The sequence below is a fragment of the Salmo salar genome, chromosome 09 (assembly GCF_965601325.2).
Source record: "Salmo salar chromosome 09, fSalSal1, whole genome shotgun sequence".
In the NCBI taxonomy this organism is placed as follows: domain Eukaryota; kingdom Metazoa; phylum Chordata; class Actinopteri; order Salmoniformes; family Salmonidae; genus Salmo; species Salmo salar.
The window spans coordinates 34,079,921-34,140,868 of NC_138299.1; the positions used below are offsets into that span (position 1 = coordinate 34,079,921).

A 60,948-nucleotide genomic window follows, 5' to 3' on the forward strand; every position below is an offset into this window, starting at 1 on the left:
CAAATTGGATGCAGTCTATCACAGTGCCATCCGTTTTGTCACCAGAGCCCCATATACTACCCACTGCTGCGACCTGTATGCTCTCGTTGGCTGGTCCTCGCTACATATTCGTCGCCAAACCCACTGGCTCCAGGTCATCTATAAGTCTTTGCTAGGAAAGCTCCGCCTTATCTCAGCTCACTGGTCACCATAGAAACACCCACCCGTAGCACGCGCTCCACCAGGTATATTTCACTGGTCATCTCCAAAGCCAACATCTCCTTTGGCCGCCTTTCCTTCCAGTTCTCTGCTGCCAATCACTGGAACGAATTGCAAAAATCACTGAAGTTGGAGACTTATATCTCCCTCACAAACTTAAGCATCAGCTGTCAGAGCAGCTTACCAATCGCTGCAGCTGTACACAGCCCATCTGTAAATAGCCCATTCAACCAACTACCTACCTCATCCCCATATTTGTTTTTGTTTTTCTGCTCTTTTGCACACCAGTATTTCTACTTGCACATCCTCATCTGCACATATATCACTCCAGTATAAATTGCTAAATTGTAATTACTTCGCCACTATTGGCCTATTTATTGCCTTACCTCCTTACTTCATTTGCACACACTGTATACAGATTTTTCTATTGTGGTATTGACTGTACGTTTGTTTATCCCGTGTGTAACTGTGTTGTTGTTTTTGTCGTACTGCTTTGCTTTATCTTGGCCAGGTCGCAGTTGTAAATGAGAACTTGTTCTCAACTGGCCTACCTGGTTAAATAAAGATGAAATAAAAAATTCAATAAATATCGGATCACTGTAAATATATTTGTTGAATCAATCAATGGACAGACAGATTCCTTGATTAGCACCATGTTGCATAACTATATGGACAACACTGACTATGTCAATCTACTCTCTAAGATGTTTGTCTTTGTGTCCAACTCCAACTGTTGACCATCTGTCAATCTTCCTGCCATGATTTCAGACAGCAGTGAGGAGAGGTCATATCATAGCAGAAGCTCGATAAGGCTATCCAGACTATTTTAAATATTTTACACTATTTGAAATGAGGGTTATGAAAGATCACAGGGCAGAGAGAAACTATGAATCTGAAGCTTCTCTAATGCCCTCAAGCTGTCCATCGCAGAACTCATCCAACCAGACCAACCTTCTGATTCTGATTTAGAATTTCACAGTGTTCTGTTTGTACACTAGAATAATGGGTGAGCTTTCTAGTGTACAAAGGATTAGACTGATATATCCACCCTTTTAATCAGCAGAGAAAAATCACTACACAAACAGGAGAGCTTAAAATTAAGTTCGTTTTCATTCGTTTCATTGCAATTTAATTGCTTTGTCCCTGGTTAGATTTTTATATTTTGGTCAAAGTTATGAAACTCTTCTTGCATTATTCACAATCATCAAGGAAAATTGTACATACACATAAAACATAAACCCTAAATATAAGGCGAAAACATGCATCAAATCATTCTAATTTGATTTATGAAAGGAATAGAAATACTCAAACACTGTTGTATGCTTCCGAATTTAATATGAATTTGATTTTAACACTTTGGTGGAACTTTACAATATGTGTCCCTAATTTATTTACATGGTAGTTACCCTAGATTTATTTTAGAATCATTTTTAGACCACTCAGTTATCTCATTTGTGTTTAAGATTAGTAAGATTAGAGAATCTTTAGAAATGTACAGGTATAAGAGGTAAGTACTATGTGAAAATCTGTACACTGTAAGTAGGACCATCACTAGACGCCATTCAATCAATATTGGTAATACAGGGAGAATTCAGTAGATTCAGAGAGAATGTTTGAATTAATACAAGCCTACTGTTGAGTTTATTTGTATTGTATTGTTTCAGTGCACCTAGTTACAGGGATTGGTTGAAAAGGGTTTCATGAATTCCCTCCCCTTCCTACTGCATGTCATCTCCCCAAAGCAGTTGAACCACCTTTTATGGGAAAATAAGCTACACAAGGTGCAAGTGTGACATCTAGTGGGTAAATACATAAGTGCATAACAGACACAGTAAATGATCAATTATTAACTGGGTGGTTCGAGCCCTGAATGCTGATTGGCTGAAAGCTGTGGTATATCAGACCGTAATACCACGGGTATGAAAAAACATCTATTTTTAATCTTCTAATTAGTTTATTATGACAATAAGGCACCTCGGGGGTTTGTGGTATATGTGGTATATAGCCACAAACTAATTTTGCCTCAGGGGCAGCATTCAGTCTTCAACAAGGTCCGGGGCCGCGCTGAAAACGCGTTGTATTTCCTCGTCAAAATATGCACAAGATAGTCCTCTATTCCATATGGAATATAGCTAGGGATCAAATCAAATCAAATTGTATTGGTCAGATACACATATTTAGCAGATGTTATTGGGGGTGTAGCGAAATGCTTGTGTTCCTAGCTCCAACAGTGCAGTAGTATCTAACAGTTCACAACAATACACACAAATCTAAAAATAAAACAATGGAATTAAGAAATATATAAATATTAGGATGAGCAATATCAGAGTGGCATTGGCTAAAATACAGTAGAATACAGTATATACATATGAAATGAGTAAAGCAGTATGTAAACATTATTTAAGTGACCAGAGTTCCATTTAAAGTGACCAGTAATTCCATGTCTATGTACCTAAGACAGCAGCCTCTAAGGTGCAGGGTTGAAACATGCATGAGAGCACCAACTGTTCCGTAAGACTGTGTGATCACGCTCTCCGTAGCCGATGTGAGTAAGACCTTTAAACAGGTCAACATTCACAAGGCCGCAGGGCCAGATGGATTACCAGGACGTGTACTGCGAGCATGCGCTGACCAACTGGCAAGTGTCTTCACTGACATTTTCAACCTCTCCCTGTCCGAGTCTGTAATACCAACATGTTTGAAGCAGACCACCATAGTGCCTGTGCCCAAGAACACTAAGGTAACCTGCCTAAATGACTACCGACCCGTAGCACTCACATCTGTAGCCATGAAATGCTTTGAAGCCATGAAATGCTTTGAAGGGCTGGTCATGGCTCACATCAACACCATCATCCCAGAAACCCTAGACCCACTCCAATTAGCATACCGCCCCAACAGATCCACAGATGACGCAATCTCTATTGCACTCCACACTGCCCTTTCCCACCTGGACGAAAGGAACACCTAGGTGAGAATACTATTCATTGACTACAGCTCAGCGTTCAACACCATAGTGCCCTCAAAGCTCATCAATAAGCTAAGGACCCTGGGACTAAACACCTCCCTCTGCAACTGGATCCTGGACTTCCTGACGGGCAGCCCCCAGGTGGTAAGGGTAGGTAACAACACATCCGCCACTCTGATCTTCAACACAGTGGCCCCTAGGGGTGTGTGCTCACTCCCTCCTGTACTCTCCGTTCTCTCATGACTGCATGGCCAGGCACGACTCCAACACCATCATTAAGTTTGCCGATCACACAACAGTGGTAGGCCTGATTACCGACAACGACGAGAAAGCCTATAAGGAGGAGATCAGAGACCTGGCCGTGAGGTGCCAGGACAACAACCTTTCTCTCAACGTGATCAAGGCAAAGGAGATGATTGTGGACTACAGGAAAAAGAGGTCCGAGCACGCCCCCATTCTCTTCGATGGGGCTGCAGTGGAGCAGGTTGAGAGCTTCAAGTTCCTTGGAGTCTACATCACCAACAAACTAACATGGTCCAAGCACACCAAGACAGTCATGAAGAGAGCACGACAAAACCTATTCTCCCTCAGGAGACTGAAAAGATTTGGCATGGGTACTCAGATCCTCGAAAGGTTCTACAGCTGCACCATCGAGAGCATCCTGACTGGTTGCATCACTGCCTGGTATGGCAACTGCTCGGCCTCCGACTGCAAGGTACTACAGAGGGTAGTGCGAACAGCCCAGTACATCACTGGGGCAAAGCTTCCTGCCATCCAGGACCTCTATACCATGCGGTGTCAGAGGAAGGCATTTGACTAGATGTTCAGGAGTCTTATGGCTTGGGGGCGATAGCTCACACCCCCTTTACACCACTGCTACTCTCTGTTGTCATCTATGCATAGTCACTTTAATAACGCTACCTACATGTACATACTACCTCAACTAACCGGTGCCCCCGCACATTGACTCTGTATCGGTACCCCCCTGTGTATAGTCTCTCTATTGTTATTTTACTGCTACTCTTTAATTACTTGTTACTTTTATCTCTTATTCTTATCCTTTTTTTGTTTAAACTGCATTGTTGGTTAGGGGCTCGTAAGTAAGCATTTCACTGTAAGATCTACACCTGTTGTATTCAGCGCATGTGACTAATACAGTTTGATTTGATTTGAGTAACCGGGTGGTAGCCAACTAGTGATGGCTATTTAACAGTCTGATGGCCTTGAGATAGAAGCTGTTTTTCAGTTTATCGGTCCCAGCTTTGATGAACCTGTACTGACCTCGCCTTCTGGATGATAGCGGGGTGAACAGGCCGTGGCTTGGGTGGTTGATGTCCTTGATGATCCTTTTGGCCTTCCTGTGACATCGGGTGCTGTAGGTGTCCTGGAGGGTAGGCAGTGTGCCCCCGGTGTTACGTTGGGCAGACCGCACCACCCTCTGGAGAGCCCTGCGGTTGCGGGCGGTGCAATTGCCATACCAGGCGGTAATACAGCCAACAGGATGCTCTCAATTGTACATCTGTAAAAGTTTTTGAGGTTATAGGTGACAAGCCAAATTTCTTCAGCCTCTGAGGTTGAAGAGGCGCTGTTGCGCCTTCTTCACCACACTGTCTGTGTGGGTGGACCATTTCAGATTGTCATTGATGTGTACGCCGAGGACACTGCGGTCCGTCCATGTGAAAAGGGGCGTGCTCTCTCTGTTGTCCACGATCAGCTCCTTCGTTATGGTGACATTGAGGGAGAGGTTATTTTCCTGGCATCACTCCGCCAGGGCCATCACCTCCTCCCTGTAGGCTGTCTCATCATTGTTGGTAATCAGGCCTGCTACTGTTGTGTCGTCTGCAGACTTCATGATTGAGTTGGAGGCATTCGTGGCCACAAGGTCATGGGTGAACAGGGAGTACAGGAGGGGGCTGAGCACGCACCCTTGTGGGGCCCCTGTGTTGAGGATCAGCGTAGTGGAGGTGTTGTTTCCTACCTTCACCAGCTGGGGCTGGCCCGTCAGGAAGTCCAGGCGCCAGTTGAACAGTGCGGGGCTCAGACCCAGGGCCCCGAGCTTAATGATGAGCTTGGAGGATACTATTGTGTTGAAGGCTGAGCTATAGTCAATGAACAGCATTCTTACATGGGTATTCCTCTTGTCCAGGTGGAATGGGGCAGTGTGCAGTGCAATGGCGGTATGCAAATTGAAGTGGGTCTAGGGTGTCAGGTAAGGTGGAGGTGATATGATCCTTAACTAGCCTCTAGGTTGAACTAGGTTGAACAGGGGTGAGGACATGAAGCTAGGGTTAGGGTCAGAGTTTGGTTTAGGGTTAGGCTTAGGGTTGGGTTTATGGCTAGACTTAGGGTTGAACTGGGGTATGGACATGAAGCTAGGGTAGTTAGGGTTAGCTTCATGTCCCTAACCCTAACCGCAAGCCCGACCCTAACTCTAACCCTAGCTTCATGACCACACCCAGTTCAACCCTAACTCTAACCCTAGCTTCATGACCACACCCCAGTTCAACCCAAACTCTAACCCTAGCTTCATGACCACACCCAGTTCAACCCTAACTCAAACCGTAGCTTCATGACCACACCCCAGTTCAACCCAAACTCTAACCCTAGCGTCATGACCACACCTCAGTTCAACCCTAACCCTAGCTTCATGACCACACCCCAGTTCAACCCTAACTCTAACCCTAGCGTCATGACCATACCCCAGTTCAACCCTAACCCTAGCGTCATGACCATACCCCAGTTCAACCCTAACCCTAGCCTCATGACAACACCCCAGTTCAACCCTAACTCTAACCCTAGCTTCATGACCACACCCCAGTTCAACCCTAACCCTAGCTTCATGACCACACCCCAGTTCAACCCTAACTCTAACCCTAGCTTCATGACCACACCCAGTTCAACCCTAACTCTAACCCTAGCTTCATGACCATACCCCAGTTCAACCCTAACTCTAACCCTAGCTTCATGACAACACCCCAGTTCAACCCTAACTCTAACCCTAGCGTCATGACCATACCCCAGTTCAACCCAAACTCTATTCCTAGCTTCATGACCACACCCCAGTTCAACCCTAACTCTAACCCTAGCTTCATGACCACACCCCAGTTCAACCCTAACTCTAGCTTCATGACCACACCCAGTTCAACCCTAACTCTAACCCTAGCTTCATGACCACACCCCAGTTCAACCCTAACTCTAACCCTAGCTTCATGACCACACCCAGTTCAACCCTAACTCTAACCCTAGCTTCATGACCACACCCAGTTCAACCCTAACTCTAACCCTAGCTTCATGACCATACCCCAGTTCAACCCTAACTCTAACCCTAGCTTCATGACCACACCCAGTTCAACCCTAACTCTAACCCTAGCTTCATGACCACACCCAGTTCAACCCTAACTCTAACCCTAGCTTCATGACCATACCCCAGTTCAACCCTAACTCTAACCCTAGCGTCATGACCATACCCCAGTTCAACCCTAACTCTAACCCTAGCTTCATGACCACACCCAGTTCAACCCTAACTCTAACCCTAGCTTCATGACCATACCCCAGTTCAACCCTAACTCTAGCTTCATGACCACACCCCAGTTCAACCCTAACTCTAACCCTAGCTTCATGACCACACCCCAGTTCAACCCTAACTCTAACCCTAGCTTCATGACCATACCCCAGTTCAACCCTAACTCTAGCTTCATGACCACACCCCAGTTCAACCCTAACTCTAACCCTAGCTTCATGACCATACCCCAGTTCAACCCTAACTCTAGCTTCATGACCACACCCTAGTTCAACCCTAACTCTAACCCTAGCTTCATGACCATACCCCAGTTCAACCCTAACTCTAGCTTCATGACCACACCCCAGTTCAACCCTAACTCTAAACCTAGCTTCATGACCATACCCCAGTTCAACCCTAACTCTAGCTTCATGACCACACCCCAGTTCAACCCTAACTCTAACCCTAGCTTCATGACCACACCCAGTTCAACCCTAACTCTAACCCTAGCTTCATGACCATACCCCAGTTCAACCCAAACTCTAACCCTAGCTTCATGACCACACCCCAGTTCAACCCTAACTCTAACCCTAGCGTCATGACCACACCCAGTTCAAACCTAACTCTAACCCTAGCTTCATGACCACACCCAGTTCAACCCTAACTCTAACCCTAGCTTCATGACCATACCCCAGTTCAACCCTAACCCTAGCTTCATGACCACACCCCAGTCCAACCCTAACTCTAATCCTAGCTTCATGACCATACCCCAGTTCAACCCTAACTCTAACCCTAGCGTCATGACCACACCCAGTTCAACCCTAACTCTAACCCTAGCTTCATGACCACACCCCAGTTCAACCCTAACTCTAACCCTAGCTTCATGACCACACCCAGTTCAACCCTAACTCTAACCCTAGCTTCATGACCACACCCCAGTTCAACCCTAACTCTAACCCTAGCTTCATGACCACACCCAGTTCAACCCTAACTCTAACCCTAGCTTCATGACCATACCCCAGTTCAACCCTAACCCTAGCTTCATGACCACACCCCAGTTCAACCCTAACTCTAACCCTAGCTTCATGACCACACCCAGTTCAACTCTAACTCTAACCCTAGCTTCATGACCACACCCCAGTTCAACCCTAACTCTAACCCTAGCTTCATGACCACACCCAGTTCAACCCTAACTCTAGCTTCATGACCACACCCCAGTTCAACCCTAACTCTAACCCTAGCGTCATGACCACACCCAGTTCAACCCTAACTCTAACCCTAGCGTCATGACCACACCCCAGTTCAACCCTAACTCTAACCCTAGCTTCATGACCACACCCAGTTCAACCCTAACTCTTACCCTAGCTTCATGACCATACCCCAGTTCAACCCTAACCCTAGCTTCATGACCACACCCCAGTTCAACCCTAACTCTAACCCTAGCTTCATGACCACACCCAGTTCAACCCTAACTCTAACCCTAGCTTCATGACCACACCCCAGTTCAACCCTAACTCTAACCCTAGCTTTATGACCACACCCAGTTCAACCCTAACTCTAACTCTAGCTTCATGACCACACCCAGTTCAACCCTAACTCTAACCCTAGCTTCATGACCACACCCCAGTTCAACCCTAACTCTAACCCTAGCTTCATGACCACACCCCAGTTCAACCCTAACTCTAACCCTAGCTTCATGACCACACCCAGTTCAACCCTAACTCTAACCCTAGCTTCATGACCACACCCCAGTTCAACCCTAACTCTAGCTTCATGACCACACCCCAGTTCAACCCTAACTCTAACCCTAGCTTCATGACCACACCCAGTTCAACCCTAACTCTAACCCTAGCTTCATGACCATACCCCAGTTCAACCCTAACTCTAGCTTCATGACCACACCCAGTTCAACCCTAACTCTAGCTTCATGACCACACCCAGTTCAACCCTAACTCTAACCCTAGCTTCATGACCACACCCCAGTTCAACCCTAACTCTAACCCTAGCTTCATGACCACACCCAGTTCAACCCTAACTCTAACCCTAGCTTCATGACCACACCCCAGTTCAACCCTAACCCTAACTCTAGCTTCATGACCACACCCAGTTCAACCCTAACCCTAACTCTAGCTTCATGACCACACCCAGTTCAACCCTAACCCTAACTCTTGCTTCATGACCACACCCAGTTCAACCCTAACCCTACCTCTAGCTTCATGACCACACCCAGTTCAACCCTAACCCTAGCTTCATGACCACACCCAGTTCAACCCTAACTCTAGCTTCATGACCACACCCCAGTTCAACCCTAACTCTAACCCTAGCTTCATGACCACACCCAGTTCAACCCTAACTCTAACTCTAGCTTCATGACCACACTCAGTTCAACCCTAACTCTAACCCTAGCTTCATGACCACACCCCAGTTCAACCCTAACTCTAACCCTAGCTTCATGACCACACCCCAGTTCAACCCTAACCCTAGCCTCATGACCACACCCAGTTCAACTCTAACTCTAACCCTAGCTTCATGACCATACCCCAGTTCAACCCTAACTCTATTCCTAGCTTCATGACCACACCCAGTTCAACCCTAACTCTAACCCTAGCTTCATGACCATACCCCAGTTCAACCCTAACTCTAGCTTCATGACCACACCCCAGTTCAACCCTAACTCTAACCCTAGCTTCATGACCACACCCCAGTTCAACCCTAACTCTAACCCTAGCTTCATGACCATACCCCAGTTCAACCCTAACTCTAGCTTCATGACCACACCCCAGTTCAACCCTAACTCTAATCCTAGCTTCATGACCATACCCCAGTTCAACCCTAACTCTAGCTTCATGACCACACCCTAGTTCAACCCTAACTCTAACCCTAGCTTCATGACCATACCCCAGTTCAACCCTAACTCTAGCTTCATGACCACACCCCAGTTCAACCCTAACTCTAACCCTAGCTTCATGACCATACCCCAGTTCAACCCTAACTCTAGCTTCATGACCACACCCCAGTTCAACCCTAACTCTAACCCTAGCTTCATGACCACACCCAGTTCAATCCTAACTCTAACCCTAGCTTCATGACCACACCCCAGTTCAACCCTAACTCTAACCCTAGCGTCATGACCACACCCAGTTCAACCCTAACTCTAACCCTAGCTTCATGACCACACCCAGTTCAACCCTAACTCTAACCCTAGCTTCATGACCACACCCCAGTTCAACCCTAACTCTAACCCTAGCTTCATGACCACCCCCAGTTCAACCCTAACTCTAACCCTAGCTTCATGACCATACCCCAGTTCAACCCTAACCCTAGATTCATGACCACACCCCAGTTCAACCCTAACTCTAACCCTAGCTTCATGACCATACCCCAGTTCAACCCTAACTCTAACCCTAGCGTCATGACCACACCCAGTTCAACCCTAACTCTAACCCTAGCTTCATGACCACACCCCAGTTCAACCCTAACTCTAACCCTAGCTTCATGACCACACCCAGTTCAACCCTAACTCTAACCCTAGCTTCATGACCATACCCCAGTTCAACACTAACCCTAGCTTCATGACCACACCCCAGTTTAACCCTAACTCTAACCCTAGCTTCATGACCACACCCAGTTCAACCCTAACTCTAACCCTAGCTTCATGACCACACCCCAGTTCAACCCTAACTCTAACCCTAGCTTTATGACCACACCCAGTTCAACCCTAACTCTAACTCTAGCTTCATGACCACACCCAGTTCAACCCTAACTCTAACCCTAGCTTCATGACCACACCCCAGTTCAACCCTAACTCTAACCCTAGCTTCATGACCACACCCCAGTTCAACCCTAACTCTAACCCTAGCTTCATGACCACACCCAGTTCAACCCTAACTCTAACCCTAGCTTCATGACCACACCCCAGTTCAACCCTAACTCTAGCTTCATGACCACACCCCAGTTCAACCCTAACTCTAACCCTAGCTTCATGACCACACCCAGTTCAACCCTAACTCTAACCCTAGCTTCATGACCATACCCCAGTTCAACCCTAACTCTAGCTTCATGACCACACCCAGTTCAACCCTAACTCTAGCTTCATGACCACACCCAGTTCAACCCTAACTCTAACCCTAGCTTCATGACCACACCCCAGTTCAACCCTAACTCTAACCCTAGCTTCATGACCACACCCAGTTCAACCCTAACTCTAACCCTAGCTTCATGACCATACCCCAGTTCAACCCTAAACCTAGCTTCATGACCACACCCCAGTTCAATCCTAACTCTAACCCTAGCTTCATGACCACACCCAGTTCAACCCTAACTCTAACCCTAGCTTCATGACCACACCCCAGTTCAACCCTAACTCTAACCCTAGCTTCATGACCACACCCAGTTCAACCCTAACTCTAGCTTCATGACCACACCCCAGTTCAACCCTAACTCTAACCCTAGCGTCATGACCACACCCAGTTCAACTCTAACTCTAACCCTAGCGTCATGACCACACCCCAGTTCAACCCTAACTCTAACCCTAGCTTCATGACCACACCCAGTTCAACCCTAACTCTAACCCTAGCTTCATGACCATACCCCAGTTCAACCCTAACCCTAGCTTCATGACCACACCCCAGTTCAACCCTAACTCTAACCCTAGCTTCATGACCACACCCAGTTCAACCCTAACTCTAACCCTAGCTTCATGACCACACCCCAGTTCAACCCTAACCCTAGATTCATGACCACACCCCAGTTCAACCCTAACTCTAACCCTAGCTTCATGACCATACCCCAGTTCAACCCTAACTCTAACCCTAGCGTCATGACCACACCCAGTTCAACCCTAACTCTAACCCTAGCTTCATGACCACACCCCAGTTCAACCCTAACTCTAACCCTAGCTTCATGACCACACCCAGTTCAACCCTAACTCTAACCCTAGCTTCATGACCATACCCCAGTTCAACCCTAACCCTAGCTTCATGACCACACCCCAGTTCAACCCTAACTCTAACCCTAGCTTCATGACCACACCCAGTTCAACCCTAACTCTAACCCTAGCTTCATGACCACACCCCAGTTCAACCCTAACTCTAACCCTAGCTTCATGACCACACCCAGTTCAACCCTAACTCTAACTCTAGCTTCATGACCACACCCAGTTCAACCCTAACTCTAACCCTAGCTTCATGACCACACCCCAGTTCAACCCTAACTCTAACCCTAGCTTCATGACCACACCCCAGTTCAACCCTAACTCTAACCCTAGCTTCATGACCACACCCAGTTCAACCCTAACTCTAACCCTAGCTTCATGACCACACCCCAGTTCAACCCTAACCTCTAGCTTCATGACCACACCCCAGTTCAACCCTAACTCTAACCCTAGCTTCATGACCACACCCAGTTCAACCCTAACTCTAACCCTAGCTTCATGACCACACCCCAGTTCAACCCTAACCCTAGCTTCATGACCACACCCAGTTCAACCCTAACTCTAGCTTCATGACCACACCCAGTTCAACCCTAACTCTAACCCTAGCTTCATGACCACACCCCAGTTCAACCCTAACTCTAACCCTAGCTTCATGACCACACCCAGTTCAACCCTAACTCTAACCCTAGCTTCATGACCACACCCAGTTCAACCCTAACTCTAACCCTAGCTTCATGACCACACCCAGTTCAACCCTAACTCTAACCCTAGCTTCATGACCACACCCCAGTTCAACCCTAACTCTAACCCTAGCTTCATGACCACACCCAGTTCAACCCTAACTCTAGCTTCATGACCACACCCCAGTTCAACCCTAACTCTAACCCTAGCGTCATGACCACACCCAGTTCAACCCTAACTCTAACCCTAGCGTCATGACCACACCCCAGTTCAACCCTAACTCTAACCCTAGCTTCATGACCACACCCAGTTCAACCCTAACTCTAACCCTAGCTTCATGACCATACCCCAGTTCAACCCTAACCCTAGCTTCATGACCACACCCCAGTTCAACCCTAACTCTAACCCTAGCTTCATGACCACACCCAGTTCAACCCTAACTCTAACCCTAGCTTCATGACCACACCCCAGTTCAACCCTAACTCTAACCCTAGCTTTATGACCACACCCAGTTCAACCCTAACTCTAACTCTAGCTTCATGACCACACCCAGTTCAACCCTAACTCTAACCCTAGCTTCATGACCACACCCCAGTTCAACCCTAACTCTAACCCTAGCTTCATGACCACACCCCAGTTCAACCCTAACTCTAACCCTAGCTTCATGACCACACCCAGTTCAACCCTAACTCTAACCCTAGCTTCATGACCACACCCCAGTTCAACCCTAACTCTAGCTTCATGACCACACCCCAGTTCAACCCTAACTCTAACCCTAGCTTCATGACCACACCCAGTTCAACCCTAACTCTAACCCTAGCTTCATGACCATACCCCAGTTCAACCCTAACTCTAGCTTCATGACCACACCCAGTTCAACCCTAACTCTAGCTTCATGACCACACCCAGTTCAACCCTAACTCTAACCCTAGCTTCATGACCACACCCCAGTTCAACCCTAACTCTAACCCTAGCTTCATGACCACACCCAGTTCAACCCTAACTCTAACCCTAGCTTCATGACCACACCCCAGTTCAACCCTAACCCTAACTCTAGCTTCATGACCACACCCAGTTCAACCCTAACCCTAACTCTAGCTTCATGACCACACCCAGTTCAACCCTAACCCTAACTCTTGCTTCATGACCACACCCAGTTCAACCCTAACCCTACCTCTAGCTTCATGACCACACCCAGTTCAACCCTAACCCTAGCTTCATGACCACACCCAGTTCAACCCTAACTCTAGCTTCATGACCACACCCCAGTTCAACCCTAACTCTAACCCTAGCTTCATGACCACACCCAGTTCAACCCTAACTCTAACTCTAGCTTCATGACCACACTCAGTTCAACCCTAACTCTAACCCTAGCTTCATGACCACACCCAGTTCAACCCTAACTCTAACCCTAGCTTCATGACCATACCCCAGTTCAACCCTAACCCTAGCTTCATGACCACACCCCAGTTCAACCCTAACTCTAACCCTAGCTTCATGACCACACCCACAGTTCAACCCTAACTCTAACCCTAGCTTCATGACCACACCCAGTTCAGCCCTAACTCTAACCCTAGCTTCATGACCATACCCCAGTTCAACCCTAACCCTAGCTTCATGACCACACCCCAGTTCAACCCTAACTCTAACCCTAGCTTCATGACCACACCCCAGTTCAACCCTAACTCTAACCCTAGCTTCATGACCACACCCCAGTTCAACCCGAACTCTAACCCTAGCTTTCATGACCACACCCCAGTTCAACCCTAACTCTAACCCTAGCTTTATGACCACACCCAGTTCAACCCTAACTCTAACTCTAGCTTCATGACCACACCCAGTTCAACCCTAACTCTAACCCTAGCTTCATGACCACACCCCAGTTCAACCCTAACTCTAACCCTAGCTTCATGACCACACCCCAGTTCAACCCTAACTCTAACCCTAGCTTCATGACCACACCCAGTTCAACCCTAACTCTAACCCTAGCTTCATGACCACACCCCAGTTCAACCCTAACTCTAGCTTCATGACCACACCCCAGTTCAACCCTAACTCTAACCCTAGCTTCATGACCACACCCAGTTCAACCCTAACTCTAACCCTAGCTTCATGACCATACCCCAGTTCAACCCTAACTCTAGCTTCATGACCACACCCAGTTCAACCCTAACTCTAGCTTCATGACCACAGCCAGTTCAACCCTAACTCTAACCCTAGCTTCATGACCACACCCCAGTTCAACCCTAACTCTAACCCTAGCTTCATGACCACACCCCAGTTCAACCCTAACCCTAACTCTAGCTTCATGACCACACCCAGTTCAACCCTAACCCTAACTCTAGCTTCATGACCACACCCAGTTCAACCCTAACCCTAACTCTAGCTTCATGACCACACCCAGTTCAACCCTAACCCTACCTCTAGCTTCATGACCACACCCAGTTCAACCCTAACCCTAGCTTCATGACCACACCCAGTTCAACCCTAACTCTAGCTTCATGACCACACCCCAGTTCAACCCTAACTCTAACCCTAGCTTCATGACCACACCCAGTTCAACCCTAACTCTAACTCTAGCTTCATGACCACACTCAGTTCAACCCTAACTCTAACCCTAGCTTCATGACCACACCCCAGTTCAACCCTAACTCTAACCCTAGCTTCATGACCACACCCCAGTTCAACCCTAACCCTAACTCTAGCTTCATGTCCACACCCAGTTCAACCCTAACCCTAACCCTAGCTTCATGACCACACCCCAGTTCAACCCTAACCCTAGCCTCATGACCACACCCAGTTCAACTCTAACTCTAACCCTAGCTTCATGACCATACCCCAGTTCAACCCTAACTCTATCCCTAGCTTCATGACCACACCCAGTTCAACCCTAACTCTAACCCTAGCTTCATGACCATACCCCAGTTCAACCCTAACTCTAGCTTCATGACCACACCCCAGTTCAACCCTAACTCTAACACTAGCTTCATGACCACACCCCAGTTCAACCCTAACTCTAAACCTAGCTTCATGACCATACCCCAGTTCAACCCTAACTCTAGCTTCATGACCACACCCCAGTTCAACCCTAACTCTAATCCTAGCTTCATGACCATACCCCAGTTCAACCCTAACTCTAGCTTCATGACCACACCCTAGTTCAACCCTAACTCTAACCCTAGCTTCATGACCATACCCCAGTTCAAGCCTAACTCTAGCTTCATGACCACACCCCAGTTCAACCCTAACTCTAACCCTAGCTTCATGACCATACCCCAGTTCAACCCTAACTCTAGCTTCATGACCACACCCCAGTTCAACCCTAACTCTAACCCTAGCTTCATGACCACACCCAGTTCAACCCTAACTCTAACCCTAGCTTCATGACCACACCCCAGTTCAACCCTAACTCTAACCCTAGCGTCATGACCACACCCAGTTCAACCCTAACTCTAACCCTAGCTTCATGACCACACCCAGTTCAACCCTAACTCTAACCCTAGCTTCATGACCACACCCCAGTTCAACCCTAACTCTAACCCTAGCTTCATGACCACCCCCAGTTCAACCCTAACTCTAACACTAGCTTCATGACCATACCCCAGTTCAACCCTAACCCTAGCTTCATGACCACACCCCAGTTCAACCCTAACTCTAACCCTAGCTTCATGACCATACCCCAGTTCAACCCTAACTCTAACCCTAGCGTTATGACCACACCCAGTTCAACCCTAACTCTAACCCTAGCTTCATGACCACACCCAGTTCAACCCTAACTCTAACCCTAGCTTCATGACCATACCCCAGTTCAACCCTAACCCTAGCTTCATGACCACACCCCAGTTCAACCCTAACTCTAACCCTAGCTTCATGACCACACCCAGTTCAACCCTAACTCTAACCCTATCTTCATGACCACACCCCAGTTCAACCCTAACTCTAACCCTAGCTTTATGACCACACCCAGTTCAACCCTAACTCTAACTCTAGCTTCATGACCACACCCAGTTCAACCCTAACTCTAACCCTAGCTTGATGACCACACCCCAGTTCAACCTTAACTCTAACCCTAGCTTCATGACCACACCCCAGTTCAACCCTAACTCTAACCCTAGCTTCATGACCACACCCAGTTCAACCCTAACTCTAACCCTATTTCATGACCACACCCCAGTTCAACCCTAACTCTAGCTTCATGACCACACCCCAGTTCAACCCTAACTCTAACCCTAGCTTCATGACCACACCCAGTTCAACCCTAACTCTAACCCTAGCTTCATGACCATACCCCAGTTCAACCCTAACTCTAGCTTCATGACCACACCCAGTTCAACCCTAACTCTAGCTTCATGACCACACCCAGTTCAACCCTAACTCTAACCCTAGCTTCATGACCACACCCCAGTTCAACCCTAACTCTAACCCTAGCTTCATGACCACACCCAGTTCAACCCTAACTCTAACCCTAGCTTCATGACCACACCCCAGTTCAACCCTAACCCTAACTCTAGCTTCATGACCACACCCAGTTCAACCCTAACCCTAACTCTAGCTTCATGACCACACCCAGTTCAACCCTAACCCTAACTCTAGCTTCATGACCACACCCAGTTCAACCCTAACCCTAACTCTAGCTTCATGACCACACCCAGTTCAACCCTAACCCTAGCTTCATGACCACACCCAGTTCAACCCTAACTCTAGCTTCATGACCACACCCCAGTTCAACCCTAACTCTAACCCTAGCTTCATGACCACACCCAGTTCAACCCTAACTCTAACTCTAGCTTCATGACCACACTCAGTTCAACCCTAACTCTAACCCTAGCTTCATGACCACACCCCAGTTCAACCCTAACTCTAACCATAGCTTCATGACCACACCCCAGTTCAACCCTAACCCTAACTCTAGCTTCATGACCACACCCAGTTCAACCCTAACCCTAACCCTAGCTTCATGACCACACCCCAGTTCAACCCTAACCCTAGCCTCATGACCACACCCAGTTCAACACTAACTCTAACCCTAGCTTCATGACCATACCCCAGTTCAACCCTAACTCTATCCCTAGCTTCATGACCACACCCAGTTCAACCCTAACTCTAACCCTAGCCTCATGACCATACCCCAGTTCAACCCTAACTCTAGCTTCATGACCACACCCCAGTTCAACCCTAACTCTAACCCTAGCTTCATGACCACACCCCAGTTCAACCCTAACTCTAACCCTAGCTTCATGACCATACCCCAGTTCAACCCTAACTCTAGCTTCATGACCACACCCCAGTTCAACCCTAACTCTAACCCTAGCTTCATGACCATACCCCAGTTCAACCCTAACTCTAGCTTCATGACCACACCCTAGTTCAACCCTAACTCTAACCCTAGCTTCATGACCATACCCCAGTTCAACCCTAACTCTAGCTTCATGACCACACCCCAGTTCAACCCTAACTCTAACCCTAGCTTCATGACCATACCCCAGTTCAACCCTAACTCTAGCTTCATGACCACACCCCAGTTCAACCCTAACTCTAACCCTAGCTTCATGACCACACCCAGTTCAACCCTAACTCTAACCCTAGCTTCATGACCATACCCCAGTTCAACCCTAACCCTAGCTTCATGACCACACCCCAGTTCAACCCTAACTCTAACCCTAGCTTCATGACCACACCCAGTTCAACCCTAACTCTAACCCTAGCTTCATGACCACACCCCAGTTCAACCCTAACTCTAACCCTAGCTTCATGACCACACCCAGTTCAACCCTAACTCTAGCTTCATGACCACACGCAGTTCAACCCTAACTCTAACCCTAGCGTCATGACCACACCCAGTTCAACCCTAACTCTAACCCTAGCGTCATGACCACACCCCAGTTCAACCCTAACTCTAACCCTAGCTTCATGACCACACCCAGTTCAACCCTAACTCTAACCCTAGCTTCATGACCATACCCCAGTTCAACCCTAACCCTAGCTTCATGACCACACCCCAGTTCAACCCTAACTCTAACCCTAGCTTCATGACCACACCCAGTTCAAACCTAACTCTAACCCTAGCTTCATGACCACACCCCAGTTCAACCCTAACTCTAACCCTAGCTTCATGACCACACCCAGTTCAACCCTAACTCTAACTCTAGCTTCATGACCACACCCAGTTCAACCCTAACTCTAACCCTAGCTTCATGACCATACCCCAGTTCAACCCTAACCTTAGCTTCATGACCACACCCCAGTTCAACCCTAACTCTAACCCTAGCTTCATGACCACACCCAGATCAACCCTAACTCTAACCCTAGCTTCATGACCACACCCCAGTTCAACCCTAACTCTAACCCTAGCTTCATGACCACACCCAGTTCAACCCTAACTCTAACTCTAGCTTCATGACCACACCCAGTTCAACCCTAACTCTAACCCTAGCTTCATGACCACACCCCAGTTCAACCCTAACTCTAACCCTAGCTTCATGACCACACCCCAGTTCAACCCTAACTCTAACCCTAGCTTCATGACCACACCCAGTTCAACCCTAACTCTAACCCTAGCTTCATGACCACACCCCAGTTCAACCCTAACTCTAGCTTCATGACCACACCCCAGTTCAACCCTAACTCTAACCCTAGCTTCATGACCACACCCAGTTCAACCCTAACTCTAACCCTAGCTTCATGACCATACCCCAGTTCAACCCTAACTCTAGATCCATGACCACACCCAGTTCAACCCTAACTCTAGCTTCATGACCACACCCAGTTCAACCCTAACTCTAACCCTAGCTTCATGACCACACCCCAGTTCAACCCTAACTCTAACCCTAGCTTCATGACCACACCCAGTTCAACCCTAACTCTAACCCTAGCTTCATGACCACACCCCAGTTCAACCCTAACCCTAACTCTAGCTTCATGACTACACCCAGTTCAACCCTAAACCTAACTCTAGCTTCATGACCACACCCAGTTCAACCCTAACCCTAACTCTAGCTTTATGACCACACCCAGTTCAACCCTAACCCTAACTCTAGCTTCATGACCACACCCAGTTCAACCCTAACCCTAACCCTAGCTTCATGACCACACCCAGTTCAACCCTAACTCTAGCTTCATGACCACACCCCAGTTCAACCCTAACTCTAACCCTAGCTTCATGACCACACCCAGTTCAACCCTAACTCTAACTCTAGCTTCATGACCACACCCAGTTCAACCCTAACTCTAACCCTAGCTTCATGACCACACCCAGTTCAACCCTAACTCTAACCCTAGCTTCATGACCACACCCCAGTTCAACCCTAACCCTAACTCTAGCTTCATGACCACACCCAGTTCAACCCTAACCCTAACTCTAGCTTCATGACCACACCCAGTTCAACCCTAACCCTAACTCTAGCTTCATGACCACACCCAGTTCAACCCTAACCCTAACTCTAGCTTCATGACCACACCCAGTTCAACCCTAACCCTAGCTTCATGACCACACCCAGTTCAACCCTAACTCTAGCTTCATGACCACACCCCAGTTCAACCCTAACTCTAACCCTAGCTTCATGACCACACCCAGTTCAACCCTAACTCTAACTCTAGCTTCATGACCACACTCAGTTCAACCCTAACTCTAACCCTAGCTTCATTACCACACCCCAGTTCAACCCTAACTCTAACCATAGCTTCATGACCACACCCCAGTTCAACCCTAACCCTAACTCTAGCTTCATGACCACACCCAGTTCAACCCTAACCCTAACCCTAGCTTCATGACCACACCCCAGTTCAACCCTAACCCTAGCCTCATGACCACACCCAGTTCAACCCTAACTCTAACCCTAGCTTCATGACCATACCCCAGTTCAACCCTAACTCTATCCCTAGCTTCATGACCACACCCAGTTCAACCCTAACTCTAACCCTAGCCTCATGACCATACCCCAGTTCAACCCTAACTCTAGCTTCATGACCACACCCCAGTTCAACCCTAACTCTAACCCTAGCTTCATGACCACACCCAGTTCAACCCTAACTCTAACCCTAGCTTCATGACCATACCCCAGTTCAACCCTAACTCTAGATCCATTACCACACCCACTTCAACCCTAACTCTAGCTTCATGACCACACCCAGTTCAACCCTAACTCTAACCCTAGCTTCATGACCACACCCCAGTTCAAACCTAACTCTAACCCTAGCTTCATGACCACACCCAGTTCAACCCTAACTCTAACCCTAGCTTCATGACCACACCCCAGTTCAACCCTAACCCTAACTCTAGCTTCATGACCACACCCAGTTCAACCCTAACCCTAACTCTAGCTTTATGACCACACCCAGTTCAACCCTAACCCTAACTCTAGCTTCATGACCACACCCAGTTCAACCCTAACCCTAACCCTAGCTTCATGACCACACCCAGTTCAACCCTAACTCTAGCTTCATGACCACACCCCAGTTCAACCCTAACTCTAACCCTAGCTTCATGACCACACCCAGTTCAACCCTAACTCTAACTCTAGCTTCATGACCACACCCAGTTCAACCCTAACTCTAACCCTAGCTTCATGACCACACCCAGTTCAACCCTAACTCTAACCCTAGCTTCATGACCACACCCAGTTCAACCCTAACTCTAACTCTAGCTTCATGACCACACCCAGTTCAACCCTAACTCTAACCCTAGCTTCATGACCACACCCCAGTTCAACCCTAACTCTAACCCTAGCTTCATGACCATACCCCAGTTCAACCCTAACTCTAACCCTAGCTTCATGACCACACCCCAGTTCAACCCTAACTCTAACCCTAGCTTCATGACCACACCCCAGTTCAACCCTAACTCTAACCCTAGCTTCATGACCACACCCCAGTTCAACCCTAACTCTAACCCTAGCTTCATGACCACACCCCAGTTCAACCCTAACCCTAACTCTAGCTTCATGACCACACCCAGTTCAACCCTAACCCTAACCCTAGCTTCATGACCACACCCCAGTTCAACCCTAACCCTAGCCTCATGACCACACCCAGTTCAACCCTAACTCTAACACTAGCTTCATGACCATACCCCAGTTCAACCCTAACCCTAACTCTAGCCTCATGACCACACCCAGTTCAACCCTAACCCTAACCCTAGCTTCATGACCACACCCCAGTTCAACCCTAACTCTAACCCTAGCTTCATGACCACACCCAGTTCAACCCTAACTCTAACCCTAGCTTCATGACCACACCCCAGTTCAACCCTAACTCTAACCCTAGCTTCATGACCACACCCAGTTCAACCCTAACTCTAACCCTAGCTTCATGACCACACCCCAGTTCAACCCTAACTCTAACCCTAGCTTCATGACCACACCCCAGTTCAACCCTAACTCTAACTCTAGCTTCATGACCACACCCAGTTCAACCCTAACTCTAGCTTCATGACCACACCCCAGTTCAACCCTAACTCTAACCAAATGTTTAACCCTCACCCTTTTTATGATAAAAATGTAGTACAAACTGTGACAATATTCAGATGGAAAATAATTGTATTTTGTCTTGTATATAAGTAACAAACATTAACAAAACCACATTATTCACCATACTATAGACTGTATCCACCAGCTTGGCAGACCAGCATGCAAGCTGATTTTAAGCACAAAAATCCGTTACAGATAACAACCACACATAGAGTTCTGTAAATGAACAGTTTTTCCTTCACCACCTCTGTAAAGAGTTGAATGTTGCATCAACAATTGATTTCTTCTCACAAGGCGTATACAGAAGCTTCACAAAAAACCTGAACATGTGTAGTTATTGTCGAAGATGCATGTTTAGGGAAGAGAACAACATGGCTGCTCAGGGGGATCAGTAATGACAGCGGTCCTGGGAGTCACTCATAACTGACTATTCAACTAGTTTATAACGATAGTTGATGTGTAATAAGGATTTGGATAATCTGGTGTAAAGTAGTGCACCACATAGAAAAATAGGGGCGCCATTTTGGATTGACCCTTGAGTGCTCCAGATTGCATTACCAACTTAAAACAAGTCAGACGATGTGACAGTATGACAGGATGCCTGACAGGTGCCCATTCTGATTTTTATTGAGGACCCCAATTCATTCAGATCAAGCGTTAACCAGCGATAGCTCACACCTGTTTTGGCGGTGACGGAGGGGGAACAGCGTTAGCGCTGTCAAATCAACAAGCGGCACCTGGCACATACCTAAAGCGGACATTGCCATTGGCCGCATGGAGTCACATTAAAAGAAATCCCATGTAGCCTTGTTTACAAGTTGGAACACTGGAATGCGAGATGTAATCTACACCTCGATTAGGCTGATAGAAATTCTCCTTCGTTTGTTTAATGATTTTCAGCTTGAGCGTCATTATTTCTATATAGTCTATACTTTCTCATTCTGAACTTCTAACGGAAGTGTGGCGGCTGTGGCTTCCTGACAATGATCAAGAGCAGCTGCGATTTGACATCTCCAATGCAGTTCCACCTCCGACAGCGCCAAAACATCAGCTATGCAGGTGTCAGCTATCGTCAGTTAACGCTTGATCTGATTGAATCTAGGCCTTAGTGCTTTTCAACATAACATTGTCACCTCAATTCATCTTTACTGTTCAAGATTTACATGCAAACATTTTAATTCTAGATGGGCCAAAATGTATAATACACACATGTGTGCACGTGAGCATGCACACACACACACACCCCTCTCTCTCTATCTGACTGAAACAGAACTATACAACAAACCGGCATGCATGAACTGGTAAACAATTATTTTAGAACAGCAGTAGTTAAAGGAGAGAATTCAGTTGATTTTAACCCAACAACATTTTTTAACTATATTGTATAAAGACATTTCTGGAAGTGGTACAGTATTATTTGGGTTGATTCATTTAAATACAATGATGAGAATCGCTGTTATTGAAAGAGCAGAAAATGATTTTAATTCTAAATATATGCACAAAGCCATTAATGTCTCTTCTTATCATCTACCACAACCACACATCTTTGTAGCTTTCAACATCTTTGTAGCGTTTAGAAGAGGTACCACAGCACAGTCCAAACAGTGATTAGACCAAAGCATGACAACTCTGTCAGCCCATGTCAGCACAAAGAATTAGGGATCCAGTGTTGTATTGTGTCACACAGGATGGAGTCTCTTATAAGGTCAAAGTTCAGGGAGTACTGCTTCCATCCGGGTCTTGGGTGGAGGCTGAAATAGATTAATGCCATTAAAGCTAGAATCCTTAATTTAAATATAACAAAGCGGTCACACCCCTTTGCTTTGGTAAACGGCTGAGGGATGGGCCTGGAGAAATGGAACCACTCTAAAATTCATAGACAGAGTAATGGATGCAAGGACTTAAAACTACTGTATAAATTATAGTTTTAGGGCTCTATTCAATACGGCTTGCAGAATTTCAGTTTTACAGCGTGATTGAAATTTAAAGGCAATGTTCCCGTTTTAGCTGAGACTGCATTCACGGTAAACGCTGCATATGTCGGCTCAATCGAAAATCACCTTTACATTTCTATCATGGAATCTGTAACGCTTCAGCTTTCCAGACTGAACAGAGACCTCGAGCCCTTAACCATGTTTTGAGGCTATACAGTGTGTGTTTACATTTAAGTTGTTTACAAACATTGTAGTAAAGCAAGCTTATATTTTGGGTTCTGATGGGGTACGACAGATGAACTAAATTAATGAGGCATTTATATGTTAAACTCTTCAAGAATCAATGGGTGTATATGATTAATCTATAAATCTGAAAATGGGTGTAGCGACTCAGTAAAGGATTAGGTTACATTAGGATACATGGTGTAACCTGATGCCAGTTAACCTGACTGTAGTAAAAACAATGTTACTTACTATGCAGGAATAAGAGCAACTTCATGTAAAGTGTTACTGAATGTTTTTGTTTACACATAGATGTAAGTTAAATAATCCAATGGAGAAATGTACCTGTTAAGTCTCTAAACCGTCTCTTTGCTTCTGCCCTTTCTTCTGAATCGAAATACCACACGGTTATAGCATATCTGGAACAAAGCAAAATTCTGAATTATTATTATTATTCCATAATTACATTACATCTTCTTTAGCATTTGATGAAAATCTAACAGTGTCAAGAAAATGAACTGAGAAATGTCTTCTGTATAATAATAACAGTATGATACATTCAACAGCAGATTCAGACATTTTTGCATATGAATGAAGAGAACAATTATCAGTATAATAACAGTATGATGCATCAAACTGACCTGGTTGCATATGAAGGCTGCACCTCATGTGGATTCCTTCTATCTGACCAAAAGAACAGCAGTCTGTCAAACAGGGGCTCAACATCTGCAACGTAGGATTTGCCTTCGGGAAAAATGCGAAGAATTCCTCCATGCTCCTGCCAAAATAACAAAGACACATTGTTTATTTCAGCTTTACAGAATAGCAAGTTGAGCCGTAAGAGGCTTGCTCTGCAATTTACAAAGATCATAAGCCAGAGGGGGTTTTCCAACAAACAGTGGACGGCAATATCTCACATTTTCATTGTCTCTAAAAAATAAACCATAAATATGACAAGAATCCTGATGTTATAAAGGGAACCGAACAATTAAACAGACAGTACAGTGACTGTCTTGAAAACCAAACTGTAATCTGAAAGGACTGTGGGTGATTGCGTGTATCCCATAGTAAAAAACATATAAAATGTCAAAAGAATATGTACAAAATAAAAAATATAATTGGACAGCAAACGCTTAGTTTTTTGAGACAAGTTTAAAAGCTAGACGTTTCGGCCTTCAATTACCTTCTGCAGAAGACCATTGAAGGCCGAAACATCTATTTTTTCAACTTGTCGAAATAACATTATTTTTTATGGTGAGCGAGCGATGCGCCTTTTCCTGTCCAATGATCTTCACAAATTTGCACCTCTACTCGCGTTGGTTGCGCACCATCTACTTTTTTCCTAAATTAAATATATGCAATAATATGTCATAAATATGTTATAAATCTGCAGCTCACCTGGGGGTTCCAGTTTTTGTTGAGGTAGTAGATACAGGTGATGCAGCGACCGTCAGCGTTGGGATTGTCCACATGTTTCACATATCCTGTCCCTTTTCCTGGATAACACGCCACCATCGCCTGAAACAGACAAAACAAACCACAAAACATTAGTTCTCAGTCTGTTACTGTCACGTTCTGACCATAGAAAGCTTTTATTTTCTATGGTAGAGTAGGTCAGGGCGTGACAGGCGGTTTTGTCTAGTTTATTTATTTCTATGTTGGTTCTAGTTTATTTTTTCTATGTTGGGGGCTTTGTCTAGTTTCTGTATTTCTATGTGGGGTTCTAGATTCTGTATTTCTATGGGTTTTTTTTGGGGGGGGGGTTGATCTCCAATTAGAGGCAGCTGGTCCTCATTGTCTCTAATTGGGGATCATATTTAAGTTGTTGGTTTTCCCACTAGGTTTTGTGGGAGATTATTTTGAGTTAGTGTATGTTGCACCGCTTCATCACGGTTTGTTGTTTTGTTTATTAGTTTATTTGTATGTCTTGCATAGTTTCACAGTTATAAAAAAATGTTGAATGATACACACGCTGCGCTTTGGTCCCATTCTTCAGACAAACGTGACAGAATCTCCCACCATCAAAGGACCAAGCAGCGTGGTCAGGACAAATGGACATGGGAGGAAATCTTGGATGGGAAAGGACCCTGGAGGCAGGCCGGGGAGTATCGCTGTCCGAAGGAGGAGAGTAAAGCAGCGAGAGCAGAGCGGCGACGATACGAGGAACTAGCACGGCAACGACGGAAGCACGAGAGGCAGCCCCAATACATTTTGGAGGGGGGGCACACGGGTTGGTCGGCAAAGCCGAGGGGTGAGTCTGAGAGCGAAGAGGAATATTGGGAGAGACTGAGCGAGGAGTACTGTGAGATAGTTGAGGGGGGTGATAAGAGAGAGCTGTTGGGTTGGCGTAGTATGTACGGCATTTTCCCTGAGGAGCGTGTTAGCCGTCAGATGCCACCTGAGTCAGCTTCCCGTACTCATCCCGAGAAGTGTGTTGAAGTTCCGGTACAAATAAGGCCGGCTATACGCACCAGGTCTTCAGTGCGCCTTCACAGCCCAGTACGTCCTGTGCCAACTCTCCATACTCACCGTGGGGAGCATGTGACCGGTCAGGTACCATGTTTTGCGGTGATACGCATGGTGTCTCCAGTGCGCATTCAAAGCCCATTGCGTCCTGTGCCAGCGCCCCGCACTTGCCGGGCTAAAGTGAGCATCCAGCCAGGACGGATTGTGCCAGCCCTACGCTCCAGACCTTCAGTGCGCCTCCACAGCCCAGTACGCCCTGTTCCTGCTCCCCGCACTCACCCTGAGGTGCGTGTTATCAGTCTGGCGCCACCTGTGCCAGCCCCACACATCAGGCCTCCAGTGCGCTTGCCCATTCTGGTGTGTCCTGTTCCTGCTCTCCCCACTCGCCCTGAGGTGCGTGTTACCAGTCTGGCGCCACCTGTGCCAGCCCCATGCATCAGGCCTCCAGTGCGCATTCGCAGTTCCTGAGACGGCCCACAGTCCGGAGCCTCCTGAGACGGCCCACAGTCCGGAGCCTCTTGAGACGTCCCCCAGTCCGGAGCCTCCTGAGACGTCCCCCAGTCCGGAGCCTCCTGAGACGTCCCCCAGTCCGGAGCCTCCTGAGACATCCCCCAGTCCGGAGCCTCCGGCGACATCCCGTTTCTGTATTTCTATGTGGGGTTCTAGTTTCTGTATTTCTATGTTATTTTTGGGGGGATGATCTCCAATTAGAGGCAGCTGGTCATCGTTGTCTCTAATTGGGGATCATATTTAAGTTGTTGGTTTTCCCACTAGGTTTTGTGGGAGATTATTTTGAGTTAGTGTATGTTGCACCGCTTCGTCAAGGTTTGTTGTTTTGTTTATTAGTTTATTTGTATGTCTTGCATAGTTTCACAGTTATAATAAAATGTTGAACGATACACACGCTGCGCTTTGGTCCCATTCTTCAGACAAACGGGACAGTTACACATTATAATTAGTATACTTGCTGATCATGTGACAATATGTGACATGATAACTGTAGTGTACACCATTTCAGAAGCATTTTTTGTGAGAAAATATTTGTGGAAATGCCTTGACTATATTCTAAGAATACAGAAATAGTTTCTGCAAATCAGAGATAAAAATATAACATGAAGACATTTATGGGTTAATATCTTGGTTGCAGAACATTTCCTGTAAGCGTTGTTTGGGGAGGGAGCGTTGTGGTTTCAGCAGAACTGGCCTACGTGCATTCAGTCAGCATCCAAGGAAGCACAATTAACCAAACTGTGGTAATCTATCTTGTGATAAGAAAGCCAAGAAAAGCCCTCAAAGCAATGAAGATGAAGACGCGTGTGGTTACGACCAGGGATGGGCACATTGGGTCAGATAGAGGGTTTACTAGAGGCCAAGTGACATTCTGTCATGTAACATCTCATTTGGGCATCAGATATGGAACACATGTTAAGGCTAGTACATGTAGACACGAAGGAACGTAAATCGGACAAGTATTTATTTGTTTAATAGATGTACAGTGCCTTTGAATTAGTCCATATTTTGTTTTGTTACAGCCTAAATTTAAAATTCTCACCCATCTACACACAATACCCCATAATGACAAAGTGGAAAAATGTTTTTAGAAATTGTAGAAAATGTATTAAAAATTAAATACAGAAATATCTCATTTACATAAGTATTCACACCCCTGAGTCAATACTTTGTAGAAGCACCTTTGGCAGCGAACACAGCTGTGAGTCTTTCTGGTTAAGTCTTGTAATGGAAAATGTTATCATGGGAAGAGACAGCTTTGAAAATGTTAATCTTGTCTTTCGTGTCATCACTTCAGACTGGTACTTTATGTATCTAAGTTTGACTGTGACCTCTCCAGCTTGCTGTTAATAAACAATGATTCATTTAAGATTGATTTCAAGTGTCCCATGTGTATAATTTCCACAACAGTCTCTAAGAGCTTTCCACACCTGAATTGTGCAACATTTGTCCATTATTCTTTTCAAAATACTTCAAGCTCTGTCAAATTAGATCATTGCTAAACAAACCATTTTCAGGTCTTGCCACAGATTTTCAAGTAGATTTAAGTCAAAACTGTAACTAGGCCACTCAAGGGACATTCACCGTCTTCTTGGTAAGCAATTCAAGTGTAGATTTGGCCTTGTGTTTTAGGTTATTGTCCTGCTGAAAGCAGACTAAACCAGGTTTTCCTTTAGAATTTTGCCTGTGCTTAGCTACATTCAGTTTATTTATTTTTTAATTTTTTTGGAAAAACTCTTAACGACTACAAGCATACCCATAACATGATGCATCCACCACTATGCTTGAAAATATGGAGAGTGGTACTTAGTAATATGTTGTATTGGATTTTCCCCAAACATAACACTTTGTATTCAGGACAAAAAGTAATTTTTTTGCAGTATTACTTTAGTGTCAATTAGCTTAGTATTGTGGAGTAACTACAATGTTGTTGATCCATCCTCAGTTTTCTCCTATCACAGCCATGAAACTCTGTAACTGTTTTAAAGTCACCATTGGCCTCATGGTGAAATCCCTGAGCGGTTTCCTTCCTCTCTGGCAACTGAGTTAGGAAGAACGTCTGTATCTTTGTAGTGAATAGATGTATTGATACACCATCCAAAGTGTAATTAATAACTTCACCATGCTCAAAGGGATATTCAATGTCTGCTTTTAAATGTTTTACCCATCTACCAATAGGTGCCCTTCTTTGCGAGGCATTGGAAAACCTCCCTGGTCTTTGTGGTTGAATCTGTGTTTGAAATTCACTGCTCAATTGAGGGACCTTACAGATAATTGCATTAGTGGGGTTCAGAGATGAGGTAGTCATTAAAAAATCATGTTAAAACACTATTATTGCAGACAGAGTGAGTCCATGCAACTTATCACTACAGTAATTTGAGATCTGGGCTCTGGTAAAAAGTAGTGCACTATATAGGGCAGGGTTCTCCAATACTGTTCCTGGAGAGCCACCCTCCTGTAGGTTTTAACTCTAAACCTGTTCCTGGAGAGCAACACTCCTATAGGTTTTAACTCTAACCCTGTTCCTGGAGAGCAACACTCCTATAGGTTTTAACTCTAACCCTGTTCCTGGAGAGCTACACTCCTGTAGGTTTTAACTCTAACCCTGTTCCTGGAGAGCTACCATCCTGTAGGTTTTAACTCTAACCCTGTTCCTGGAGAGCTACCCTCCTGTAGGTTTTAACTCCAACCCTGTTCCTGGAGAGCTACCCTCCTGTAGGTTTTAACTCTAACCCTGTTCCTGGAGAGCTACCCTCCTGTAGGTTTTAACTCTAACCCTGTTCCTGGAGAGCTACCATCCTGTAGGTTTTAACTCTAACCCTGTTCCTGGAGAGCTACCATCCTGTAGGTTTTAACTCTAACCCTGTTCCTGGAGAGCTACCATCCTGTAGGTTTTAACTCTAACCCTGTTCCTGGAGAGCTACCATCCTGTAGGTTTTAACTCTAACCCTGTTCCTGGAGAGCAACACTCCTGTAGGTTTTAACTCTAACCCTGTTCCTGGAGAGCCACACTCCTGTAGGTTTTAACTCTAACCCTGTTCCTGGAGAGCTACACTCCTGTAGGTTTTAACTCTAACCCTGTTCCTGGAGAGCTACACTCCTATAGGTTTTAACTCTAACCCTTTTAACTCTAAAACCTACAGGAGTGTAGCTCTCCAGGAACAGGGTTAGAGTTAAAACCTACAGGAGTGTAGCTCTCCAGGAACAGGGTTGGAGAGCCCTGATATAGGGAATAGGGTGACATTTGGGACAAGGCCTAGCTCTAATCAAACACTGTAGCGTGAGGTTATATTTATGATGGGTTGAATTTATATGGTAGATATACAGGATATGAACATTCCACTCCAGCTAAACATTGGAAATACAATATAGCGTTTTGCAACAAAACCCATTTTAATACACATCTAAAATCTATGAATAAAAGATCTGAGAACAGTAATATTTTACACACACATAAAGGTACCCATAAGCACTAATTTCTGATGAAAAAACGTGAAAATATGGTGGATTTTGCGTTTTGGAAATAAACCCTTCATCTCATCCTGTGATTTTCAGTTTCTCCAGTAAGAGTCCGTATTAGGTTCCTCAAAGAAGAATATCCCCAGACACAAAAACAAAAGGATAATATAATGACCATAAAAATAGCATTGGAATCGTGTCATGCCAGCAACCTAACAATTTCACAGCAACCTTTAGACTATTCCTTCAACAATCTCTCTCTGATTGTTGAACGATCACTATTATGCACACACCTATATAATAAAGCTGTAATAAAATGCCTCTTCTGGAGCAACATCACAAGGGTCTTATCTGATAAAGTGATCCTTTAGTTTATTTGCACTGCAGCATATTTCCTGTCGGCACATACTGAGGAAAGGAGTATTATGACGCACACAGTGTTTACTGTCTACAGTGGGGGCATGTATGCACGTACACCCAGTGTTTACTGTCTACAGTGGGGGCATGTATGCACGTACACCCAGTGTTTACTGTCTACAGTGGGGGCATGTATGCACGTACACCCAGTGTTTACTGTCTACAGTGGGGGCATGTATGCACGTACACCCAGTGTTTACTGTCTACAGTGGGGACATGTATGCACGTACACCCAGTGTTTACTGTCTACAGTGGGGGCATGTATGCACGTACACCCAGTGTTTACTGTCTACAGTGGGGGCATGTATGCACGTACACCCAGTGTTTACTGTCTACAGTGGGGGCATGTATGCACGTACACCCAGTGTTTACTGTCTACAGTGGGGACATGTATGCACGTACACCCAGTGTTTACTGTCTACAGTGGGGGCATGTATGCACGTACACCCAGTGTTTACTGTCTACAGTGGGGGCATGTATGCACGTACACCCAGTGTTTACTGTCTACAGTGGGGGCATGTATGCACGTACACCCAGTGTTTACTGTCTACAGTGGGGGCATGTATGCACGTACACCCAGTGTTTACTGTCTACAGTGGGGGCATGTATGCACGTACACCCAGTGTTTACTGTCTACAGTGGGGGCATGTATGCACGTACACACAGTGTTGTCAAAGAAGAGCGAAAACATATGAAGCAAGAGAAAGGGGGAGTGGGAGGAGGGGGAAGTCCACACAGAGCACAGCTGGCAGGCTGCCAGGATGTTGAAAGTTTAATGACAGTGCTATGTGTCCAGCATGAGCCAGCAGACGCAACATAGCACTGCTAGGTCTACAGGCCTCTCTCTCTCTCTTCAATCTCTCTCCCTCTTCCTCCCCCTCTCCTTTTCCCTATCTCTCTCCATATCCCTCTATATCCCACTCTCGTTCTCTCTCTCCCCCTCCAACAGTCAAGGACTCCTCAATCAGTCCAGACAACAGACAAATTAACAGGCTGGGTGTCAACCAGCAAAAATACTCTTTTGACATGGTTTCAGCTTTGTCACCTTTTCTTTGTAATGATATCTTATGAGGAAAGTTGTGTCTTTAGAATCCACTGACATTTGTTATGTTTGATCAAAACTGCTTCGAAATCTCAACAAATAAAACATCTCCACTGAGCAGTCAAATCAATTAAAAGTGTTATCAAATAAACAAGTGACAAAGATACTGCAGCACTCAACCGTCTATAAATTCTTCTTTAACATTAATAAATTACACATGATCATTTGCTGCAGTTTTTTTACACATTATCATCTGATAAATGGTTGGTCCACATAAGGCTGGGAGCAGGATCCAGTGATGTGAGAAAGGGAGAAGGGTGTTGGGCTGTGGGTGGTGGTGGGATGTGCAGTACTGACTGACACTATGGCCAAGTTTGGTGTGTTGCAATGTAGTATAGTGTTCACACGCTATTTCCTGCTTGAAACTCTGATTTTCTGAGAGTACAAACAGCTATAGGCAGTGTGAGGAGTCACATACCACCCATAACTTCCACTGCAATCAGCACAACATACGTGTGTTTGCATCCCCTGTTGACTGCATAGAAGATCAAAGTTACTGTGAATAGATTGTGGGTTTGCCATGGCTCTATGCAACAACGCTTTACAAAGCCCTGCAAAATATGTAATGAAGTATGTTTACAGTACGTAAGCAATTGGTCCAACTGTAAGCCTACACTTTGAGGCTCACAATTATTACAAATATATGATGATAAAAAGGGGAGTATTAAATACACAAAATGGTGGCAATCCAAAGTTCACTGACAACATTTTAAAAAGTTGACTGATATGCATTAAAAAAATATATAATTCAGAATGCATAGGCCAACTTTTAAATGAATAGAATATAATAAAATATTAGGACATAAAAATCCATATAGCCCAATAGTTGTGTTTTACATTGACAGGGGTGCAGTGGAGCGGGTCGAGAGGTTCCTCGGTGTCCAAATAACCAAGGACTTAAAATGAAGACCTCGTGGGACCTCAAATCCTCAAAAAGTTATACAGCTGCACCATTGAGAGCATCTTGACAGGCTGTGGACATCCCAGTACATCACTGGGACCGAGCTCCCTGCCATCCAGGACCTCTATATAAGGCGGGTTGAAAGGAAGGCCCAAAAATCATTGAAGACTCCAGCCACCCTAGCCAAGCGTCGGCTGGAGTGGTGTAAAGCTCATCGCCATTGGACTCCGGAGCAGTGGAAACACGTTATCTGGAGTGATGAATCACGCTTCACTATCTGGCAGTCCAAAGGACGAATCTGGGTTTGGCAGATTCCAGGAGAATGCTACCAGCCCCAATGCATAGTGCCAACTGTAAAGTTGGGTGGAGGAGGAATAATAGTCTGGGGCTGTTTTTCATGGTTTGGGCTAGGCCCCTTAGTTCCAGTGAAGGGAAATCTTAACGCTACAGCATACAATGACATTCTAGATTATTCAGTGCTTTCAACTTTGTGGCAATAGTTTGGGGAAGGCCCTTTCCTGTTTCAGCATGACAATGTCCCCGTGCACAAATTAGGTCAATACAGAAATGGTTTGTCAAGATCGGTGTGGAATAACTTGACTGGCATGCACAGAGCCCTGATCTCAACCCCATCGAACACCTTTGGGATGAATTGGAACGCCGACTGTGAGCCAGGCCTAATAGCCCAACATCAGTGCTCGACTTCACTAATGCTCTTCTTGCTAAATGGAAGCAAGTCCCCACAGCAATGTTCCAACATCTAGTGGAAAGCCTTCCCAGAAGAGTGGAGGCTGTTATAGCAGCAAACAGGCGACCAACTCCATATTAATGCCCATGATTTTGGAATGAGATGTTTGACGAGCAGGTGTCCACATACTTTTGGACATGTAGTGTATGAACCTCTTTCACTCCAGTATCCCTGCACATTGTAAATATAGTATTGGAACTGAGTATATAGTATAGATTACTTACTTCTCATGTTCTTCTTTTTTTTTCCTTGTGTGTTTTCGTTCTACCTTATGTTATTTTTTCTAATACATTGATAATGATTACTGATTATTGTTGGGTTTAGTGCTTGCAAGAAAGGCATTTCACTGTATTTGTGCACATGACATTAAAAGTTTACATTTGACTTGTTTTAACCCCTTATATATATACAGTACATTTGTAAGAACATCATATAGACCTAGGCCAGAGTCTAACATGTTATATAAAGTTTAGGTCATATAATAACAATATACAAATTTCTTCCAACAACAATACGTTTAGAGGTGTGTCCACAACTGTAGAGTATATAGTAATGTAGTACTGTACAGGCCTACTAAATTAGCTCTGTCGTCAAAACAGTGACCCCCTCAAACACCATGGACACGCTCAATTTACGCAAAACTGTCGCACAACTTACTTTCGATCTTTCTCGAATTATACTTGTCCCAAGTCGACCGATGCAAAAAGAAACCAACTTATCGATTAATGTCAGAAGGAGGTGAATAGCCTCGCACCTCCTTTCACCTCCATTGACCCAGGCTATCTTATCCCCTCGAATGTTTCTTTTGGAGACCCCAAAAGGGCCAGGACCAGCCAGCTGTCCATCCAGCAGAACTCCAGAGTAGTGCATCTCTTTCACTTGGTTCAAAACAAAGTGCCCAACCAATTCTCCTAGAAAGTTGTCCACGTAAAAGAATCCTTGGTCCAGTAGAGATGGGACAATCTGGTCCATGGCTAACCGCTCCAAATCTGCGTCCATTACATGTTGCATAAGAGGCATTTTGACGATTTATGAGGAATTTAATGCCGCTTAAATCAGCTCCTAAAGTTGTTACTGCAACTGCATGGTAATGTCAGTGCATCAGGGTATGGTTCACTGATAAATATTTATCAACAATGCAGCCCTTCTCGCTCTCAGAAACGACTAGATTAAATTCTTAAGAAAGGAAATGTCACAGAAGAGTTATGTTCTGCAGCAACTCTAAACTCCAAACTATAAACAAGCAGCGAATGAGGCACCTGGATATAACTACGGAACGTGCAAGATGTGTTGTAGCACTAGAGGGGCGGAGGGAAGCAAGGCCATTCATTCATTCTATTGAACTGACTCAGAACGCCTACGCACGCTCACAGACGATTAGGACTAAATTTACGCCTATAAATGCATATTATTCTATATGCACAATTACAAATAAGTACGGACAAACGATAAACAATGAATATCCCTCATTTTAAATTTGGGCGTCAAATTGAAGTGATCGTTTAAAATGGTGTTTTTCATTATGCTAATGATAAAATACAGACGTTTATAAGTAGATACAAATGTGTGTAATTGACCTTTGCACAAACATCTCCAATGCAATTTATATAAATATATATGTTTATTTCTGTGCGCGTGCGTTAGGAGTGTCCCCCGCCATTGAGGATTCCATCAGGCGCATGTCGCCCTCTTGAAGCCGCTCGCTGCACGTCCTCTCCACTAAGGTAAACATGACCATGGCAAAGTGCCACAAACCCCGACCTTTGCATCCCCATGAAAAGTGTCTGGGTATAATAATAATAACAATAATAAATACAAAATATAAATAATTTATTGAAGTATTTATTATTACTCAGTAATTGTGTATAATTATAGAAATGTGTCCATTTCTAGGCTAAGAACTATCAATATGAGCCCAAAGACAGAACAGGTCAATTGAATCAAATATGAAAAGACAGTTTTTTCCACCTGTTGCCCTAAGGAATAGGCGCTACATCCTAAACTAGCACATGCATAATTTAACTCGGTTAATATAAGTGATTATGCATTAACACCAGTCAGTCCTGATTGGGTAAAATACTACTAACCTTATGCCTCCCTTTAATTTTGTAGCTTCCCAGTTTACCGTCGGCATAGGTGATGAGTTTATCCATCCTTGTCAATAGAAAGCCAAGGTTTTCACAACCTGTTTCAGTCCCTTCCACCCACGCAATTTTATCACCTCGAATGGATTTATTTTTGCCAAAGTTTCCACCTGCAAGTTCCCCGTCTTGCATCTTTCCACCTTGTTGAATGTGTCGGACTTCTTGTAGAACGCGCTCTCCAATTTTGTTTCCGAGAAAATTGTCCACAATGCACAGACCATATGAATTCATACATGGCACAATATATTGCAAAACTAATTTGTGAGGGTTAAGCCTTTTATGATCTTTAGATTTTGGCCTGTAACTGCGGGGTCTTCTGAGGCCAGTCGGCAAGACCCCCTCCCTCGACTTGTCTTCATCATTATTAACAGTGATTTTACCCTTTGAGGACACTTCCAAACTGTGGTCATCCCCCTCCACTGCAATATTGTTCATTTTGAGGGCTTTTCTTTGAAGACAAGAGTCCCCGCTAATTGTTCTTCTCCTACAGTAGTCCAATATCTTCCGACTGAACCGTTTGATAGGCCTACTTGTCGCGTCAGTATACTCAATTGATTGTGGGCTCGGTTGAGTGGTAAGGCTGAAGTAACCGACTGCAGTCGAAAGTCGAGGAGTGAAGTTAGGGGAGGTGCATCTGCGACACCCGAAAGTCTGGCGTTAATGTGGTTTTCCAACAGCAAGACTCAGATCAACATGACAGTGTTGTCATTGTTAATACACGTGTTTCTTTATAATGTTGAAATAAACATCCCTCCTACAGCCATATCACACACAAACTGAACACAAATGTGTGAGAGAGTCTCAAATATCACATTCATTTGGAGACGTTAGAGTCTACATGAACAGCCTGTTCTCATAGACGAGAAGTAACATAGTAAACGAAAATCCGGGACTCTCAAATTAATATGATGTGTTATGTTTGGTATGGTTACATAAGACAGAAGTTTACTTAAGGCAAAAACGGAAGGAGGGTGGTTGGGCGAGGTGAATGGGTGGACATACAACACAAACATCTAGCAACCCAAAGGGTGTGTGTTTGAATCTCATCACGGACAACTTTAGGATTTTACCTAAATAGCAATTTTGCAACTACTTACTACTTTTTAGGGACTTTTTTTGCAACTACTTAGCATGTTACCTAACCTTTTCCCTAACCCTAACCTTAACCCTTTAACCTAACTCCAAACCTTAACCCTTAACCCTGAACCCCTAGCTAATGTTAGCCACCAAGATAACGTTAGTGTTAACCCCCTAGCTAACATTAGCCACAACAAATTTAAATGTTTACATATAACACGTATTGCAAATTCATAACATTGTATGAATTGCAATTCATAACCGGTGGTGTGTATTTATGGATGCCAAGGGAAGACAGGCTTCCCCCCAAAATGTACCAAATTTTCAATTTTCTGTTGCGTTAAATGCAACGGAAGCCAGCGAGCATTTGGCCTCCCTTGGTAAAAAAATAAAATAATAGCCAATCACTGTTAAACTAATCTGAGTGAGCTCAACTGTGAATGGTCCTGGTGGACAAAAAAAAACTGTCAAGGGAAGCCAGTTTGGATTTGTCTTCACACCAATCACATCAAAAGCAAAATGTCATTGACAGAATAAACTTGAATTGTTGCATCTCGTTTTGTTGTTGTCCTTGGTGGCTAGCTAGCTAAAATTGTCCCTTTCCTAAATTAGCCATGGATGGAGGTAGGGATTTGGACTTGTGTTTTTCTTAATTCTCCATACTGGCCAATGATTATAACGGTGATTCCTATTCAACCATAAAGACATACATTGGGCTACCAAAGATGCGCAGGGAGAGAGAAACAATAGCCAATGTGAACTTTGATTTTATCATCTCAAATGTAAAGCAGATTTAATTTCACCTCCCTAATCATAATAGCCATTTAAAGAACAATGCACATGATCATGGATTAATAACATAAGTCTTATCAGAAGTGCCATGATTTTGGACCTGAACTGTCTTGGTTATAAAAATGTGTTTAATTTCTTATATTCAGATGTGATAAATGTATTCCTCATTTAAGCTCACAATATAGAATTATTCATAAATTGTAAGAGGCCTTATAAATGCTATATTATATTTGGAGGCTATTAATACAATAAAACAACTAAATAGAATACTTGAAAAAGACAACTGAGGATGATTTGACAAATTCTCATAACATATTTTCATTCCTGAAAATCTGTTTTAAACTGCAGTGCTATGGATGAAATATGTGTTTCTTAAGTGTTGCATTCAATCACTATATAAATTAAAATGTACAACCATCCGAAACCTGATGTAGATAATCAACCCATATACGATTGACAGACAGGCCAACAGATCCCCCTCAATTTTTCTGAGCAGACAGAAAGAATACTGTATTTGATTTCTGAGAAATGCATGCCTAGCCTACGTGAGACTACCCGCTGCAGAGAGTAACAAGAGTCCTGCTTTATGAACTTGATTTGGCAAGCTGGTACTTCTTGCTGGGTGTTGTGTCACATAGAGTAAAAAACAGTGAACTATTTTCTAAAGATATATTAACTTCATTTGTCTTCATTGTAGACCTATGCAAGGAATATAGATTTAGGTCTTAGTTTGTCTCTCAGATTTCATATGATAAACAGTTAACAAGCAAAATAAAGTGGGAGGAAACATCCAACAGATAATTGATAACAGAATGAATGGAGCATAGGACATTTGGGCAGTTAGAATAGAATAATATTGTGTACATATCCATAGCCTACTGTAGCCTACATGACTAAGACAGTCTGAGCACAACCTTATAGGATACATACACACTTTAAGGCTCTGGCCAAGATTTGAAAGTTGAAAGCAAGTCAGGATGGATTCTTCTGAGAAGGAATTGAACAGGGTTGTGCCCAGTAGGGCACACCATAGCAAAACGTTTCACAACAGAACACAAAAAGCTGTGTTCTTATTGTACAAGTTCAGGCAGTACCTCTCGGTTTCCAAATAGTTTTCTCCCTATACTGAACACGACCCAAGAGTGATGTGAAGGGTGAACAGGTTTTGTTTTCCACAAGCCTCTCTCCCTCACCAACAGCTGAACTGTTGCTTCAGCTCACAGGGAGCTTAATTCTAGTTGCAACGCTGGCGGGCTGAGCACTTTATTTACACTAGACCTGAGAGGAGCAGTACAAACTCCAGGCAACGTGCAGTGTGTACGTGAGAACCTCATCACCCCCAAGCTTAAAAAGTAACCAGCTGCTATTTTAATTTCGAGCCTGTGCCAGTGTGTTGAATTTGGCCATTGGTTATTCCTTATTACAGCCACTCCCACTGACCTTTTGATTGACAACTGAGTGGCAAGCAAGGCATATGAGGAAATAATTTAAATACAGTTATGTCATTGCCTTCACATCATTCATGATGTTATCTTTCACACAAACCAGATAAGATATTTATGTGACACAACACTAAATCTTTATTTCAACAATATATTGACTTTTAAGATGAAGATCACTTTAATGGTCAATTCCACACATGGACTAACTGAAATTTGACTTCCCCTTTTAACCCCCCCAAAAGACACACATACATGTTTTGGAGAGGTCCGGGGGGGCTGCCACACTGGGAGCTGTTGTTGTTGTGGGGGGGTTAAGTGCCTTACTCAAGGGCACAACAGCAGGCAATGGCATCTAGGATTATATATCAGCAACCCTCTGGTTGCCAGCTCACTTCCCTTCCAGTGTTTCCCGTCCGGTTGCTGGCTCGCCTCTCTAACCACAAAGCTACCTTCCGCCCTTACCACCTGCTTTTTCCAAAGCAGAGTAACAGAAAAGGAATCATGGAATCATCAATGAATGGCAAGTACTGTATTCCATTTCCTAGGATGTTAATTAACTATACTCATTTCTTACTCAAGACTTTTCTAGATGTACAGGAAATGGCAAAACAAGTTGGAGCCACACGAAAGAGATTTATTTTAGAGCATGTGTCAACAGAAATGACACTTCAGAAACATTAACGTTTAAAATAAAAAAAACTGTTTGAGATTTAGAATACAGACATTTGGTCATTTTTGTTACATATATTAAAGAAAAGATAATGTCACAGTTAGCTTCAGCAATGCCCCCAAAACGTGGCTTTCCATCCTGAGACTGCTCAGTCAGTTTCATAACAAATATAACATTTTTGCTAACCAACATATCAAATCGAAAGTTTTACAGATATGTATACAATCTCATACAATCGTATATACGAATAAGTGATAAAATATGCCACCCGGGGAAAAAAATTCTAATCACAATTGCAGGAGGGGTTTAGAATGTCATAAAAAGCGATTTATAAAAAGGTACAGTGAATAATAACTGTGTATATCTGTGCAACAGGAAACAACAAAACCGTTACATTTGCTGTGCAAACTGCAAAGCAACTCAGTAAGACAACAATGGTTTAATGCCCTAGAACATCAGATGTGCCACTGGACTCCTCTCTGTACCCACCCCACCCCGTCCAAGAACACTGTTCATGTTTCCATGATGACGAGCACAGAAAAAAATAGTTCCAGGGAATGGAATGAGATCCTCGTTCTCTCTCTCCCCATCTGTCCTCCAGGTCCAGGTGACAGCCATAAAATTAAAATGAGAATTCATTCTAATTCCATGGTGACAGCAGTCACAGGCACACCCAGGCTTGGGTACAACTCGTGTCATTGAACCATCTCAAAGTACTGTAGTATGGCCATGATGTGCTGAGGCATGAACACGTAGCCAGTGTACACAGCCATCCCTGCTACAGATATCAGGATGGAGTCTGAGAGAGAGGTTAAGGAAATTTACCAATACTTATAACTATTATTGACTAGGGCTGCATTCCAAACAGCCCTCAAATTAAGTGGACCGCTCTTGCCCGGAAATGTGTCACTTGTTCGTCCCACGGTTGTGTTTTCAGTCATCATGGAACCACCAGTAGCTGTTGTGTGTGCTTTATATGTGCTACAGTCAATTCTGATTGCATTTCATATCTTGGCTAGAAGACAATGCATCTGAAGACATCGAATACTAGCCATCCGACTATATCAGGTATATCGGAAATTACAATGTATAAGTGTGATGTCAGGGAAACGTTTCCAAAAGCTAACCAACAAAAAAAATTACTTTTATGATACGTGTTTGAGCCATCATGTGCATTAGTAGCACAATTTCTAACTTACTTACATTTGTTTTTACATACACTTGTATGTTGACTTCTCCATATTAATGTTGGTTTTAAGTTTTGGCTGACTTTTCTTAGCAGATGCACAATCATCGTAAATTGAATTATGGGGCATTTCAGGCCCCGGAGTGAACATAATTGTACACTCGCAAACTCAATCAAAAACGAGGGCTGAGGGGCTTATGTTGCCAACTTCCCTTGCTTGGCTAATCATTTGGACCGACGACAAAGATGGCCACGGGGATTCCCCCAAGGGCATAAGGCGAGGGTAAGTGGAGGAGGGTGTCTTGTATGTGTTTGAAACGCAGCCTAGGCCTTTAGTAAAACACAGCAAGCCACAGGTAAGCTAAATATGGTACACCTTCCTAATATTGAGTTGCACCTCCTTCTGCCCTCAGAACAGCCTCAATTCGTTGGGGCATGGACTCTACAAGGTGTTGAAAGCGTTCCACAGGGATGCTGGTCCATGTTGACTCCAATGCGTCCTACAGTTGTGCCAATTTGGCTGGATGTCCTTTGGGTGGTGGACCATTCTTGTTACACATGGGAAACTGTTGAGAGTGAAAAACCCAGCAGTGTTGCAGTTCTTGACACACTCAAACTGGTGCAACATACCCCGTTCAAAGGCACTTTTGTCTTGCCCATTCACCCTCTGAATGGCACCCATACACAATCCATGTCTCAATTGTCTCAAGGCTTGAAAATCCTTCTTTAACCTGTCTCCTCCCCTTCATCTACACTGAGTGAAGTGGATTTTCAGCATCTCCATGTGAAATTATCAGATTTATATTTATTATTTAACTAGGCAAGTCAGTTAAGAACAAATTCTTATTTACAATTACGGCCTACCCCGGCCAAACCCTAACCCGGACGACGCTGGGCCAATTGTGCGCCGCCCTATGGGACTCCCAATCACGGCCGGTTGTGATACAGCCTGGAATCGAATCATGGTCTGCAGTGACACCTCTAGCACTGAGATGCAGTGCCTTAGACCGCTGCGCCACTCGGGAGCCCCAAATATGCCTGGCAAATATTCTTATACTTGCCGGTGTAACCTAAACATGATCACAGTTTGATATGGTGCTCGTGTATTAATGCTCATGCATTCATTCCAATATCTGCTACAAATATGTCATGTTTCGGTAATGGAGAAAAAAGCCCATGGCTAGCTTCACAGTCGCCTGTAATCACTAGTTATTACTTCTAACCCCAAAACATTTTGGGGGAGATTCTAATAAGACTACAATGTTGTTTGGTTTATTGTTTGAACAGTTGCTTAGATTATATTTGCTTATCGATGCAAAAGAGGGTACTTTGATGCATAGCCTATAGATCAAGCTTCATTGCCTACACAACACTGCCCCCACAGCTATGGAAGGGACGATACAGTGCGTTCCAATTTTCATGTGGCACGGAAGTACTCGAATGTCGGAGCGCATTACAAGGAGCCGCCCCTTTTGTGAGGAAAAATACATTGCTACACTGTGCTATGCTCCGTCGGCTCCGTTTGTGTATTCTGTTTAAACCCCTATAGGCGGATGCTGTGCATCGAGACACATCCCATGCAAAAAAACTAATATCTCTAGTTTAAACAGATGGATTTCGATGGGGATTTTTTAAATTAAATTTCTTAGATTGGGTGCATCAATGGATTTAAGGATGAACAAGTGAGATCAATAAGGGATCATGGCTTGTATTTGAATCTAGCCACAAAATGAAGGAAATTAGAACGGAGGGATTTCATCAAGGCTATTTTCTGGCCTGCCGAAATCCCCCCCCCCCCCCTTCTAATTTCCTTTAGCCACACAATTAAGGAAATTAGGGGGGGGTTCGGCAGGCCAGATAATAGCCTTGCCGAAATCCCCCCCCCCCTTCTAATTCCCTTAATTTTGTGGCTAGATTCAAATACTTTCTGTGGCACACACTACTGGTCAACATGAACTACCAAAATGACTCAAGTGTGCTAGGCCTTGCAGTCCAAAGATAAAAGGGGGGGGGGGGGGGATTTCGGCAGGCAAGAAAATTGCCTTACCGAAATCCCCCCCCTTTTCTAATTTCCTTAATTTTGTGGCTAGTCAAATACTTTCTCTGGCACACACTACTGGTTATTGCACACGCGCACTTCAGCCGTTCCCTAAATTAAATATGCAAATATATGCAAATAACTCCTTGTTTGTTTTGCCAACTATGATTAACGTGTTCCCATTGGAAACGACAAGCTGCGATCTATCGTGGTTTAGTTATAAAACATCTTTGGTCAACACATTCACTTCTTATGCCAGATAAAGCAAATGGAATGAATATTTGAAATACAGATGGAGACCAGAGTTCCACATTTCGCGAGAGTTGCGCAAACACGCATTTTTACAGGTGCGACAAGGCCCTACTACCTGGCTGTAAAAATTCGACCAATTTCACCACACTGTCCTAGGGCGGACTAGTACGGTTGTCCATCAGCAGTAATTGTTTATTACTTTGTAACGACTCGAAATTGTAGCGCAAGCGTTTAGTCGGCTACACCTAAGATTTACCATACTAGGCCCCGCTCAACTACATTGCAAAACGTTGAGTTCAGTCGACTACGTAAGGTAATTAACTACAACACCTCAGGCTAAGATACCCAAGTAGCCGAGTTATTTTCGAACCATTCTCGACCCAAAAAGGATACTGAAGATTGCTCTCTCCCAAGGTTCCAACATGTATAACGCCGTGACGAGAATATACTGGTAATACAACCAGGAGATTTTCTTCCAGACATCTTCAAACGCCATAACTTTACGTCGTATTCTCTTCTTTTAATGATCGCCGATTAGTTCCTGGTAACAATGACGTTTAATCACACGTTTTTCTTTGTCAACCAATCACGAATTCCATGAAAAACGACAAGCAAAGGGGAGTTCCCACTTCCTGTCCTTACTCCTCAGATTTCAAAAGAAAAGCTTATTCTATAAAATACACTGCTACCAAAGAAATGGAAAGTACAATCTTTGGTGCTAATTTAAGCCCACTAGGGACCAGTAATGTCGCCATCCCTCCTTGCTTTTGGATAAAACTTTTAGGATAAATCTGAACCAAATCTCTTTCTGCTACAACTAAGATCTAGTTTACATGATTCAATGACATTGGGTTGAAATATTCCCTTTACATTTTTGCTCATTGCAATAAACTCAAACATATGTTTTTTTTTCTTATTTCTAGTAATACAATCAGAGGAAAGTTCTGTAAGAGTTTAGCTACAAAATAATATTAAAAACATGAACATTTTATTTTGATATGTACTAATGACCAAATATCTGTGGTAGCCAGGTCCAACTTCAGAAAAACAAAATAAGTAGATTTGTTGCACACACACAAAAAAATATATCTATCTATCAAGAAAAATACAATAAATACCATAGGGATAAATTTAGTATAACGTTGGAGGACAGTGGCTGTACAGCATATCTTATAACAGAAAAATATGTTGGCATGTGCATTCAGGTAACAAATGTCTTAACAGAGATATCACAAAGGTCACAGCAACAGTCATTTTAGCAGTGGCTGGCGAGGATGTTAAAAAAGTGGTAGACCTCGTCCTTATCGAGCACTGCCACCTCAGTGGAGCACTCTGTACACTGGACAGGATGGTAGATCTCTCCGCCCATCCCCACCACCACTCCTGAATCTGTGGCTTCCATTGCCGTTGTTGGCTCTGGTTGACGCCCTTTCCTCTTTCTGTTCCTCAGATTTTTCTCGTTGAGTGTTTTGTACCGTAAAATCTCCTCTTTGTTTACTGTGCAGTTCATGACAAACATGGCTCTGTATTGGGTCCTGTACTTGTCATGCCTGTGGAAAAAAAAAAACGGTCAACTCAGACAAATGACATTTTTCGTCTATTTCGATTAAAGACAATATTCACAGCCAAATTAATCTACAAGTCTTAATTTCCTACCTTTGGCAGTCGAGGCACAGCATGGTCATGCATGCTGGGCAGTTAAGGACAGCGTCGCTGCTTGGAAGCCCCTGGGACTGCCCTCTTCTGTTCTGTGAAGATGGCAATCTTCTCTTTTCATTGTACCTGATCAAATAGAGGAACATAATTGACATCTGTGACCAAAACCAACCTTACTCATGGACTAAAAAGCACTTTCAAAGGAGATTCTCCACCAAGCATGCTTTACTAATCTGGGTTCGGGAAACCGACCCTAAATATTTAGATTTTCTGGTTATTTATTTTTTTATGTCACATGCACAAGTACAGTGAAATGACTCTCTTGCAAACTCAAAGCCCAATAATTCAATAATCAAAAATGTTTTACTAGAAAAAAAAAGAAAAAACACAAGAAATAACAAATACACAATAAAGTAAGCAAGCATACTATATAGGGTTGCAAAGGGTTGGAATTTTTCCATGGGAAGTTAAGCCGTGGAATTTGGGGAATTTTGCTTAAATGCATCAAAAAAAGTTAGCTTATAACAATGAACCTTTTTTGTGGGATACGCATAAGGTAATTCTAGATCTTGTGCCATATTTTGGTTAAACTATCACCAATTCAATGGAATTGCAACCCTCTGCATGCACAGTGTATTCTTCCATCACATGTGCAGCTGATTCTCAAGATCTTGCACACTAATAAGATGCTATTGAGCCCACACTACTACACTGTCTGAGCCAAGGACTACATGCTTTCTGGTAAGTTTCGATTACAATACTGGGTGGGGGGGAATATATTTTATATGACATACATTATTTTTTGTTAACTAGTAAATAGTAGCCTACAGCAAAGTGTGTTTAAAACATTTCTAACTTGGTAACAATTTATGCTAGTTTGTTTTTGCTACCATGTGGGTTTTAGCTTGCTTGAGCCTGCTAACTGAGGAGTATTAATTCACCCGTTTCCATACATGTTTAATTTTAAAACATGCATCTTAAAAGGAGTTGTTTAATCTAACTGCTTAACTATTTATCTGTACATGGAACTGTATATGCTTTTTTTTTTTACTACATTTTTTCAAATCTTTACAGGAAAATGCCACGGGCACTATCTGACGTGTGGAGACATTTCACTGCAAATACTGTGCCAAATCATATGTGAAGAATGCAACAAAGATGCAGAATCATCTGGCCAAGTGCATAAAGTTTCCTCAGCGCTCACAACAAGCAACCTCTGACACAAGTCCCTCTACTTCTATTTGAGGTGATTTATTTAACCAGGTAGGCTAGTTGAGAACAAGTTCTCATTTACAACTGTGACCTGGCCAAGATAAAGCAAAGCAGTGTGACACAACACAGAGTTACACATGGGGTAGACAAACATACAGTCAATAACACAATATAAAGAGTCTATATACAGTGTGTGCAAATGAGGTAAGATAAGGGAGGTAAGGCAATAAATAGGTCATAGTGGCGAAATAATTACAATTTAGCAATTAAACACTGGAGTGATAGATGTGCAGAAGATGAATGTGCAAGTAGAGATACTGGGTGCAAAAGAGCAATAAATAAATAAATAAATAAATAACAGTATGGGGATGAGGTAGTTGGATGGGCTATGAACAGGTGCAATGATCTGTGAGCTGCTCTAACAGCTGGTGCTTAGTGAGGGAGATATGAGTCTCCAGCTTCACTGATTTTTGCAATTCGTTCCAGTCATTGGCAGCAGAGAACTGGAAGGAAAGGCAGCCAAAGGAGGAATTGGCTTTGGGGGTGACGAGTGAAATATACCTGCTGGAGTGCGTGCTACGAGTGGGTGCTGCTATGGTGACTAGTAAGCTGAGATAAGGCGGGGCTTTATCTAGCAAAGACTTAGATGAACTGGAGCCAGTGGGTTTGTCGACGAATATGAAGCGAGGGCCAGCCAACGAGAGCATACAGGTCACAGTGGTGGGTAGTATATGGGGCTTTGGTGACAAAAAGGATGGCACTGTGATTACTCAGCAAATTGGATGCAGTCTGAGTGTTGGAGGCTATGTTGTAAATGACACCACCGAAGTCGAGGATAGGCAGGATAGTCAGTTTTACGATGGTATGTTTGGCAGCATGAGTGAAGGATGCTTTGTTGCGAAATAGTAAGCCAATTCTAGATTTAATTTTGGATTGGAGATGCTTAATGTGAGTCTGGAAGGAGAGTTGACAGTCTAACCAGACACCTAGGTATTTATAGTCGTCCACATATTCCTAGTCAGAACCGTCCAGAGTAGTGACGGGCGGGCAGGTGCGGGCAGCGATCGGTTGAAGAGCATGCATTTAGTTTTACCTGCATTTAAGAGCAGTTGGGAGACCACGGAAGGAGAGTTGTATGGCATTGAAGCTCAACTGAAGGTTAGTTAACACAGTGTCCAAAGAAGGGCCAGAAGTATACAGAATGGTGTTGTCTGCGTAGAGGTGGATCAGAGAATCACCAGCAGCAAGATACATCATTGATGTATACCGAGAAAAGAGTTGAACCCTGTGGCACCCCCATAGAGACTGCCAGAGGTCCGGACAACAGGCCCTCCGATTTGACACACTGAACTCTGAGAAGTAGTTGGTGAACCAGGCGAGGCAGTCATTTGAGAAACCAAGGCTGTTGAGTCTGCCGATAAGAATGTGGTGATTGACAAGAGTCGAAAGCATTTGCCAGGTCGAAGAATACAGCTGCACAGTATTGTCTCTTATCGATGGCGGTTATGATATCGCTTAGGACCTTGAGCGTGGCTGAGGTGCACCCATGACCAGCTCTGAAACCAGATTGCATAGCGGAGAAGGTACGGTGGGATTTGAAATGGTCGGTGATCTGTTTGGTAACTTGGCTTTCGAAGACCTTAGAAAGGCAGGGTAGGATAGATATAGGTCTGTAGCAGTTTGGGTCTAGAGGGTCTCCCCCTTTGAAGAGGGGGATGACCGCGGCAGCTTTCCAATCTTTGGGGATCTCAGACGATACGAAAGAGAGGTTGAACAGGCTAGTAATAGGGGTTGCAACAATTTCGGCTGATAATTTTAGAAAGAGAGGGTCCAGATTGTCTAGCCCCGCTGATTTGCAGGGGTCCAGATTTTGCAGCTCTTTCAGAACATCAGCTATCTGGATTTGGGTGAAGGAGAAGTGGGGGAGGCTTGGGCAAGTTGCTGTGAGGGGTGCAGGACTGTTGAACGGGGTAGGGGTTGCCAGGTGGAAAGCATGGCCAGCTGTAAAAAAAGACATTTAAATTCTCAATTATCGCCAATTTATCTTTGGTGACAGTGTTTCCTAGCCTTAGTGCAGTGGGCAGTTGGGAGGAGGTGCTCTTATTCTCCATGGACTCTACAGTGTCCCAGAACTTTTTGGAGTTTGTGCTACAGGATGCAAATTTCTGTTTGAAAAAGCTAGCCTTTTCTTTCCTTACCGCCTGTGTTTATTGTTTCCTAACTTCCCTGAAAAGTTGCATATCACGGGTGCTATTTGATGCTAATGCAGTACGCCACAGGATGTTTTTGTGCTGGTCAAGGGAAGTCAGGTCTGGAGTGAACCAAGGGCTATATCTGTTCCTGGTTCAATTTTCTTTTGAATGGGGCATTCTTATTTAAGATGGTGAGGAAAGAACTTTTAAAGAATAAACAGGCATCCTCTACTGACAGAATGAGGTCAATGGGCCAGGTCGATTAGAAAGGCCTGCTCGCTGAAGTGTTTTAGGGAGCGTTTGACAGTGATGAGGGGTGGTCGTTTGACCACAGACCCATTACGGACGCAGGCAATGAGGCAGTGATCACTGAGATCCTGGTTGAAGACAGAAGAGGTGTATTTGGAGGGCAGGTTGGTTAGGATGACATCTATGAGGGTGCCCGTGTTTACAGATTTGGGGTTGTACCTGGTAGGTTAATTGATAATTTGTGTGAGATTGAGGGCATCAAGCTTAGATTGTAGGATGGCCGGGGTGTTAAGCATGTCCCAGTTTAGGTCACCTAACAGCACGAGTTCTGAAGATAGATGGGGGAAAATCAATTCACATATGGTGTTCAGGGCACAGCTGGGGGCTGTGTGGGGAGGGGGGTCTATAGCAAGCGGCAACAGTGAGAGACTTGTTTCTGGAAAGGTGGATTTTTAAAAGTAGAAGCTTGAATTGTTTAGGCACAGACCTGGATAGTAAGACAGAACTCTGCAAGCTAACTCCGCCCGCCCCCTTTGGCAGTTTTATATTGTCGGAAAATGTTATAGTTAGGGATGGAAATTTCCGGGTTTTTGGTGGCCTTCCTAAGCCAGGATTCAGACACGGCTAGGACATCTGGGTTGGCAGAGTGTGAATAAAACAAACTTAGAGAGGAGGCGTCTAATGTTAACGTGCATGAAACCAAGGTTTTTACGGTTACAGAAGTCAAGAAATGAGAGCGCCTCGGGAGTAGAAGTGGAGCTAGGCACTGCAGGGCCTGGATTAACCTCTACATCACCAGGGGAACAAAAGAGGAGTAGGATAAGGGTACGGCTAACGGCTATAAGAACTGGTCGTCTAGTACATTCGGAACAGAGAGTAAAAGGAGCAGGTTTCTGGTCGCGGTAGAATAGATTCAAGGCATAATGTACAGACAAAGGTGTGAGTGAGGAAATGATGGAGTGAGCGTTTGTGTGTGTTGAACTGTGTGTGTGTGTGTGTGTGTAGGGCCCTGTGAGTGTGCAGAGACAGTGCAAATACTGAAATAAAGGTCAATAAAGATACAAGGTAAACTCGGTCTGTGTAGATATTTTGTTAGCCATTTATCAGCCGTATTGCTTGGGGATAGAAGCTGTTCAAGAGCCTGTTGGTGTCAGACTTGATGCACCAGTACCTCTTACACACCAAAACACTTTTGTAACAGTTTGTATTATGTGGATACATTGCTTACCTCTTCCTCTTGGCGTCCACCCATGCCTGATCCCGGTCATCCTCATCAGGGTCGTACAGTAGTTCATCGTTGGTGGGGATGGATCGCTGTTTCCTGCATCGCTTACCCGACGAACGACCTGCAGAAGAGGATCAAACAATTATGATTTTATTGCAGTATCTGTACAACACAATAAGACTCTGTCCTGAACTTAAAAACATGCTGGATGGAGAATCTCCATTGAAATAGCTTTTTAGTCCAGGGCTAGGCTTAATCTGTGTCTAGGAAACCATCCCTCCGTGTCACAGAGTTTGGTTTACCAATGAATCCAAGCTACACACTTACTTGGAGCTGTTTCCTCCTCTTCTGAATCGGAGTCAAAATAAACGTTGTCATAAAGCTCTGGCAACCCAGGTGTTGAAGCATTATCATTGGTACCCGAAGTCTCCCCTGGGATGGACAGATGGACACTTATCAATGAGTACAGCGGTACAATGTTATTGAGATAAAAATGGTCAACAAATTCAGTAAATGCAGCTTTAGTGTTATCACTATTCATAACAGAACGCGGTGCATAGATAGGCCTACTAATTGGACAAGTATCACCCACCAATTTTTTTTTTAAATAATGCTAGAAGGAAATTCCACCTGCTGATGCTGTAGGGGGCAACCATTTGCACTCCATAGTTGTAATGGTGGTGCTAAGTTCTGCCTCCATCTCTTTCTCAAACTCATCCCCACTGGAGGACTCACTCTCCCCAGTGAGGTATTCTCGGATGAGTTTCTTCTTCTGATCCGGGGTCCCGTTCAAGAGCACTTCCAGCTCATCCTCAGAGCTGGAAATACAGCAACAGCATAGGGGGGTCTTGATGTACAGTTTTAAATGGGTCAGATCCTGTTTGAACAACACTCACAAATTTAGCGCCCCAACAATAAAGTACTTATGGAGGACTGAGGTCGATGATTTCAATTGCCACTTTTTGAAATGGAATTGACCCCAACCCTGCTTCACAGATTTGTCCAAGTAGTCTTGCATTTTATGGGCCTAAAAGCAAATCAAGGCAATATAATGTTAACACAATACCCAAACCATTAACATTGACACGTTAGCCTACAATAGCATCACTAGCGACGATGCTTGCATTGAACCACCAGCTTACGTTAAGTCTGCTAGCCGTCTATCCAAATGCTAACGCCAAAATATACAACCATAATTACCTGTCTTCAGCTCTTTCTTCATCACTTGGCTCCTCTATCTCATATGAATCATCCTCTACGTGTCTGTTCATTTGGTATTTTGAGAATTCTAACAATCTAACCAACAAAAACGGTTGAGGTAGCTAAAGATAAACAGAGAAGGAAACTTTTTGATACGCACGCCAGGATCTTGTAGCTAACTTCTTGATTACTTCCGGTTTGCGCTTTTCAAAGTAACAGTTCGGTGTGTGAGATTCATCAGTAGAAACGAAATTGTTTTAAGTAGCAGTTTTCACTGATTTTGTTTCATGTCTGTTTCTTCCTTGTAATGACTGGACTAAACGGGAATTACTCAAACACCCCCTTCTATTTATGAAATGTCCCCCCCTCCCCTAATACACTACACATTTCCAGGGTGAAAGAAACCTATTACAAGCAGTTTAAAAAGTGGCCATCTTTTTTTTTTATTCAACCTTAATATGAACAGTTGATACCGAGTTTAATATGATATTGAAGGACGTTTTCCATTGGCTTCCCCTGGCTTTTCTTCCATGTTTCTCAGGGTCATAAAAGCTACAGAACTGAAAGGATTACAACTAGATAGATAAACAAAGAGTCTACTCAAAACATTGAATGAAATTATGTTCAGAATGGTTCTAAGGTAAATAGTATAATTTATTACTATTTTCATAATTTTTATCATAATTATCAGTATTACTGTTTGTTTCAGCATTTCTCCATCTACATAAATGGAAGCTTTGGTCAGAGAGTGAAAAAAACATTCATATACAGAGCACTTTTTAAAAATCTGGGGAAAAACAAAAACAACCGTATCCATTTATGTTTTTTTTTTTTTTTTACTTGATAGGATTAATCTACATTAAGGCAAACATACTGAAGCATTACTTGTCTGGAATGAAAAATAACAGGATTTGTATGAAATAACTGAAAACAAAAGTATTAGTAAAGATTGTTTTGATCATTAGCAGTACAGTAAGAACTAATACAACATTTACAAGGCTTTTAGTGACAATACATTTTAATAATAGTAACAATCAGCTCATCTTGAACAAAGTAACTGAGCAGCATCACAGAAAAGTTTTACTGAAACTATTGGCCTCAACAATTACTCTAAGTAAAATAATAACAAATAATAAATCTGGACAGAGATGATATAGATTGGGAGAAGATTCCCATCGAGAACGATGATTGTTAATGAAAAAGTTGACGTGATTAAACAAAGTTATAGGTTCATGTGCTGTGTGGATTTTGCAGGTATTCCACACTGGCTTCCTCACGTTTTTAGTGTGGGTTGTGGAGGGAGTTTGGTGTCTCTGGTAGTAGTGATGACTACGAACAGGCATCCTGAAAACAAACTGACCCCAGATATGCTCTTTCTTCCATTTTCTCAGTGAAGATCAGGCCAAAGCGGGGAAAACCCTGTACAGTGAACCTTCAGCAAAGACCTAAGTGTCTCCTTTGAGGACTCCGAGACAGCTTTGCAATAATTGTAAATTACCCTGTGGAGAAAGAGAGAAAACGGTTCAGCCTTTTACTAAGCACAGGCACCAGTTTAGGCTGTCTTATCAACAACCATGTGTAATGCAAAATGACCTTAGCATGTTTGAGTTCCAGTTCAGCAAGTTCCACCAAGTTCTTTCTGAAGGCTGCTACTCGTCTTGTCTTGAAGTCTATGAGCTCTGTATTCCGGAATAAATAGAATATTATCAGATTAACTTCTCTACATCCATGAATCTGGTTTAGCTTCTCTTACATGCAAAACCTGGAACACTGATTTAATTTTCAAAAGGGAGGAATAGTTTTTGGAAAAGTATGAAATGTATTCTTAATACTCTTAAACAAGTATAAAAATATGTAAATGCTAGTGGATAAAGTACCTTGCTTTGCAGACTCTGAGATTTTCTCAAACTTCTGACAGCACACCTGCTGGCTGGTCTCTGCCTGAAGCACATCTTTGTTCTTTGCCCTGGCTCTGTCCAGAGCTTTGTTTGCGTTCTCGTAATCAACCAGGGCCCTCCCTCGTCTGTACAATAGATCCTTAAGAAAGAAACAGCAGATTCCATTTTTAACATGAATAATAATAATAATAAACACTACGCTGTCTGATGAAAAATCCATTAATACCAACAAATGCAAACATATGGAAGTTGAGGAGACGTTTCTTCAGGAAATGCGCCGATACTACCTCTGATAACAGACCAGCGTATCTGATCATAACTGTTTGATGATAAGAAAAGCAGGGTCAAGTTAGATATTGTACCTTAGCAGCTTGCGACTCCCTGAGGTAATACTTCAGTAAGTCTGCAAGTTTCAGGTCCTCATCCGCAGCCACTCGAGCCTCTATTTTCTGTAGAGGAAGGACACCAACAGAAACGTGAGACTTCAGACAAAACTCATTTTGTCATTGATGCTAATCTGCATTGCAGCTGATAGATGAAGCTACTTGACATGTAGTGAATATAGGCCTAGTTATTGACATCAGTGAACATTGCTAGTACACAACAATTGCGTGATACATAGAATCAAAAGATCAGGCAAAAAAAACATACCCGTGTTTTCTCAAACAGTTCAGAGACTTTCAAGAAAAATCTGGAACACAGTGGGTTGCATTTGAGTTACAGTTGGATCAAAGCTTTTGTCAGCAAACAATATATGGGGAGAAAAGGACAAATAATTTAGTTCCATACTTGCACACATCTGTGGAGTCCTGGGTTCCTAAAGTGTACAGTGTGGAGGCAATTCTATTGATATCATCTGCAGCACCTGCAACATAAGAACACAACTTTAGATTACATAACACCTAAACCCACGTACTCATACACACAGACGGTCGGTCAATCATGTACAAAATGCATCGAACAAAATGCAAGCATAGATCTTTTAGAAAATAACATCTGCAGCTGGACATTTTCAAATATGCAGTGAGTCATTTTTCTAATATAGTATCACGTTTTAATGTTGTGGAAATGAAGTATATTACAATACATCTGGTCCATGGGAATGACAGACGACTATATATTTATGAGTGAAATTTGTACCCTGAAGCTTTGTCAAACTTTTCATTCAAGACTAAAGGCATGGTTCTTACCTGTTAGGATATATACAAGATATTGTCCTCATCATATTTATTTATTTATTTTTACAAACGGAACATGAAAAAGTTTCGAAATGAGTCGGCTGTCATCCCCAATACATTAAGACTGACTGACCCAACTACAAATAAACATACAACTTACCCATTTCCATATTTGTCAGCGAATTAATATAAAACAAAAAAATAGACGTAAAATACAATGCACAGCACATGGACAAACAGACAGGCTGGTTTCCACAAACATTAAAACATGATACCAAAGTGACTCAGTCACTCACAGTTCACAAAAAAAATGCATTTGAACACGTTCAATTGGAATTACTCAAATCGATCTCATTCTCAGTAACTGATTAAAATCCATGTATATAGCAAAAAGCTTACCTAGCATGTGGAGATTATGCGACAGAGGAGACTTACTTTTGTGAGACCTGATCATTCTATCAGATTTGGCGGAGGCATCTTTGACACGATTATGGTACTCTAAAAGGAATGTCTTCTCATGCTCAAAGAAATCATCTACATCCTGAAATCCAAAAGACAATCACATCAAACTTTATAGAAGTAATAACTGTTAGAAATAATAAAAATCGGAAGATAAATGCATTTGTCAAATTTGTTTACACAAATGTGAGCACCATTCATGATGCTAACAATGTTTTTTAAACAATGTTTAAGTCGTGAAATGCTTATGTTGTGCCTTCATTATAATATAAAACTCAAAGCAAGTTCAATACCCATTTGCTTGTCTGAATGGATTTACATAGAAGAGTGGATGAATGGTTTACATAGAAAAGCGAACCAACCCACCTTCACCCCTGCCACTAACACACCGTCTGCAGACTTCACCACATTCTTGAAGAAATCTTCCATCTTCTCCCTCTTGTTTTTGCCTCGTACACTTAGCTGTGAAAAAAAGGTAAGGACAAAACGACAATGATAAAACTAAGACAGGGTAAGGGAACGGCATATTCTAATGTTTTCAGGCACATCCGACTAGCCTTTTGAGTTATCTAAAGTTCATGAAAACGAGAGAGAGCTTGTCTAAGAACATGTCCACAGTAACAATCGTCTCCAAAATCCTAATTTGATCATTATGACCCCACTTACATCTTGGTTGTACTCTAAAAACACATGGAAGTTCAAGTCTTTCCTCAAGACAGGATGCGCAGCCACACGGCAAAGAAACACTTCATGCATCGCCACTGTCTTCTTGAAGATAGCCAGGTATTCGCTGAAACACACAGACATAGCCTACATATTACCAATAGTATTCATAACACCAAATTATCCCAACAAAACCACTGTACTGAAACACAAAAACAATGTCAGAGCAACATGGGTCATGTTCAGTTTGAACAAAACGGAAAAAAACACTAAAACAGTGTGGTACTATCTGAACTTGTCAAATAAGAAACACAATGTGCCCTAATGAACCCGTCCATGAACTCTAAAACACTCACGCTTCAAGTTCCTGTTTCATTTTGGTGAACTCTTCCTTGGTCATGGAACCTTCACCTTCCCCTAGTTTCTGTAACTTCTCTCTGGAGGCATCAAAGTCAGGTCTTGGTGGGGCTGGGGGAATCTATGGGGAATCAACACTTTAATCATTACAGTGTTTTGAAATTGAACATCTTGCTAAGTTCATTACTGCATGGAACCAGGGAGTTTGAATAAGAAAGGGGATTGACAATTAATAATTACATTGTTTTACAAAACACTAAGTTTATGTACTTATCCTGAAAGCCAAAACATTCTGAGTCACAAAATGGCACCCTATTCCCAATATAGTGCACTACTTTATAGGGTGCCATTTGGGACCCATCCACAGAGTCTCTGATGGAGCTCAGTACTTACAATGTAGCCTGCATACTCCTCATTCTCCACAAAGGAGTCATGGAGCCAGATGAACTCCTCATGCTGCCTCACCACTGAAAACTCATTCTGCTTGAAGTTAGGAAGAGTGCTCTGGGAAACAAAACAGTAGAAAGCAGATGTCAATGACAATGTTATTTTTTGTTGTTGCACTGAGCAAATTTCAGGTCTGCTGAGCACAAACTTCAACGTTGTGAAAATTCTTTGCAATTTCCAGCACACGTTTACTGTGAACCGAGGCTGTACCCGCTTTAAGTAACAGTTTTAACAGTGGCCAAGTAGGCTACCGTGGCTATTTGATCTTAACATAGGCCTACCAGAGTGGTCTACCATCAAAAACAACAGAGAAAAACACATCCCATAACATTTTAACATGGAAATAGCTGTTCTATCATTCAGCCTATAGTAGCAGCCAATGTGTAGTCCTCAATGCCTACATTCCATGAGACTTTGAAAAATAAAAAATGAAAAATAAAAAACATGCAGGTCTTGACATTAACCTGTTTATCCACTTGTCCTTCAGACAAGGAGGTGACTGAAAATGTGTTTGATGCAAGAAACCACTTTACAAAATACAATTCATTATTATTCCCATACAATTATTACAGAGAATCAGACAAATTATATTACGGACCTGAGTCGTGCCTGTCAATGCAATAGAATCCTACTCCAATGCGCTCTGCCTACAAGAAAATCTCTTGCACAGTTAGTTTTGCAAACTAAATCTTGCATAGTTCGTTTTGTTTAGCTATATTACATTGAAAGTGGCTAATATTGCATTTATTCGATCATAATTCCCACAGTAGAATGAAACGTTGATAGTGTTAACTGAAGGGGAAAACTGTAGAAAGTTGAATCTTGTGCTTCTCTGCGCAGGCTCATATTTCTTCTGCGCAGCAGTCCGAGGGGAATTGGTCACTAGAGGAACAAATTCTACTGAAAATCATAGCCGAATAGAGTATGGCATATCTATGGCTCTTCTAAAAATACAGTGCCTTGCGAAAGTATTCGGCCCCCTTGAACTTTTCGACCTTTTGCCACATTTCAGGCTTCAAACAAAGATATAAAACAAATTTTTTGTGAAGAATCAACAACAAGTGGGACACAATCATGAAGTGGAACGAAATTTATTGGATATTTCAAACTTTTTTAACAAATAAAAAACTGAAAAATTGGCCGTGCAAAAGTATTCAGCCCCTTTACTTTCAGTGCAGCAAACTCTCTCCAGAAGTTCAGTGAGGATCTCTGAATGATCCAATGTTGACCTAAATGACTAATGATGATAAATAGAATCCACCTGTGTGTAATCAAGTCTCCGTATAAATGCACCTGCTCTGTGATAGTCTCAGAGGTCCGTTTAAAGCGCAGAGAGCATCATGAAGAACAAGGAACACAACAGGCAGGTCCGAGATACTGTTGTGGAGAAGTTTAAAGCCGGATTTGGATACAAAAAGATTTCCCAAGCTGTAAACATCCCAAGGAGCACTGTGCAAGCGATAATATTGAAATGGAAGGAGTATCAGACCACTGCAAATCTACGAAGACCCGGCCGTCCCTCTAAACTTTCAGCTCATACAAGGAGAAGACTGATCAGAGATGCAGCCAAGAGGCCCATGATCACTCTGGATGAACTGCAGAGATCTACAGCTGAGGTGGGAGACTCTGTCCATTGGACAACAATCAGTCGTATACTGCACAAATCTGGCCTTTATGGAAGAGTGGCAAGAAGAAAGCCATTTCTTAAAGATATCCATAAAAAGTGTCGTTTAAAGTTTGCCACTAGCCACCTGGGAGACACACCAAACATGTGGAAGAAGGTGCTCTGGTCAGATGAAACCAAAATCAAACTTTTTGGCAACAATGCAAAACGTTATGTTTGGCGTAAAAGCAACACAGCTCATCACCCTGAACACACCATCCCCACTGTCAAACATGGTGGTGGCAGCATCATGGTTTGGGCCTGCTTTTCTTCAGCAGGGGCAGGGAAAATGGTTAAAATTGATGGGAAGATGGATGGAGCCAAATACAGGACCATTCTGGAAGAAAACCTGATGGAGTCTGCAAAAGACCTGAGACTGGGACGGAGATTTGTCTTCCAACAAGACAATGATCCAAAACATAAAGCAAAATCTACAATGGAATGGTTCACAAATAAACATATCCAGGTGTTAGAATGGCCAAGTCAAAGTCCAGACCTGAATCCAATCGAGAATCTGTGGAAATAACTTAAAACTGCTGTTCACAAACGCTCTCCATCCAACCTCACTGAGCTCGAGCTGTTTTGCAAGGAGGAATGGGCAAAAATGTCAGTCTCTCGATGTGCAAAACTGATAGCGACATACCCCAAGCGACTTACAGCTGTAATCGCAGCAAAAGGTGGCGCTACAAAGTATTAACTTAAGGGGGCTGAATAATTTAGCACGCCCAATTTTTCAGTTTTTTTTATTTGTTAAAAAAAGTTTGAAATATCAAAAAAAATTTGTTCCACTTCATGATTGTGTCCCACTTGTTGTTGATTCTTCACAAAAAATTACAATTTTTTATAAAATTTATAATATCTTTATGTTTGAAGCCTGAAATGTGGCAAAAGGTCGAAAAGTTCAAGGGGGCCGAATACTTTTGCAAGGCACTGTATATCTTTCTGCCAATTAGAAAATGCAGCTCAATAAAAGGGGAAAGCCAGACGATCTGGATCAGAATGATCTCAAGTGTCAAGGCAACGGTTCACCCCCTTCAATCATGATTGAATTCCTTCCTTCACAAGAGCCCTTGCAACATGATAAAAGTTGCCGTAAAAACATAAACCCATGACATGATGAGGTTACACTGACAGTGTAAGGTAATGACTATTGGAATTCTCTCTGCATTGAAAATGAAGTGGAGTGGAATGTGATCATGTACAGATCTTAATTTGCATTCCATGACTTCAACAAAGCATATTTTGCATACATGCACACTAGGTTTCAGAAGACAAAATGAATGTGGCGATAACAACTGCTGGGGAGGAACATATTTGCAAGTCATGTGACATCTGTCTCGATTCAGACAGCCAGAGAAACGCACATTATTGGCAAGATTTTTATAAGTAAACCAAGAGACCACAGCCTGTCGTTTCTAATGGGAACAAATAAGTCATAATGGGCAGAACAAACAAGGAGGTGGGCAGAGCCAAGCACGAGCTAGCGAGATCCTATTGGTGCGTTCTAGCATGCATCTGCATATTTCCGTTAGGGAACGCCTACTCTTTGCAGTGCGTGTGTGAAATAACCCCATTCGCCTTCATACTCCTTCTAAACAACGTGATTAAAAAAAAACTTGCAACGGGTAAAGTCTACAAAACTTAGTGCACTCTGTTCATAACAGATTCCAGTTTTGGGAACAGAAAACTGAATTGAGATTAAATGTTTCATCGATGAGAAAATTATCAAAATGTAGTCTAAAATCTATCTCGTCCCATCTTCTCCCACTGCCAGCCAAGCAGATGCTTCACATGTATACATCCGGTGAAATATCTGTGTTTTTGCCCTTTTATGTGCCAAGTGTCAGGGAAAACAGGAAGAAATATTGACAAATAGGTCAACTCTCTTACCTTAGTATGGACAGTAAACTTAACCTTGTCCCGCTCACTTAATGCATCAGAAATGTCCACTTGAAGTGTTGCATCAGTTTCAAGGTCAACATTGACTGCCCTAGGCTGTAAAATATTGTAATAGATAGTGTATTTAGTGACAAGCCAATGACAAAAATCTCCATTCCCCCAACTAAAGCTGGCTACATTCCACAGAAAGAGATGATAAATATAGCAAGACTCTACTGTTTGTTTTCCCCCTGTTGGAGGAGAGAGATATACCAAAATACAAATGAGAAGGTATGTGAATCTTTAAACTAATGTTGACAGCAGTCTTCCTCATTTGTTTGCCTACTAAGGTAAGTCATGTTGTTGTTATCCAATTATACTAGCAAGCTAGCACAATATTGCTCAGCATTATGAATGAATGAACAGAACGGCAAGCATGCAATGCCTGCTAGTTACATAGCTAATGCTCCAACAGGACACAACAATTACATAACGGCTAGTTAGCTCTGTCAAATGATGGCTGTGCACTTCCTAGCTTAGCTAGCCAGCAAAACAATAGCAGAAAGCTAATACAAGTGCATAGTTAGATGGGTGTGCTACTAGTTAGCAATGGCAATATACTTCTTATTTATACAGCGACAAGTTAAAATAAGGTTATGTATGTTCACTATTAACAAGAGGGAGCTACCTACTGGATTGTAACAGTTGCTGGCCAGCTAGGAAGTCAACTGACTTCTGATGTGGTCAAGCTGACTACTGTAGCTAACTTAGCTAACGTTAGCTATTCAACAAATTTGACGTCACCTGTCTAACAGCTGATCAGATCATGCAATAAGTAATTACTGCAGAATACCAATAAGGTAAATAGCTAATCTAGCTAACGGTTACGACCAGAGACAAATAAGATAAATATTTTTTTATATCTAAGAAGAACAACTTACTCCTCTGTCCTCCTCGGAGAGGAAATCGGGACCATCGTCCAGCCCTTCTTGCTAGGTAACGTTAAACAGAAGACGGCGGCACAAGACAACATGCGTTAGCCACATTACCGTTTACATTACCGTAAGCATCGTTTACTGATGAATGTGTCAGATGACTGCACACATAAAAGAACAAGGTTAGCTAGCTAGAGTAAATTGTGAATAACACCTACCATCATGGCTGCTGCGGGTGGAGTAGTGAGGAAGTCGTGTGACGTCACGTGACGAGGCCGCAGTGGGGATGATAAAACGTGGAGTTTTCAATCCAAACCTTCAAGTGGGGCCAAGAGTAGCCACTTGACTAGTACTAATAGGCCCTTACAAGTATTTTCACTCTTACAATTTCATCCCACCACATTCACAAAACTATTCTAAAGGTTTAAACATTGACTAGGCAAGTCTATGGATAGATCCAACTGAGTTATTTGACCTTTGGGGATTATATTTGCATTTGCTGAGCAGCACAGACCACCAATTTATGACCTTGGTTCATGTCATATTTTTATTTATTTAACTAGGCAAGTCAGTTAAGAACAAATTCTTATTTACAATGATGGCCTACCAAAAGGCAAAAGGCCTCCTGCGGGGGCG

At 43.4% G+C, this 60,948-nt stretch overlaps 4 protein-coding genes across 5 annotated transcripts; all 4 read right to left on the reverse strand.

Annotated features, from left to right (window-relative positions):
* Positions 1-21,791: 21,791 nt before the first annotated feature.
* Positions 21,792-36,390, reverse strand: LOC106611226 (prolyl hydroxylase EGLN3-like). 2 transcript variants are annotated; one of them, XM_014211215.3, is made up of 5 exons: positions 35,587-36,390; positions 25,295-25,414; positions 24,538-24,674; positions 24,242-24,315; positions 21,792-23,491 (listed from the first exon to the last, which is right to left on the reverse strand). In XM_014211215.3, the coding sequence occupies exons 1-5, from the start codon at positions 36,076-36,078 to the stop codon at positions 23,454-23,456; spliced, it is 861 nt and encodes a 286-aa protein (XP_014066690.1). In that variant the 5' UTR covers positions 36,079-36,390; the 3' UTR covers positions 21,792-23,453. The 2 variants fall into 2 exon arrangements, with proteins under 2 accessions (XP_014066690.1, XP_014066691.1); XM_014211216.3 differs by lacking the exon at positions 35,587-36,390 and adding an exon at positions 34,157-34,784.
* Positions 36,391-39,569: 3,179 nt separating this feature from the next.
* sptssa (serine palmitoyltransferase, small subunit A) lies at positions 39,570-43,635 on the reverse strand. The gene is made up of 2 exons (NM_001146504.2): positions 43,494-43,635; positions 39,570-40,423 (listed from the first exon to the last, which is right to left on the reverse strand). Exons 1-2 carry the CDS (start codon positions 43,594-43,596, stop codon positions 40,320-40,322), a joined length of 207 nt encoding a protein of 68 aa, NP_001139976.1. The 5' UTR covers positions 43,597-43,635; the 3' UTR covers positions 39,570-40,319.
* Positions 43,636-44,073: 438 nt separating this feature from the next.
* Positions 44,074-50,982, reverse strand: LOC100196043 (e2f-associated phosphoprotein). The gene is given in 7 exon segments (NM_001141072.1): positions 44,074-44,382; positions 44,385-44,650; positions 44,757-44,882; positions 49,638-49,755; positions 49,962-50,066; positions 50,265-50,452; positions 50,835-50,982. Coding segments are annotated over 7 exon segments (879 nt in total). The 5' UTR covers positions 50,906-50,982; the 3' UTR covers positions 44,074-44,377.
* Positions 50,983-51,819: 837 nt separating this feature from the next.
* On the reverse strand, positions 51,820-60,595 carry snx6 (sorting nexin 6). Its single transcript, XM_014211217.3, has 14 exons — positions 60,531-60,595; positions 60,319-60,369; positions 59,390-59,494; positions 55,783-55,893; positions 55,389-55,510; positions 55,036-55,159; positions 54,736-54,831; positions 54,346-54,451; positions 53,522-53,597; positions 53,384-53,423; positions 53,095-53,181; positions 52,712-52,871; positions 52,428-52,513; positions 51,820-52,333 (listed from the first exon to the last, which is right to left on the reverse strand). Exons 1-14 carry the CDS (start codon positions 60,534-60,536, stop codon positions 52,280-52,282), a joined length of 1,224 nt encoding a protein of 407 aa, XP_014066692.1. The 5' UTR covers positions 60,537-60,595; the 3' UTR covers positions 51,820-52,279.
* Positions 60,596-60,948: the final 353 nt, after the last annotated feature.

What these genes read in the sequence shown, in the direction of transcription:
- snx6 (XM_014211217.3), bottom strand. An exon ending in TCTCCGAGGAGGACAGAGGA is followed by an intron (nt 59,495 to 60,318) that starts GTAAGTTGTTCT and finishes AATATTTTACAG; the next exon opens with CCTAGGGCAGTCAATGTTGA. An exon ending in TGGAACTCAAACATGCTAAG is followed by an intron (nt 52,334 to 52,427) that starts GTCATTTTGCAT and finishes CTTTCTCCACAG; the next exon opens with GGTAATTTACAATTATTGCA.
- sptssa (NM_001146504.2), bottom strand. Translation starts at nt 43,596, where the DNA reads ATGGCGTTTGAAGATGTCTGGAAGAAAATCTCCTGGTTGTATTACCAG. An exon ending in TTGGGAGAGAGCAATCTTCA is followed by an intron (nt 40,424 to 43,493) that starts GTATCCTTTTTG and finishes CCTCTCTCTCAG; the next exon opens with ACTCCATCCTGATATCTGTA.
- LOC106611226 (XM_014211215.3), bottom strand. Translation starts at nt 36,078, where the DNA reads ATGAACAATATTGCAGTGGAGGGGGATGACCACAGTTTGGAAGTGTCC. An exon ending in AAATTAAAGGGAGGCATAAG is followed by an intron (nt 25,415 to 35,586) that starts GTTAGTAGTATT and finishes TGTCTGTTTCAG; the next exon opens with GCGATGGTGGCGTGTTATCC. An exon ending in ACGGTTTAGAGACTTAACAG is followed by an intron (nt 23,492 to 24,241) that starts GTACATTTCTCC and finishes AATCTATTTCAG; the next exon opens with CCTCCACCCAAGACCCGGAT.